Genomic DNA, 72,089 nt, shown 5'->3' with positions numbered 1-72,089 from the left:
TTCTGTTTTTTGGTTTGAAAAAGAGAAATAAGGCGGAAAGGAGGAAAAAGGAGAATGCAGCAAGGAGAGAAGGATCAACCAAAAGAGAGGGGTAGAGAGGAGAGGAGAAACTAGAGGACACAGCAGGGGACAAGGCTCCATTTGCTATCATGACTACGGGTGGGGGCGGGGAGGAGTGGCAGAAGACATAACTGCTGTATCAGAGGCATCCCTCTGTACTTTCCAGGCGTCCAGTGCATTGCACTGCACCACGTAGGTGTTCATTAAAAATTAATAGGGCTACTGATGTTCCCCATATAGATAGGAATTAGGTACCATGATTACTCTGGGATTTTACTTCCCCCGACATCAGCCACTTTGCTCATATCTGTAGATAGATGAAATAAATATAGATATAATGGTATTTGTTAAGCATTTACTATGTGTCAAACACCGTTCTTAGCACTGAGATAGATACAAGTTAATCAGGTTGGATGCAGTCCCTGTCCTGCATGGGGCTCACAGTCAAAGAGGGAGCGGGAACAAGTATTTCATCCCCATTTTACAGTTAAAGGAATGGAGGCACAGGGGAGTTAAGTGACTTCCCCAAGGCCACACAGAAAGCAATTGACAGTGTCAGAATTAGAACCTGGATCCTGTGATTCCCAGGCCTGTGTTCTTTCACTAGGCCATGCTGCATATGTTTCTCTGATCAAAGCTGCTCAGTTGCTTTTCATTACCTCCCACGCCCTCCTGGCTCTCCCCTTTGTAAACCTTTGTGATTGATTTTTTTTTTTCTTTGAGCTTGTTTGATTCAGTCCCAAGGGCACAGTCCCCAGAGAACAGAGAAAGCAGAGCGATGCAGCTTTGAATCATTGTCCTGGGAGAGAGGGACTTCCCTACAGTCTGCCTATCTCACAGGATTCGGGCTGTGGTCACCACCATTTCTCTTGGTAATTTTGTATAGAACCACCCAAAAGCTGTGTCTACAAGGCTGTGGCATTTCCGCTTCAAAACATCTGACCTCAAATACTGTTCCTTTTTCTCTTTCACTCTCTTCTCATTTATCCTAGTCATAGTCTGTATCAAACAAAAACTCCTCACCATTGCTTTAAAGCACTCCATCACCTTGCCCCCTTGTTTCCTTCTCTCCATCTACAATCCAGCCTGCACACTTTGCTCCTTTAGTGCTAACCTTCTCGCTGCGCCTGGATCTCGCCTGTCTCACTGCTGACCCCTCACCCACATCCTGCTTCTGGTCTGGAATGCCCTCCCTCCTCATATCTGACAGTCACTCCCCTCCCCTTCAAAGCCTTGAAGTCACATCTCCTCCAAGAAGTTTTCCCGGACTAAGCCCCACTTTTCCTCTTCTCCCACTCCCTTCTGCATCACCCTGACTTGCTCCCTTTGCTCTTCCCTCCTCCCAGCCCCACAGCACTTATGTACATATGGCATAGTGGATAGAGCCCTGGCCTGGGAGCCAGAAGGACCTCGGTCCTGATCCTGGCTCCGTCACTTGATTGCTGTGTGACCTTGGGCAAGTCACTTTGCTTCTCTGTGTCTCAGTTCCCCCATATGTAAAATGGGGATTGAGACTGTGAGCCCCACATAGGACAGGGACTTGTTGAACATACTTTGCTTGAAACCACCCCAGTGCTTAGTCCTGTGCTTGGCATCTAGTAAGCCTTTAACAAATACCAAAGTTATTATTAATATTATTATTAATTTTATTTGTTTGACTTGATGTCTGTTTCCCCACCTCTAGACTGTAAGCTCATTGTGGTCAGGGAATATGACTATTTTTGTACTGTACTTTCCCAAGCGCTTAGTCCAGTGCTCTTCACACAGTAAGTGCTCAATAAATACAACTGAATGAATTAATGAATGAATGAGTGAATGAATAGGGAGCCAGGAACCTGGATTTGTCTTTACTTCCCAAACAGTTCCCTGGGATATGGGTTTCCCCTACCATAGGGCAGTTCTGGATCTGTCATTTGGAGACACCTGTGAACCTGCCCAGCACAGGTGAGTTTTGACTTGTAGCAGATTGCCTTCCACTCGCTAGCCACTGCCCAAGCTAGTAATGGAAATGCTTCTGCTTGACTCTCCCTCCCGTAGTCGAGACTGGTAGAGAACTGGAAACTCCCCAGCTGCGACTCCGAGAGGGGAGCTAGTCAGTTACCTCTCTCCCTGTAAAACATTTCCTTCATGGTAGGAAGGAGTTAGCAGTGATGCCTCGTGGTCTGCCTTCGGCAATCCGAAAAACTCTTGAAAGTCTACCAAGAAATTGTAGGGAAGAAAAAGAAAAAAACTACATTTCCCAGAAGGCAAAGGGGGTCGACTCTTGACCTCTTTAGGGAGTGGTCCTGTTTGAAGGCCCCCCTCCCGCCTTCAGTCTTGATGAAATGGGGAAGAATACTGCTCTTTTTTTTTTTCCCTCCTGATCTTGGGTTGTGAAGGAACTTCCTTAGAGGTGGCTCCACAAGTGCAAGTCATTTGTCAGTCAGTCATATTTATTGAGCACTTACTGTTTGCAGAGCACTGTACTAAGCACTTGGGAAAGTACCATACAACAATAAACAGACACATTCCTTGCCCACACTGAGCTTACAATCTAGGGGGGAGACAAACATTAATAGGCAAGCCCTATACCCTTGATTGTGCTGGTTGAAAGGTTGGGTTTATGGGTTTAAATCTTTGTTTGAATTTGCTCTCTTGTATCCTTGACATTTGTGTCTCCAATTAAGATATAATTTGTTAACATGTGGTTACTAAGTTTTCTAGTTCTTCAAACCACTAAGTCATAGTCCTCTTTTGGAGTCTGTGTAAAATGCACCTCTCCCTTAGTTTTTTGAATGCCTTATGTGTCAAAGGGCTGTTTGTACTATCACCATTAATGTTTCTCACCCTAGACATTTTAGCAAGGTACCCAGTGCCTGTATCTAACAGAGAGCCTTTGGTTAGCTATAAGGAAGGACTGTATACTTCCCAAGCGCTTAGTACAGTGCTCTGCACACAGTAAGTGCTCAATAAACATGATTGATTGATTGATTGTATACTAGAATACCAAGAGAGGCTAAGGAGTTGTGCTCCCTAGAGGCCTTTAGAAAAGGGAAGAATATCCTGGATGGTTTAATAATTCATTTGTGTGGAGACACGAGACTGCATCAACTGAACTCTCAAAGTCCCTTTCCAACACTAAGATTCTCTGATTTTTTAATCTGAAATCTATAAGGACTTGCATATTTCTTGGTCACAAGAGTTGTGGATTTTTGATCACCTATTATCCAACCACTTAGACCAAGTAAGGTGCACGCGCTCACACACACACACACACGCACAGCCACTCAATTCCATTGTTGAGCCTGAACCTTTGATAAAATCAGTTTTCCATGCATTTGCACCCTGTGTGTTTTATGGATTTTGAATTCAATGATCTGGGTCAGAGAATTTACTCTACGTTGTTTCCTGTACTGCCAAATAAGTGTTGGTCCTTCTTTAAAAACTTGTCTCCCATTCATATCCTCCAAAGAGGCTTTCCCTACTAAGCCCTCATTCTCTCTTCTCTCACTCCCTCTGCATCGCCCTTGCACTTGGATTTGCACCCTTTATTCACTCCTCCCTCAGCCCCGCAGTGCTTATGTGTACATATCCATAACTGATCTCTTTATATTAACGTCTGTCTTCCCCTCTAGATTGTAAACTCATTGTGGGCCAGGAACGTGTATACCAATTCTGTTATACCGTATTCTCCCAAGCACTTAGTACAGTGTAAGCACTCAGTAAATGTGACTGATTGATTCAGTGTATATGTTTGTCTTTAGACTACGTAAGATCTCTGCCTTCAATCACCCATCCCACAAAAAACATCCTCTGAGCCATTTAAAGCAATGACTTTTCTTTTTCTCGATCAAACCAACTGCTGTTATTGAAGCACTTTCAACGGTGAGCTCACCCTATTCACTTTAACTCCTTGTTTCCTCCACTGCTGGAATCTCATATTACTAAACCTTCTGAATTTTTTTTACAGTATTCATGGGGATTCTATGAATGATATATGTTTATGGGCACATGTTTATGGATATGTGGATTGCAGGACAAATGACACTGCTCTCAGCCACTGTCTGCTACTACCCTTCCCCCACTTCTTACTTCTGCACTATTTCATTCTTTTATTCAAACATCCCTCTATGAAAGCTTATGCCTCCTAGGGTCTCCTCTGTTAGAATATAAGCTCCTTGTGGACAGGAAACCTGCCACTTCATTATTCCATACTGTCTAATGCCTAATGCATTGGAGCAAATCAAGTTGGCACTTGATAAAAGCTAACACTGTCCTCTATGCCACACCGTCTCTAGTTTGCCTGTAAGGAGGGAGAGCTCAGTGTCAAGTGACACAACCTTGACCACCTCCATTTCAGAGACACAGAATTTATTTTTGAAGTAGTATTTATTAAAGCCATCACCATGGGCAGAGCACTGTACTAAGCACTGGGGGAGAATATGCAGATATCAATTAAACACAGTCCTTGTCCCTCGTGGAGAAATATTCCAGATGTTGCAATTCAATTATTTGCATAATAATTATTAATAATTACTGTAATTGCATAATCATAATTCAAGTATTATTTCAATTATTTCTCTACAAGAACTTGTAGGGGGTCCATAAACACAGCAGCCCTGTGGTCTCCCATGATTTCTACTCTTTACTACTCTTCCTATTTCAAGATTTTACTGCCTTTATGTGTTTCCAAGCACCTAGAACAGTGCTCTTCTCATCAAGGCTGCTACAGCTACTGCAACTGCTGTTGACATGAAGTCACTAAGGAGACCGTGGAAGGAACAAAATGTTCTTGACAGCATTCCACAGTTTAGGCTGAAGTTCGTGTATCTGAACTTCTATATAAAAAAAGGAAACATCCTGCTTTGATTCTTTTTCTTTGAAGAATGTTGTTCAGTAATCTCTCCATTTACAATAGCCAACAAACTGGAAGAGCAAAATTAAGTAACATTTGTCTTGAGAGCATGAGCAAAAGCCAATTGCTTATGACTCATCAACTTCTGACATTTAAAACATCAATTAGCAGAGTGGAAAGTTTTTTTGCTTGCCGTGCCATTTTTAATTTTTAATTTATATAGCATTTATTAAAGACATGTGGATAGAGGAATAGATAATACCCTGTTCTCCAGGGAAAGAGGTTGGAGAGGAATTTTACAGCCCAAGTCATCAGCAAAAACTCTTAATGAAAAGAATTTTGGACTGGAAGACAAAAGACTTGGGTTCTAATTAAGCTCCACTACTGATTAGTCGGTGATGGTGAGAAGGTGCCTGATCTCCCTGGTTCCAGTTCTGGATCTAGATCATGTCTACGCCCTGCCTACTTAAGGGTTGGAGTTCCTCGATAGAGAAGCCCCAAGTACATTCGTGGTATGTTCGTTCTCCATATTGATTAAATGTCTGCAGCATTTTCATCCACAGGGTTCTTTCTTCCCACTCCCTAATGGGCCATCAGGACAATGCTGACTCATAAAATAGGTCCCATTTAAATAGCATTTGCATTGTTCATTCAAACCCGCTGAGAGAACCAGTTACTGTCTCAGCATGCCTACTTTGTTTGGTACACGTTCTCTGAAACTCCTAGGAAGGAATTTTTCTCAGGATCCAACCCCCTTTTGAAATGCACACATACAAGGCAACAAGCTCTAGAGGATAGAGTATGGCCTGGGAATCAGAAGGACCTGGGTACTAATCCTTGTTCTGTCAGTAGTATGCTGTGTGACCTCGGGCACGTCATTTAATTTCTCTATTTCTCAGGTCTTCAAATGCTGGTGAGAGATTTCCATCCCATAGCAACTCCATGGACACACCCTCTTCAGAACATCCCGTCTTCTATCTTAAAGTTATACTGGTATGTGTATCCATAGAGGTTTCTTGGTAAAGATACAAAAGTAATCATTGCCTTCTTCCACACAGTAAAAACTTGAGTTTTTGCCATTGTTTTTGATCAATGTTTTGATTGCTTGGTCATCTGCCTTTGACTCTTTCCCATGCTGCTGCTGCCCAGCACAGGTGAATCGACTCTGATGCTTTGACTTAGACCTTTCCATTACGGGTAAAGCTATATGGCATACACTGTTCATCAGTGTACGCAAACTGTCTCGCCTTGATAAGGCGTCGATACAGGTACCTCATCTGTAAGATGGAGATAAAGACTGTGAGCTCCAAGTGGAACATGGACTGTGTCCAACTTGATTAGGTTGCCTCTACTCCAGCTCTTAGTACCATGCCTGGCACCGAGTAAGTGCTTAACAAATACCATATAAAAAGGCTGCAAGAGTTAAATGCAGAATACATATCCATGTTGCTCAAATTGTGAATCTGAACTCCCTATCCGTTCACAATGACTGTTTATTTTGATTCTAGAAAATGGAAAAATTCATGTTTTCCTATTTTTTCAAAAGAATAAAACCCCAGCATCTTCAAGTTGGGTGTTCCAAGGGATTTAGAACCCTGGAAAGCAGTAACAGGCCCTGTCGGATTGAAGACTTTCTTTTTGGGAACAGTCTGCCTGGAAAAAACCAGACAACTCTGCAATTCATTTGCGATCCCTTAGACTGTAGGCTCTTCCACTAGATGAAAAACTCCTTGAGATTGGGGTCAAGTCTAGCAATTCTATTGCTTACAATCTTCCAACCGTTTAGTGCAGAGCTCTGCACTACAATATGCGCTCAATAAATACAATTTGTTGATTGACTGATTGTGAGGGGGCTATCCTAACAATTTTCTGCAGTAGTGTAAGCTCCTTCTAGGCAAGAACCATGTCTACCGACTGTATTTCACTGGACTCTCCCAAGCACTAAGTACAGTGCTCTTCACAAAATAAGCTCTCAAATGCCATTGATTGGTTGATTAAACTGAAACTAGAACTTGAGCTCTTTGCTTTGCTTTCTTCCACCAGGTTCCCTGCTTTTACTCTGCATAGTACATAATGAGGCTACAAAGGGACTTAGCCAACTATAGTCTATCCGCTGATCAGAGCTCGGCAACAAAATCTCCAGCCAATCCTATCTCTAACCTTGATAATAATAATGATAATGATGATGGTATTTGCTAAGTGCTTACTATGTGCCAAGCACTGTTCCAAGCACTGGTGTAGATACAAGGTAATCAGGTTGTCCCACATGGGGCTCACAGTCTTAATTCCCATTTTACACATGAAGTAACTGAGGCATGGAGAAGTTAAGTGGCTTGCCCAAAGTCACCCAGCAGTCAAGGGGCAGAGCTGGGATTAGAACGCGTGTCTTCTGGTGCCCAAGCATTCTTAAAGTAGGAGTCGAGCTCACTCTTGGGTCCGTTTGGACAGCTTGCTGGAATGAAGTCATTTCCTTACATGTGACTCTTGGCCGGGGTGGTTACTATTCCTGCTTTCACAATGAAACGGTTTGGGTCTGAGCCAAAGGGTACAGAAGAATGCCCCATTTGAAGTCTCCTTGCAGGATAAACTCTGCTGCAGTAAAAATAGCTGTCTGCATTGCCAGGGCAATGCAACCACCTATGCAAATCAGCGTGAAGACTGAAACTTGTGATAATCTGTTGAGGAACAAAAATACAATCAACAAATCAATGGTATTTATGGAGCAATTGTGTACAGAACACTAGACTAGGCACTTCGGAGAATCCTTTAATGTGCTCCCTTACTTCAAGAAACTTATCATTTCGAAGGGAAGACTGACACTAACATAATTTACAGATAGGGGAAGAAGGACACTTAGTTGGATGAGCAAGTGCTGAATGGGGTTTTTTATGTGGATATGTACAGAAGGGCTAAAAGGGGTTGTGAACATGCAAACGTAGTCACTGCAAAAATGTTAAGGTGGTAGTTGGAGGAACAAAACTCGGGCAGAACAAATTAATCAGGGAAGGCTTTCTGGGGGTGAGGGCGATATGATTTTTGAAGGGCTTTAAAGACAGAGAGAGCTGTGGTCTAACAGATTTGAAGGGGGCGGGAGGGCCAGGAAGCAGAAAGGGCATGAGCCAGGGCCCAAAGTGGAGGAGAAGAAAATAAGTTGCCCAAGTGCAGATAGAGCTGCCTAGAGCTCATCAGGGTATTTAGGAGGGGTTTCGTATTGAAACAGGAAGATGATCCTTGAACACTTCAGCCTCAGACCTTTATTTAATCCATTCTGCCAAAGTTGTTCTGTTTTAAAAATCATTCTCCCTCCAAATTCAGTGTAAGTAGTAAGGATCAAAGTTTGGTCACAGCTGCTCCTTTGATGCACAAATCCCAACTGTTCCTTCAGACACTTCTCCTTCAGAAAAAATCCGTGCCATTTTTCCTACACTGCAACGATGCTGTGAAGATCATCAATTTCTCCTTCAGAAGCAGATTGGGGAAGTCCAGGAAGAGTCAGGTGGATGTGGTTAATTCCGTGGATGTCTGACTGCATTGGCTGAGGAATTTTCAGGCAGTGGACAGTTGGAGGAGGTTAGCTCTGACTACAAAGTTCAGCTGATTCTTTTTTTTTTTCCTATTGCAGGATACACACTGCTCCAGTTGGCTTGGGGAAGATGTAAACAACTTGAACTTCAGATAGGCTTATTTTTATTTTCACAGATGTGACACTTAAGCACCCAGAAGGAATTGATCGGAATTGAACAGAAACAGATGCAGGATTAACAGCCCCTTCCCTAGTGGCATCCATAAAGGTGACCTGTTGCCACGCTGTTTGTGGTGGACTGGTGCTGTTTGTGATTCTGTTCTGGGTATCATGATCCTGCCAGAGCCTCTGATTTCTGAGCATGCCAAGATGTTCTGCCTGCCTCCTCCTTCTCCCTCCCTATCTTTGTCTTCCATATCTATCATTTATTTAAATTAACGTCGGTCTCCTCCTCTAGATGGTAAGCCCATTATGAGATGGTACTGTGTCTATCAAATCTGTTGTATTGTTATATTGTACTTCCTAAGCACTTAGTACAGTGCTCTGCACACAGTGAGTGCTCAATGGGTATGATTGATTGAAGGAACTGAGGCACAGAGAAATTGTTTTTGGTTGTTGTTGATAATAATTATGGTATTTGTTAAGTGCTTACTATGGTCCAGGCACTGTATTAAGTGCTGGATACAAGCAAATCAGGTTGGACATAGTCCATGTCCCACATGGGGTTCACAGCCTCAATCACCATTTCACAAATGAGGTAACTGAGTCACAGAGAAGTCAAGTGACTTGCCCAAGTTGTTGTTTTATGGTATTTGTTAAGCACATACTATGTACCAAGCACTGTCCTAAGTCCTGGGATAGATACAAGACCATCAGGTTGGACACAGTCCATGTCCCATATGGGGCTCACAATTTTGATCCCTATTTTGCAGATGAGGGAACCGAGGGGTAGAAAAGTTAAAATGATGTTTCTTGAGCTCTTTAGGCAGATCACTTTACAAATAAAATAGTAGACATAATCCCGGCCACATGAAGTCAACCTCCTTTTCCATTTCCTCATCTTCCTGACAGCATTTACACACGCACACACAAACCCACCTCACTCCTTGGCCCCCCTACTTGTTGTGGACAGGGAATGTGTCTACCAATTCACTTGTATTGTATTCTCTCAAGAGCTTAGTACAGTGCTCTGCACTCAATAAACAGCACCGATGATGACTGCTCCTATTCTTTACGGTTCACGCTCTAAGCCATTCCTTTCGGCCCTCCCCGTCCACCTCCTGCAGGAAGCACCCTGGACAGCAGTCATGATGCAGGTGGGAGGGGAAAAGGGAGCAGTCAATCAATCAGTGGTATTTATTGAGCATTTACTATGGGCAGAGCACTGTACTAAGTGCTTGGGAGAGTGCAACTAAATTAGCAGACATGTTCCCTACCTATAATGACCTTATGGTCTACAGGGCCTTCCGGGCTAAGGTCAGGGCCGAGACCACCCCCCTTCCCTGCTGGTCTTCTTGGTGGCATCTCTCTAGGGTCAAACAGTGGCAAATATGGAGGCCCCCTTTGCTCTGGTCTAGCACTGCCCTCCTTTATCTCTTCCAGCTCTCCAGGACCCCGAAAGATCCAGAATTGAATCAGATTAACCCCACACTCAAGTACAAACTGTGGAAATTAATTTTAAGGGAGAGAAGAGCCAGGGTGATTTTTCACTCCAAATTTATTCATTTCACATTGTTATCTTGCTGGAGCCTGCAACCAGGCAGGGACCAGACTCAGCAGTCGTTAATTATTTTCATTTTAAAATGCATCGCCTCTCCTACCCAATTCTTAAATGCATAATGACCTGTTTGGGGACAGACAATTTGGAAACAAGAAAACAGGCTTGGAAAAATAAATATGAAAAACAAAAAAGTGTTTTGGAAATATTTCACTTTGGAAACACTTTCGCCATTTTCAGTGAACAAGGACATAGCTTCTGCATTGTGCAAACATGTTGGTACAATCATCATATCAAGTTAAGGGACTGAACATCATAGCCAGAAAGTATCTCTATTAGGATCTTTTCAACGATAGTAAATTCTAGCCTCTCATTGCTTAGGAGCAATACCCATCTAATCAGGTCCAACTGTCTGCAGGTTACTTTCAAATGAAGAGAGAAATCATCTTTTAAGTCACCACATCCAAATTCCAACCTTTCACACTCCCTCAGAAGTCAGTCTTCAAACTATATAGGCTCACATAGTCCTTGATCCCTTCAATATACCAGACCCTTTGAGGTCGAGGGGAATTCCAGTCCTGAGCTCAGTTCAATGGCCCAGTGCCACCAGCATCTGAGAAAAAAAGTCAATCTGGCTTCTCTCGAGGAGCTGTAGTGGTTTGGAAGTGTGGTTTGGGTGCTAGGATACATAATCCATTTGATGTATTCATCACAATAGACTTCATCTCTTCACCCCTCTCAAATATGAATTATTAAAGACTGACTGTTCTCAATCACTGTTGCATTTCATGTGGAACTTGACTGAAAAATCACTTGGAGGCAGAGGACTACAAGCCATTTAGGGCTTCTGGTCTCCAATTGTCATCCATCTCTTGCTCTTAAAAATATGTATATATCTCATTTACCCATTTTGTTCCCATTCTTGGTGTACAGTGTAATTGACCTTGAGGGACACCTATAGGAAGAAGCTGAGACGAACATCAGCAAATTCCTCCCACTTACGTCTCTAGTTCCTCTTCCCTGCTTGCCACAAAGCACAGCTCACCTGCTGTAAAATGAATTAGTAAATGATGCCTTCATTAAACATTAAATGCTATTTTCAGCTCTTGTAAGCTCTTGTCCTGTGGAGGATACCCCAATAATAAAAGCATACAAAAGCTTAACAAATAAATATCTTTTTGAACTGCAAGCTGTTCCTTACAAAAACAGTCCATTAGTACTCTGTTGGCTGTGGATAAACCATTTTTTTTTTACCACCTGCTGTCTTCCCAATACGGATGAATAATTTTTATGTGCACATCAGTGAAAAATTGCTTTAATGAAAACTGAAGGGCAAGTACGCTTACTCTTATCAAATCGCAGTCCTACAGAGCTTTGGAAAGACCTACAAGCTCGAATACTCAAAAGGGAGAGCATAGGGTATGTTCTTCTCATATCTTTTCAAAATATATTTTCACTCCTCTCAGTGTGAGGTTGAACTGCCGATTTTAGGGTAGGTCAAAAACCACTTTCTATTGAAACTGCGAAGTCTATTCAATGTCTTCAAGGCAAGTGTCTTTTCCCGTTGTTGCCATCTACTGGTTTATATGGTCTCCTACTTTTTTATTTTATTTTATTTTTTATTCTTACACGTGTTCCTAAAAGCAACGGACTAAGATTCAGTGGGCAAAATACCAAAATTGATACCTATTACGACTCTGGAAAAAGAAATTCTGTTTGGTCAATTAGAATTGGGCCATCAATCTCAATTCTTTCTGATATGCAGCAGTGGCAAAGTTGTAACCACCAACTCAGATTTCCTGAAACACATCCAATTTTCATGTGATGGAGTGGCAAGCGAATATTTTTATACCTTATTGATAAACTACCTGAAATTAATGCTACCAGCTTTTGATTTTGAGGAAGACAACATTTTTTGGAAAAAATAGTATTCTCAGTTATATATACATATATAGTGTATCTACATATGTACAGCATTTAATTATATATAATTATTAACAGTAGTGCCGGATAAACTTTAACTAGAGCATCCCCACCTAGGAAACAAGGCTTGAGCTTGAAATAAATCAATGTACATGCTATAGCATCCTCTAATATTACTTTCAACCAATGTTTATGTGATGGCATTTTTGCAATAATTTTACCTACCCAGATCTCTATGCTTCAACAGATGGCATTCAAACAAGGCGGCATACTCCAGTCTTTGTTCTAGCATCCAGGCCTGAAGATACCCAGCAGCTTAATTTTCCGCCCCTCAGTCCAGTTCTAAGAGGAATTCTTCTGCTGTTAGCCCAAGACTGGGACAAGTTTCTCTATCTGTGCAGGCTGCTTAGACACTGTTGCTGTTGATTCAACTCTTTTCATATTGCCAACTGTCAACTTTTGCCGTTCTTGGTTTTGGTTTCAACAACACTCTCTTAGGCACTTGGGTGTACACGTTGGCAAGAACTGCGATACTGACTTGAAGCCGTTCCCTCCCATCTGTAGAGAAAGCCTCACTGTTTGAGCCTAAAAACACCCCTTATTTGGGGAATTTCCTTTTTTTTTTAAATTTATCTCCAAATGCTGAGGTAGTTTCAGCTGGTTGGTCACAATCTTCTTCTGTATGTGAGATACAGTTACGACTCCCATTAACATCTCCAGTTTCCGTATGGGGAACAACTCCGGGAGATTCCTTGGTAACCAGCTCTTCCAGATGTTCTGACTTCATAGGTAGGGTCTGGTCCAGTGACAGAGAAGTGATTTTAATTGAACATTCACAGTGATAGTATCCAGATTCCTGCTTCTTCTTATGCATGGAGCAAAGGTCGATTTGACTTAAGATTTCAGTTCCAAAGGGGCTGTCTTCATATTCCTTATATACATCCAAACTAATCTTCCTGTAACCCTAAGAATGAAGGAAAATTAGCTTTCAGTGTTTAGGAAATGGAATGCATACAGTTTAGACATTTCTTCTGTTTAGCAAGACTAGTGACACCTACATGTAAATAAATCATGAACATTGTTAACTCTACTGTGTTCTCCCAATTGCTTAGCACAGGGCTCTGCACAGTTGGTGTTTAATAAATATTACTGATTGATACATCCCAAGAGATAAGGTGGCCAGTATCAGAAACTGGTAACCATGGCATCAGGGTTTTGGAAACAACCTATCGATCAATTAATGATAATTATTGAGCATTTACTCTGTGCAGAACTCTTCTCCCTGATAAGAGCACTGGTCAAGACCAGCTTGACTGTTGCATGCTGTTCTCCTCACTGGTCTCTCTGCCTTCATCCTCTCCCTTCTCCGATCTAACCTCCATGCTGCCTTTCTGAAGCACTGCTAGGGCCACATTTCTTCTCTCCTCAAAACCCTCCACTGGCTTGTAGGAGCTCTCCCATCACATAAACAGCTCATTCATTCATTCATTCAATCATTTATTGAGCATTTACTATGTGCAGAGCACTGTACTAAGCACTTAACAATTTAGCAACAAATAGAGACAATCCCTACCCATCAACGGGCTCACATGCCTCTGTTTGACTCTCCCTCCCATAGTCGAGACTGGTAGAATACTGGAAACTCTCCAGGTGCAACTCAGAGTTGGGAAAGTACAATACAACCATAAACTCAAATAGCTCACAGTCTAGAGTTGGGGAGACAGACATCAGTACAAGTAAAATTACAGATATGTGTATAAGTGCTTTGGGGCTGGGAGGGGTGAAGAGCAGAGAGAGCAAGTTAGGGTGATGCAGAAGGGAGTGGGAGATGAGGAAAAGTGGGGCTTAGTCTGGGAAGGCCTTTTGGAGGAGATGTGCCTTCAGTACATCTTTGAAACTGGGTAGAGTGGTTGTCATGATCGGTTTTAAGACTGGTCCACCAGCAGCATGGCATAATGGATAGAGCATGGGCCTGGGAATCAGAAGGTCATGGGTTCTTATCCCTGCTCTGCTAATTGTCTGCTGTGTAATCTTGGGCAAATTACTTCACCTTTCTGTGCCTCAGTTACCTCATACGTAAAATGGGGATTAAGACTGTGAGCACTATGTGGGACAGAAACTCTGTCCAGCCTGATTTGCTTTTACCCCCCCAGTGCTTAGTACAGTGCCTGGCACATAGTAGGCGCTTAAGAAATACAAAAATTATTAACACCCCCCCCCCCCCCCCCCCCATCTGGTCTCTTCACCATTCTTCATCAACCCACTGTCTTCATTCCGCCCGAGAGAGCTTTCAGGCACTACCTTGCTCTCAGCTTCCCAGTTTCCAACCCTGTGCATAGTACAGTACCTGGCACACAGTAAGTGCTTAACAAATACCACAATTATTATTATTAGTAATATTCTTATTATCTCCTTCCCCTCGCTCACTCTCTTTTCCCAGATTGGAAGTCTCTCCTTTCCCACATCAGATGCCCGCAGCTCTACCCACACTCCAATCCCTCCTAAAAGCTCACCTCCTCCAACTAGCCTTCCCTGATTGATTTCCCCACACCCTACCTTACATCATCCTTTCAAGTCAACTCTAGCACTAGCTTATTTACACCTTCCTTACCACTCATGTATGTAAGTGTACTTGATTACGTACTTTCATTTGAAAAATATTTTAATGCATGCTTCCCCTGTTGAAGTGTAAACATTCTTGTGAACGGAGAGTGGGTTATTTCTGTATTCTATGCTTCCAAAGGGCCTAGTACAGTGCAGCACAGGAAGTAGGTGGTTCAATAAATACTACTACCAGCAAGCCTTAAAAAATTGCCTTATTCAAACACAGTGTCTTGATTTGGGACAATTGGGAGGGGGGTTTGTGGAGATGTCAATCTCCATTTTACAGGTGAAGAAACTGAATCCCAGAGAGCGAGTAATTTACTCAAGACCAGACAACTGGAAATTGATCAAGCTCCATGGCCACTCATTAGTGGTCTTTGCACCACATCATGTATCTGACATGATTGAATACAAAGTTTACATTTCCTTTGAAATCCCGTCTCTCAATAAAATAATGACTCACTGATTCCTGTGATCACTTTTCAGCTTACTGACTGACAGCTCATACTGGGTACGTCTCTTAGCACTTCTTTTTTTTGCTTTTGTTTTTTGTTTCTTTAATGTTTAATGCTTTTTTGTTCAATGATTCTCCTGGAAATATTATCCAATGATGGCTTCACTGCCACTGTCTTCTCCTGGTCCTCCTCATCTCTCTGGTTGCTCAGTCTCAGTCTCCTTCACGGGCTCCTCCTTTGCCTCCCACCCCCTCAAGTTTCCCTCAAGGTTCAGTTCTGGGTCCCCTTCTATTCTCCATGTGCACCCACTCCCTTGGGGAACTCATTCTTTCTCCTGGATTCAACTACCACCTCTATGCGGATGATACCCAAATCTACATCTCCAGCCTTGATCTCTTTCCCTCTTTCCAGCCTCGCATGTCCTCCTGCCTTCAAGACATCTCTACTTGGATGTCCTCCCATCATCTCAAGCTTCACATGCCCAAAAAGGAGCTCCTTATCTTCCCACCCAAACCCTTCCCCCGTGACTTTCCCATCACTTTAGATGGCACCATCATCCATCCTGTCTCAAAAGCCTGTCACCTTGGCATTATCCTTGACTCCTCTCTTTCTCATTCAAACCACATATTCAATCCATCACTAAATCCTGTCGGACCCACTTTCACAACATTACTAAAATCCACCCTTTCGTCCCCCTCCAAACTGCTACCACGTTAACACAATCACTTATCCTATCCAGCCTGGAATACTGCATCAGCCTCCTTGCTGACCTCCCAGCCTCCTGTCTCTCCCCACTCCAGTCTCTACTTCACTCTGCTGTCCAGATCATTTTTCTACAAAAACATGAAGAGCAAGATTCTCCACTCCTCAAAAAATGTGGTTGCCCATCAACCTCTGCATCAAAACTCCTCACCCCTGGCTTCCAAGCACTCAATCAACTTTCCACCTCCTTCCTCACTTCACTACTCTCCTAATACAACCCAGCCCATACACTTTGCCTCTAATGCCAACCTTCTCACTGTGCCTCGATTTTGCCTCTCACTGCCAACCCCTCACCCATGCCCTGCCTCTGGCCTGGGAAGTCCTCCATCCTCAAATCTAACAGACAATGACTCTCCCCTCTTTCAAAACCTTATTGAAGGCACATCTCCAAAAACCTTCCCTAAGTCTCACTTTACTCTTCTCCCATTCTCTTCTGTGTTGCCCTGACTTGCTCCCTTTGTTTTCCCCCACTCCCAGCCCCATAGCACTTATGCAAATATCTGTAATTCATTTATTAAGCAGTCATCCTTCTGCATTTTTTTATATTAATGTCTGCCTCCATCTCCAATAATAATAATAATAATAATGGTACTTATTCAGTGCTTACTATGTGCCAAGCTCTGTTCTAAGCGCTGGGGCAGATATAAGTTAATCAGGCTGCCCTCAGTCCCTGCCATGCATGGAGCTCACACTCTTAATCCCCATTTTACAGATGAGGTAACTGAGGCCCAGAGAAGTTAAGCAACTTGCCTAAGGTCATATAGCAGACATGTGGCAGAGTCAGGATTAGAACCCATGATCTGACTCCCAAGCCCGTACTCTATCCACTACGCCATGCTGCTTCTCCTCTAGTTAATAAGCTCATTATGGGCAGGGAATGTGTCTGTTAATTGTTGTATTGTACTCTCCCAAGCACTTAGTACAGTGCTCTGCACACAGTAAGCACTCAGTAAATATGATTGACTGAGTGACAACTGTTCTTGTCACCCAGTGCTCCCAGTAGAAGTGGGCACAATATGAAATTTCCATCGGAAGATAGTGCAGACCTGGGATCAAAAAAGTTAAAAATCAAAAATATGCAGCGTGGCCTAGTGGAAGGAACACTGGCCTGGGAGTTAGATGACCTGGGACCTAATCCCACCCCACCTCTTGCCTGCTATGATGGGCAAGTCGCATCATTTCTCTGTGCCTCAGTTTCCTCTACTGTAAAATGGGGATTCAATACCTGTTTGCCCTCCTACTTAGATTGGGAGTCCCATATGGGACAGGGACTAAATCCAACCTTATCGATGCTCATCTACCCCAGTGCTTGACATATGGCAAGTGGCTAACAAATACCATTTTGAAAAAAACAAACAATAAAGATCAAAGCTGGGAAGCCAGGAGCAGAGGGTCCCTGTTTCTCCAGAAGTCTACTTTTCTGGCTCAGGCCAGGGGTAGCACAATTATTATTTGCTTAGCACATATTATGCACTTTAAAAATAGCACAATTATTATTTGTTCTATTTTTAAAGTGCTTAATATGTGCTAAGCACTGAGGTAGATACAGTAAAGTCAGGCTCGACAGTCCCCGTCCCATAGAGAAGTAGCATGGCTCAGTGGAAAGAGCGTGGGCTTTGGATTCAGAGGTCATGGGTTCAAATCCCGGCTCCACCACTTGTCAGCTGTGTGACTTTGGGCAAGTCACTTAACTTCTCTGGGCCTCAGTTCCCTCATCTGGAAAATGGGGATTAAGTCTGTGAGCACCACGTGGGACAACTTGATTACCTTGTATCTACCCAGCGCTTAGAACAGTGCTTTGCACATAGTAAGCGCTTAATAAATGCCATTATTATTATTATTATTATTATTATTATTATTATTTATTATTATTATATGGGGCCTGCTATCCAAGGAGGAGGGAGAACAAGTATTTAATCCCCATATTATTGATAAGGAAACTGAGGCGTGGAGAAGTGAAGCCACCTGCCCGAAGTCATAAACGGGCAAGGGACGGAGCTGGGATTAGAATCCAGGTCTCGTGAATCCCAGTCCACTTCCATTAGGCTAGAGAAATGGATCATCCTGTTTACTGCCATCTATTGCCAGGATCCAAGTTGATAATTCATCATGGGAGGCTGAGAAATGGAAGTTGTTAGTGAGAGAATGGGGAAGAAATATTAAATTAAAATATGTGGAATCCTGGCAGAACATCATGCCTTTCACCAAGAACACCCTGGAACATTCTCCTTCCTCATATTCCCACAGACGATGACTCTCCCCAGCTTCAAAGCCTTACTGAAGGCACATCTCCTCCAAGAGGCCTTCCCGCACTAAATCCTCCTTTCTTAATCTTCCACTCCCTTCTGCATCACCCTGACTTGCTCCCTTTATTCATCCTCTCCCAGCCCCCCAAGACTTATGTAAGTATCTGTCTTTTATTTCTTTATATTAATATCTATCTCCCCTTCTAGACTGTAAGCTCATTGTGGGCAGGGAATGTATCTGTTTATTGTTGTAATTTACTCCCCAAGCACTTATTACAGTACTCTGCACAGAGTAAGCGCTCAACAAATAGGATTGTATGATCGACTGACTGACAAGAGCTAGGAATCATGAGACCAAGACCAGGCAGTAGAGGCTTCAAGTAGGGTAAGACACCTCTATTTTTTTTCCCCTTCAACCTTTATGTCCCTCCTGGCTATCTCTAGCCCAGTACTAGCCCACAAGCCAAGCGTTAATTCAGTTATTTCCACACCAGGCAATTTACCAGTGACACAAATTAGAACATACAGAGCACAAAGATTGAAAAATAATTCAACTCCACCAAATGGAGGAGAGTGCTCTTTCTTCTCAGTGGGTGAAAGACAAAATTTCCAACCCCAGAAGTGAAGTCTGAAAGAGTGTTCTTCCCTGCTGGTGTTTCTGCAGCAGAATTACAGTAGTCAAAACAGAGGAAAGGAAATATTTGTGCCCAAAATCCTCTTAATGAAGAAATATGCTTGTCACACCTAGACTGCTCAAACAATATTTTCAGTGAAATAAAGTCTAGAAATCTGCTAAGTGAATTTCCTAGTAATTAGCGAAGAAGTGCCAAAAATGAGACTAAAACCTGCCAATTAAAAATTTGGATGATTAACCCCAAATCAGCAAACGAATTGCTTGCTTTATGCAGTTCAGTGTGACCTAAGGGAAAGAACATGGGACTGGGAATCAGAAAACTGCCACATGCCTGCTGTGTGACCTTGGGCAAGTCACAACTTCCTTGTACCTGAGTTTTCATGTCTGTAAAATGGGGCTAAAATATCTGTTCCTCCATCCTCTTTGAGTGCCCAGTGTGGGTAGAGCCAATGTCTGATCTGATGGTCTTGTGCATGACTTAGTGGGAAGAACACGGGCTTGGGAGTCAGAGATCATGGGTTCTAATCCTGACTCTGCCACTTGTCAACTGTGTGACCTTGAGCAAATCACTTAATTTCTCTGTGCCTCAGTTACCTCATCTGTAAAATGGGGATGAAGACTGTGAGCCCCATGTGGGACAACCTGATTATCTTGTATCCACCCCAGCTCTTAGAACAGTGTTTGGCATCATCATCATCATCAATCGTATTTATTGAGCGCTTACTATGTGCAGAGCACTGTACTAAGCGCTTGGGAAGTACAAATTGGCAACATATAGAGACAGTCCCTACCCAACAGTGGGCTCACAGTCTAAAAGACTGTGGCACATAGTAAGTGCTTAACAAATACCAACATTATTATTATTATTACCTCAGTGTTTAGCACAATGCTTGGCATGTAGCAAGCACTTCATAAATGCCATCATTGTCATTATAGCAATACTAACTTTGGATTTTTTTACGGTATTTGTTAAGCAATTACTTTGTGTCAAACACTGTCCTAAACACTGGGGTAGATACAAGTAGGGACTGTCTCTATATGTTGCCAACTTGTACTTCCCAAGCGCTTAGTACAGTGCTCTGCACACAGTAAGCGCTCAATAAATACGATTGATTGATTGATTGATGTTGGACACAGTGACTGTGCCACAGGGGGCTCCCAGTTCAAATTAGAGGGAGGGGGATTTAATCCCACTTCACAGATGAGTTACCTGAGGCACAGAGAGAAATGTTAAGTGACTTGCTGAAGGTCACAAAGCAAACAATAGGTAGAGCTGGAACTAGAACCCAAATCCTCTGACTCCCAGGGCCCTGTTCTTTCCCCTAGGCCACACTGCTGTTCTTAAACCTTTTCTCTTTCTTGGGAAAGTCCATCAGTAGCCCAATGCATGTTCTCCGCCAATAATACTACTAATAATAGTAGTAGCAGCAGTAGTAGTAGTAGCAGTAGCAGTAGTAGCACGAGACACAGCGTGTCTCAGTGGAAAGAGCACGGGCTTCGGAGTCAGAGGTCATGGGTTCAAATTCCGACTCCACCAATTGTCAGCTGTGTGATTTCGGGCAAGTCACTGAACTTCTCTATGCCTCAGTTACCTCATCTGTAAAATGAGGATTAAAACTGTGAGCTCCCCGTGGGACAACCCAATCACCTTGTAACCTTCCCACTGTTTAGAACAGTGCTTGGCACATAGTAAGTGCTTAATAAATGCCATCATTATTATTATTATTACTAATATAACTATTAGTGGTAGTATTATTGTGGGATTTTTAAGCGCTTACTATGTGCCAGGCACTGAGCTATTAGTAATAATAGTAATAGTATTTGTTAAGTACCGTTCTAAGTCCTGGGGTAGATACAAGGTAATCAGGTTGTCCCACATGGGGCTCACAGTCTTAATCCCCATTTTACAGATGAGGTGACTGAGGCATAGAGAAATTAAGTGACTTTCCCAAAGTCACACAGCTGACAAGTGGTGGATCCAGGATTAGAACCCATGACCTCTGACTCGCAAGCCCTGGTCTTTCCACTAAGCCACACAGCTTTTCTAAGCACTGGGGTAGATACAAAGTAATTGGGTTGGACACAGTCCCTGTCCCACGTTGGGCTCACAGTCTTAATCCCCATTTTACAGATGTGGTAACTGAGCACAGAGAAGTTACTGCCCAAGGGCACACAGCAGACAAGTGGCAGAGCCAGGATTAGAACCTGTGTCCTTCTGACCCCAGGCCCGTGTTTTATCCACTAGGCCACTTGGAACACGCTAAAGTAGGCTACAATCATCAGATTATTCATGATTAGTTGAAACAGAATAAATAATGGAATATACAATAGCATTGTCTCTGAAGGAAAAAGAAGTCTTAAAATGAAATAAATTGTCTACTAGATATTAGATATGACTTGAATATTCACTCTGATTTAAAAATATAGTTTGGTATAGAGAAATGTAATTATAACCAGTAGATGGCATCATAATAGCTTCAATGATATTTTGGAGGCCTGTTCTACCAACTTCATTTTGCTGCTTCATAGAGGCTTTTGTCACGGTGCTTTGAGTTGGTCCCTTTCAATAATAATAATAATAATAATAATAATAATAACAATGACATTTATTAAGCACTTACTATGTGCAAAGCACTGTTCTAAGCACTGAAGAGGTTACAAGGTGATCAGGTTGTCCCACGGGGGGCTCACGGTCTTCACCCCCATTTTACAGATGAGGTAACTGAGGCCCAGAGAAGTTAAGTGACTTGCCCAAAGTCACACAGCTGACAACTGGCAGAACTGGGATTGGAACCCATGATCTCTGATTCCCAGGCCCGGGCTCTTTCCACTGAGCCATGCTACTTCTCATTCTTTATAACCAGTAAATAAAATTTCATATGTCAGTCATATCAGACAGATTATTGATATAGGTTTTCAAACAAATTAAACTTTAAATTCTACTTGCAAATTTTTCTACTTAATATAAGTTAAATGGAATTCATCTGGAAATTAAAGACATATTCTGAAGCATTAGACACCAACATCCCAAGTTTCTTGCTTCTTGATTTATTATTGGACCAAGACATTTGATAGCAACAGCGCTTTGAAAATAACCCTTTACCTCTTACATATACCTCATGGAAGTCAAATGAATAGAACATTTGCACATCTATTTAAAGTACTCTATAGCACTCTTATGGAATTCACTCATTCATTCATTTAATCACATTTATTGAGCGTTTACTGTATGCAGAGCACTGTACTAAGCACTTGGGAAAGTACAATACAACAATAAACGGTTACATTCCCAGCCCACAATGACTAATGAAGACACCCATAAATTTAGATACTTATCTTATAGTTAAATTGGATAGGAAATTTTACTAACTGCTATTATAGCAAACTATAAATTTAAATTTTCTCTTTGCATGCAACTCCAGCAGAACCTAAGTACAATCCATCATGAATCCGGAATGTACAGTTTGGGGAAGTAAGACATTTGAAGGTCTGCATTCATTTTCTACACAGCTTTGGGGATCCACACAAATATTACAGTTCCTGAGCCCTTCATTTCAAAACACAAGAACATTTCCTGTTTTTCCGGCCTTTCATTTTTTGAGTCCACATATTTTGGGGTTTGTGTTTGCATTAGTTAGGTTCACTGTATTGAATGATATTCTTGGAAATCCAATGGGCAATGGACTAATCTAAACAGAGGCTTGGTTCTTCAGCTGTATGTCCTAAAAACGGTTGAATACCATGTCATACTGCAGTCTAGATTAGGTCAGCACTTCATATAATATTTATATAGAGAAGAAACCCTGCAGTCTGGATACCAATTGGATAGCTAAATGCTTTGCTGAGTACTCTTTGGCTAGTGGGAGAAATGGAAAGTCCAGCCTGGATAAAGCCACAGGAATGCTGGACCAGAGCACCACAAATATTATTGTCTAGTGGCATACTATATGAAAGAAATAGCGTGAAGAGATACCCATTGAGCACACCTAGGGCCTCCTGAGTATAAAGGAAAATACACATAGTAAGCGCTTAACAAATATCATTAAAAAAAAATACATTCAGAGGATTTCAGTTTGGGCCACACAGAAAAAGCAATCACCCAAAATTGGAAATTTGAGTGGTGTGGCTTAGTAAATACAGCACAGACCTGGGAGCCAGAAGAATTGAATTAAATTCTAATCAATTTAATTCTAATCTAATCCCAGCTCTGCCACTTGTCTGCTGTGTGATTTTGGGCAAACCACTTCACTCCTTTGTGCCTCAGTTACCTCATCTGTAAAATGGGGATTAAGACTGTGAGCCCCATGTGGGGCAATCTGATTACCTTGTATCTACCCCAGTGCTTAGAACAATGCTTGGCACATAGTAAGCACTTAACAAATGTCATAAATTATTATTATTATCAATAATAAAATGGATATTAAGACTGTAAGTCCTATATGGAACATGGAGTGTATCTAACCTGATCTGTTTATATCTACCTCAGAGCTTAGTACAGTGCTAGGCAGATAGTAAGTGCTTAATTTAAAAAATGCAGTATTACTACAATAATTCCACAATCATTATTATTATTAAGGAAATCATCCATTTTATGCACCATTCTAGAGATCACATTTTGCCAAACCGTCACTGAAATCCTGTTTTGACCCCAAAAAGGTAGCACAGCAGTTGGTACATAGAGCTCATTAGCCACAGTGAAATTAATTTAATCAATCAATCGATCATATTTATCGAGTACTTACTGTATGCAGAGCACTGTTCTAAGCGCGTGGGGGAGTACAATAAAACAGAATTAGCAGACTTTGCCCATATCAAGCTTACACACTAGAGGGGAGATGGATATTAATATGAATAAATGAATAATAGGAATAATTACCTTTCTCCTCAGGGCTGGAGCTTTGGATAGTTTGAGAACTGTCAGGTGTGGTTTGAAATCTTTGCTACCAGTGATGTCTACACTCATTTCCCGGAAAGAGCTCTCCACAACATCTGATCAATAGGTAAATGAAAAATGGTAATGTTCAGAATGATTAGAGTCTGTGTCACTCTCTCTCAAAATATCTAGCTGCACGTCTGTGAAAGAACAATAGTCTGCCTTTCCACAATCAGTCAATAAAGTGGTATTCATTGAGCACTTTTACTGTGTGCAGAGCACTGTATTAAACTCTTGAGAGTATTAATACAAGACTTGATAGGCACGTTCCCTACCCACAAGGAGTTTACGGTCTAGAGGGGGAGACTCCTGTGAGAAACTGAGATAATATTAAGGAGAGTAAGGATGTGAATAATAACAATAATAATAATGATATTTGTTAAGCACTTACTACATGTGAAGCACTGTTCTGAGCGCTGGGGGGGGGAATACAAGGTGATCAGGTTGTCCCAAGTGGGGCTCACAGTCTTAATCCCCATTTTACAGATGAGGTAACTGAGGCACAGAGAAGTTAAGTGACTTGCCCAAAGTCACACAGCTGACAAGTGGTGGAGGCGGGATTAGAACCCATGACCTCTGGCTCCCAAGCCTGGGCTCTTTCCACTGAGCCACGCTGCTTCTCTAATATCTTACAATTCCGTCACTTTGTAACCAAAAAGTGTGGAGGATGTGTATAGGGTGAACAAAGAGAGCCAGATATTACAAAGGACCTTCCTATAGGAGGCTATGAAATTAAGGGGGTAGTCAAGAGTGCAACTGCTATTTATTTATTCATTGATTCATTCGATCATATTTATTGAGCACTTACTGTGTGCAGAGCACTGTACTAAGCGCTTGGGAAGTACAAGTTGGCAACATATAGAGATGGTCCCTACCCAACAATGGGCTCATAGTCTATAAGGGGGAGACAGACAACAAAACAAAACATGTGGACAGGTGTCAAGTCATCAGAATAAATAGAAGTAAAGCTAGATGCACATCATTAATAAAATAAATAGAATAAGAATAGAATAGAATAAGTAAAATAGAGTAATAAATCTGTACAAACATATATACAGGTGCTGTGGGGAGGGGAAGGAGGTAGGGTGGGGGGGATGGGGAGGAGGAGAGGAAAAAGTGGGCTCAGTCTGGGAAGGCCTCCTGGAGGAGGTGAGCTTTCATAAGGGCTTGGAAGGGAGGAAGAGAGCTAGCTTTGGCGGATGTGCAGAGGGAAGGCATTCCAGGCCAGGGGAAGGACATGGGCCAGGGGTCGATGGTGGGATAGACGAGAATGAGGCACAGTGAGGAGGTTAGCGGCAGAGGAGCGGAGGGTGCGGGCTGGGCTGTAGAAGGGGGCAAGGTGATTGAGAGCCTTGAAGCCAAGCATGAGGAGTTTTTGCTTGATGCAACACTAGGCCACTCACTATTTAGAGGCTCTGGTCGACATCATCATCATCATCACTGGTATTTACTGAGCACTTCCTGTGTGCCAAGCATTAAGTGCTTGGGGAAGTACAATATAACAGAATTGGTAGGAATGTGGGTTTTTGTCTGGTATTGTACTCTCCCAAGCACTTAGTACAGTGCTCTGCAAGCAGGAAGTGCTCAGTGAATAGCAGTGATTGATGGGAGGGGTACAGACATTAATACAAATGAATAAATTACAGATTTATTCTGTGCTGTGCTGTGATGCTGAAGCTGGGATGGATAAAGGGTGTAAATCCACATTCAAGGGCAATGCAGAAGGGTGTTAGAAAGAGGAAATGAGGGCTGAGTCAGGGAAGACCTTTTGGAGGAGATTCGCTTTTAATCGATGATATAGATTGAGTGCTTCCTATTTGCAGAGCAATTTACTAGCTTTTGGGAGAGTACAGTACAGTAGAATTAGCAGACACATTCCCTGCCCATAAAGAACTTATTGTCTTGAAGGTGGGGAAAGTGATTATTTGTTTGTTTTGTCTTATGGTATTTTCTAAGCCCTTGGTCCAGTCCCTGGCACATAGTAAGTGCTTAACAAATCCCATAATAATTAAATATTATTACTATTTTTAAGTACTTAATATGTGTAAAACACTGTTCTTTAAGCACTGGGGTACATACACTTCTAACAGGTTGGACACAGTCTCTCTCTTACATGGGGCTCATAGGAAGTAGGAGGGAGTTGGATTTAGTCCCCATTTCACAGTTGAGGAAACAGGCACAAAGAAATGACCTGCTCAGTTATCCATTCACTCAATTGTATTTATTGATCTCATATTTATTGAGCACTTACGGTGTGCAGAGCACTTTATTAAGCACTTGGTAAAATACAATATAACAATAAACTGACAACTTCCCTGCCCACAGTGAGCTTTCAGACTAGAGGGAGTCACAAAACAAGCAATTGCCAGAGCTAATATTAGAACCCATTATGAGAAGTAGTGTGGTTCAGTGGAAAGAGCCCAGGCTTGGGAGTCAGAGGTCATGGGTTCTAATTCCGACTGCACCACGTGTCAGGTGACTTTGGGCAAGTCACTTAACTTCTCTGTGCCTCAGTGACCTCGTCTGTAAAATGGGGATTAAGACTGTGAGCCCCCCGTGGGACAACGTGATCACCTTGTAACCTCCCCAGCGCTTAGAACAGTGCTTTGCGCATAGTAAGTGCTTAATAAATGCCATCATCATCACCATCAACCCAGGTCCTCTGAATCCCAGGCCCATTCTTTTTCCAATAGGCCATTTTGCTTCTCTGGACCTTTCCCCCAAATCAAACTCAACTTGGATATTTTGGATCCCTTGATCATGGTCCCCATCTCTGCCATTTGGGGCTATCCATCTTCAGATACCCAGGACTTAGACCTGATACAATCTTCTTACATGGAAAGCAGCCTGAGATATTCAGGAAAAATTGGTGGGTTGAGGGAATTATGCCTGCTCTGACTCCAGGGAGGGCCTTTAGAGAGTACCTGTTAATACAGCCCTCTAGAAGAGAGGTTGCCAGTCTAGGGCACTTCAAAAAGAAGAGTGAAAACAAGAATTTTCCTGGTTCTACTAGCTCAGCAGGCCTCTGGGCAGGCCTCACTTAGACTAGTTCAGGAAGATGGACATTTACACTGCTCTCAAAGAGCCTCCGGGAAGGAAAGAATCTTAGCTGTCCGCCAAAAGTAGGTATGCCCCACAGAGGGAAACAGAAAATATTCATCAATCACTCAATGGTATTTTTTGGGCTCTGTTTGAAGCTCTTAGGAGAGTACAGTACAATTGAGTTGGCAGACATGCTCCCTGCACTCAGGAATCTTACAAGTCATGGAGATATGAAAGTTAGCCTGTGCCCAGGGCTCAAATCGGGCAGTGACCTAAGAAAAATTACTACTTACTATTCTATTTTATTAATATGTTTTGTTTTGTTGTCTGTCTCCCACTTCTAGACTGTGAACCCGTTGTTGGGTAGGGACCATCTCTATATGTTGCCAACTTATACTTCCCAAGTGCTTAGTACAGTGCTCTGCACACAGTAAGCGCTCAATAAATACGATTGAATGAATGAATGAAAAATCAATTGAAAAAAATACAACAGACTCTGCCTGCTTTATAATTCTTCCATGCCCCCTCGCCCCCATCCCTCTCAATTTTTCATGTACAATTCTGTTTGTGGGGCAATTCAATTTTTATTTGCTACAGGAAAACACTTGGGTTGTCTTAATTAGGACATAGGAACAGGGTGAACATTATTTTCTGAAGGGTAAATTGGGGTGGACCATAAAAGGGAAGCAGCATGGCCTAGTTAAAAGAGCATGGGCTTGGGAGTCAAAAGGACCTGGGTTCTAATCCCGTACTCCTCCACTCATCTGCTGTGTGACCTTGGACAAGTCACTTCTCTGTACCTCAGTTACCTCATCTGTCAAACTGTAAGCCAATGTAGGACAAGGACTGTGTCCACCCTGATTAACTCATATCTACCCCAGTGCTTAGTACAGTGTCTGACACATGGTAAGCACCTAAACACCATTGGAAAAAAGGCCAGAAAGATAGAGACAGAGATTTATTGAGTGAGCGACAAATAGAGAGAGAACGATAGAGAGAAGTAGAGGAAGGGTGAAGAAAGGGAAGAGATGAAAAAGAGACATAGGTGCCAATTGTGGGGGTAGAAAATGGAGGGTCATAGTTTTCCTGTGCCTCTGAGCCTCAGTTACCTCAACTGTAAAATGGGGATTAAGACTGTGAGTCCCACATGGAACAGGGACTGTTGCTTGTATCCACCCCAGCATTTAGAACAGTGCCTGGCACATAGTAAGTGCTTAATAAATACCATAATTACCATTATTGGGACTGTGGGGGTGAAGCCACTAGGTTTGTGGCACAGGTTTTGAGGCAGGGTGGTCAGCTGTCACCAGCCCAACAGCCTTTCACTGCCGGGTGGGGTTTGTTTTGTCTTATGCTGTCATTTCCAACCCACAGCGACTCCATGGACACATTTCAAATCAGAACACCCCACCTCCAACTGCAGTCGCTCCAGTAATGGATCCATAGAGTTTTCTGGGTCAAAATATGGAAGTGACATACCATTGCCTTCTTCCGCGCAGTTACCTAAAGTCTCTGCCCTCAACTGTCCCCCATGCCTCTGCTGCCCAGCCCAGGTGAGTTCTGATTTGTAGCAAATCGCCTTCCACTCACTAGCCATTGTCAAAGCACAGAATGAAATGGGTTTGCCTCTGCTTGGCTCTCTCTCCCATAGCCTACTGGTAGAGTACTGGAAACTCTCCAGCTGCGATCCTGAGAGGGGTGGATGGGGCTAGCCAGAAATGGAGAAGCAGCATGGCTCAGTGGAAAGAGCACGGGCTTTGGAGTCAGAAGTCATGGGTTCGTATCCCAGCTCCACCAATTGTCAGCTGTGTGACTTTGGGCAAGTCACTTAACTTCTCTGTGCCTCAGTTACCTCATCTGCAAAATGGGGATTAAGACTGTAAGCCCCACGTGGGGCAACCTGATCACCTTGTAACCTCCCCAGCGCTAAGAACAGTGCTTTGAACAGTACATAGTAAGCACTTAATAAATGCCATTATTATTATTATTTTTATTATCAAATTGCCAAGATAGTGGCCCTACTTGCTTTTTCACCCTGACCAGCAAGCTGCAGCTAGTTTGTGACTTAGTGGAGAGAGCATAGGCCTGGGAGTTAGAAGGACCAGGGTTCTAATCCCGGCTCCTCCACTTGTCTGCTATGGGACAAGTCGCTTTACTTCTCTGCACCTCACTTACCTCATCTCCCGTGGTTGCCTGTCAACCTACGAATCAAGCAAAGACTCCTCACTTTTGGCTTCAAGGCTGTCCATCACCTCGCCCCCTCCTACCTCACCTCCCTTCTCTCCTTCTACAGCCCAGCCCACATGCTCTGCTCCTCTGCCGCCACTAACCTCCTCACTGTGCCTTGTTCTCGCTTGTCCCACCATCGACCCCTGGCCCACGTCCTTCCCCTGACCTGGAATGCCCTCCCTCCACACATCTGCCAAACTAGCTCTCTTCCTCCCTTCAAAGTCCTACTGAGAACTCACCTCCTCCAGGAGGCCTTCCCCCTTTTTCCTCTCTTCCTCCCCATCCCCCACACCCTACCTCCTTCCCCTCCCCACAGCACTTGTATATATTTGTACAGAGTTATTACTCTATTTTACTTGTACATATTTACTATTCTATTTATTTTGTTAATGATGTGCATATAGCTATAATTCTATTTATTCTGACAATTTTGACACCCGTCTACATGTTCTGTTTTGTTGTCTGTCTCCCCCTTCTAGACTGTGAGCCCGTTGTTGGGTAGGGTCCGTCTCTATATGTTGCCGACTTGTACTTCCCAAGGGCTTAGTACAGCGCTCTGCACACAATAAGCGCTCAATAAATATGACTGAATGAATTGAATGAAGTACTTGGATAAGACCCCACCCAAGGTGGGTGCTTACACTGCCCGGTGCAGCATAAGGGGACACTGGTTGGATGGAAGAAACTGGTTTTAAGTAGGAGGTGTAACTTCTACAGATGGGAGCAGTGACAATGCCTGTCTGAAAAGCTAGGAAGAATGTGGCAGCCCTAAGATTTATCAGAGACACAGTGTGGCCTAGTGGATAAGAGCACAAGCCTGGGAGTCAGAAGGAACTGGGTTCTAATCCTGGCTCTGCCACGTGTCTGCTGTGTGACATTGGTAAGTCACTTAACTTCTGTACCTCAGTTACCTCATCTATAAAATGGGGATTGAGACCGTGAGCCCCACATGGGATAGGGACTGTGTCCAACCCGATGTGCCGGTATGCACCCCAGAACTTAGAACAGTGCCTGGCACGTAGTAAGTGCTTAACAAATGCCCCTATTAATATTATTATTAACCTCTGTGCCAGGCTGCTTTAACTTCAAGTCATTGCTTTGCTTTAGAGTGAGATTATTTCATAATACCAATTAGCATTCTAGGTCTGTTAAATAATCACTTGTTGCTCTTGAGTGCCTACTTTTTTTTCAATGTATTTGTTAAGTGCTTACTATGTGCCAGACACAGTACTAAGTGCTGGGGTAAATACAAACTAATCAGGTTGGACATAGTCCATGTCCCACGTGGGGCTCATAGTCTTAATCTCCATTTTACAGCTGAGGGAACTGAGACCTAGAAAAAGTATGTGATTTGTCCAAGGCACATAGCAGATAAATGATGGAGCTGGAATTAGAACCCAGGTCCTCTAACTCCAAGGCCCATGCTCTATCCACTAAGCCACAACTACTGCATGCAGAGCTCTGTACAATGTGCTTGGAATAGTACCCAAGTGAGATGATGCAATCTCTGCCTTCAAGGAGTTTATAGTCTAGTAGTAAATATATTATTGAAAAAGGAGGAGCAGAGATTTAGAACTCTAAGAAAAAAAAGGATCTCTATCATTTCCTCTCAAAAGCAAAGGGACTTTTGTGAGGAACCTAAAAGTTATTGTACACCAACTCTTGTACTCTCCCAAATAATAATAATAATAATAATAATAATGATGGCATTTATTAAGTGCTTACTATGTGCAAAGCACTGTTCTAAGCGCTGGGGAGGTTACAAGGTGATCAGGTTGTCCCACGTGGGGCTCACAGTCTTAATCCCCCTTTTACAGATGAGGTAACTGAGGCCCAGAGAAGTGAAGTGACTTGCCCAAGGTCACACCGCTGACAATTGGCGGAGCCGGGATTCGAACCCATGACCTCTGACTCCAAAGCCCGGGCTCTTTCCACTGGGCTCTGCACACACAATAAGCGCTCAATAAATATGATTGATTAATTGTAGATTAATTAATTAAGATTGTGAGCCCCACATGGGACACCCGATCACCTTGTAACCTCCCCAGTGCTTAGAACAGTGCTTTGCACATAGTAAGTGCTTAATAAATGCAAAAAAAAATTGTAGTAAGAAAGGGTGGAAGGGAAAGGTGGTTTCAAATTGAACATCTCTTTGGATGAAGGATGGGAGGTTTCCACCTGGGGCCAGTTCTTATGCATTTTAACAGGTTACGGATGCAGGGGTTGAAAGCCAGAAAAAAAGACCCAGCAGCAGGGGCAGAACCTTACTTACATTTCTACTAAACTTGTCATGTTGGGTACATCCAGCCCTTCACAGGGAGACTCTCCCAGCATGTTGAGTGACTGTTTCCCAAAGAAATACTTAACCCAGACTCCAAAATCTCTAGCATCTGATTATCAGAAAGACCAGGGGATAAAGATAACATTTTCCAAGCACTTAGACTCTGGACTTGGCACTATGAGATCAGTAGAGAGAGGATCATCAGTAGAGAGATGTCACCAATCCATCAATCAATCAATTGTATTTGAGCACATACTGTGTGCCGAGCATTGTAATAAGTGCTTGGGAGAGAACAAATATAACAGAGTTGGTAGAAGACATGTTCGCTGTCCATGATGAGCATTCAGTCTTGAATGAGCAGCATGGCCTAGTGGATAGAACATGGGCTTGGGAGTCAGAAGGTCATGAGTTCTAATCCTGGCTCCACTACTTGTCTGCCGTGTGACCTTGGTCAAGTCACTTCACTTCTCCAGGCTTCTGTTACCTCAACTGTAAAATGGGGATTAAGAATTGAGTCCCATGCAGCAAAGGGACTGTGTCCCACCTGATTTGCTTGCATTCACTCCAGCACTTAGTACAGTGCCTGGCACCTAGTAAGCACTTAAATACCACAATTATTATTAATTATTATTATTATTATTATTATTATTATTATTATTACAAAGAGGGGGCTTTTCAGTCATTATTTCTGAGGCTTATTATAAGCTAGAGACTGTTACATGTAATAGTGCCAGGAAAATATTATGTGAAATATTACCAAGGGAGGAATGAAATTGCCAACTTGTACTTCCCAAGCGCTTAGTACAGTGCTCTGCACACAGTAAGCGCTCAATAAATACGATTGATGATGATGAATCTGAAATGATCAGAATCTATCATCCTGAAAGGGGAGGTTTGCCTCTCAGGCCAGCTGCTTTGAAGTCAGTAGGCAGGCAAAAGATCCATTAGCTTATCAGCTAATGTGAGCCTGTCTTCTAGACTGTGAGCCCATTGTTGGGTAGAGATTGTCTCTGTTTGTTGCCAAATTATACTTTCCAAGCACTTAGTACAGTGCTCTGCACACAGTAAGCACTCACTAAATACAATTGAATGAATGAATGAATAATTGAGAATTGCCACTTTCTCCTCCCTCCATAAGGTAGTAAAATCAAGTGCTTCCAAGCCAGTGCCTGGAGTTTGTAGCCAGCCAGGTCATGCAAGGAGCAGGACACTACCATAAGGATGAGGGAGTTGTGGGGCAGAACACTAAATAAAGATGGTGGGGGGATCACAGAGGAAATGGAAACAAGGAGCACAGCACTACCATAAGGATCATGAGGGAATCATAAAGGAAATGGAGATGAGGGACAAGCAGAGAAGCAGCGTGGCTTAGTGGAAAGAGCACAGCCTTGGGATTCAGAGGACATGGGTACTAATCCCAGCTCTGCCACTTGTCTGCTGTGTGACTTTGGGCAAGCCACTTAACAGCTCTGTGCCTCCATTAACTCATCTGGAAAATGGGGATTAAAACTGTGAGGCCCACGTGGAACAACCTGATTACCCTGTATCTACCCTAGCACTTAGAACAGTGCTTGGCCCAATAAGCACCTAACAAATACCATAATAATAATTATTATTATCTTAAAGACAGTGGACAATCACAAAGGAAATGGAGACAAGGCCCTTTTACTCAAGAAACTTGCAATCTATAGAGGATTGCAATCCCTAGACTGTAAGTTCCTCGTGGGCAGAGAACATAGCTGTTATATTGTACTCTCCCAAACTCTTAGTACAGTACTCTGCACACAGTACTCTCAATAAATATGATTGATTAAGCCTGATCAATCAACCATGCTTATTGAGGGCTTACTGTGTGCTAAGAACTTCACTAAGGATTTGGGAGAGTACAAAACAACAATATAACAGCCATTCCCCAACATTAATGATCTTACAGTCTAGTGGGGAGACAGACATTAATATGAAAAAATACATTACAGATAGGTACCTAAGTGCTGTGGGCTGGGAGAGTGACGAATAAAAGGGGCAAGCCAGGGCAATGCAGAAGGGAGTGGGAAAAGAGGAAAGTCAGTTAAGGTTTTTGGGAGGAGATGTGCCTACAATAAGGTTTTGAAGGAGGGGAGGATAATTATCTTTCAGAATGAAAAGGGAGGGTGTTCCAGGCCAGAGGCGTGACGTGAGTGAGAGGTTGGAGGTGAGATAGACGAGATCGTGATACACTGAATAGGTTGCCATTAGAGGAGCAAAGTGTGTGGTCTGGATTGTAGTAGGAGAGTAGCTAGGTGAGGTAGGAGGGGGCAAGGGGATTGAGTGCTTTAAAGCCCATGGCGAGGAGTTCCTGTTTGATGCAGAGGTGGATGGACAACCACTGGAGTTTCTTGAAGAATGGGGAGGCATGGTCTGAATAGTTTTGTAGAAAAATAAACAGGGCATTAGAGTGAAATATAGACAAGTGGAGAGAGACAGGAGGCAGGGAGGGCAGCAAAGAGGCTGATGCAGTAGTCAAGGTGGGATAGGATAAGTGCTTGGATCGACACGGTGTCAGTTTGGGTGGAGAGGACCAGGTGGAATTAGCGATGTTGTGCAGGAACAGATATTAAATTAAATTACAGATCAGGGAAGGAGCAAGGAATAAGGATATGTATACAAGTGCTGTGGAGCTAGGGTGGGGTGAGAATCAAAGTGCTTAGGAGTTACAATGCAATGCAGAAGGGAGGGTGAATAACATGGAAAAATGAGAGGTTAGTCAAGAGAGGCCTCAGAGGAGATATGATTTCAGTAGGACTTTGATGATGGGGAGAATGGTGGTCTATCAGATATGAAAGGGGAGGGAATATGGGCCTAGGAGTCGGGAGGACCTGGGTTCTAATCCCGACTCCACCACTTGTCTGTGTGACCTTGGTCAAATCACTTCACTTCTCTGTGCCTCAGTTACCTCATCTGTAAAGTGGGGATTTTGACTTGGAGACCTATGAAAGACAGGGATGGTGTTCAACCTGATTATCTTGTATCTACCCCAGCGTTTAGTACTGTGCCTGTCACATACAGTGCTAAGCACTTAGTACCGTGCTAAATAAATAAATAATGATGGCATTTGTTAAGTGCTTACTATGTGCAAGGCACTGTTCTAAGCGCTGGGGGGGATACAAGGTGATCAGGTTGTCCCACGTGGGGCTCACAGTGTTAATCCCCATTTTACAGATGAGGTCACTGAGGCTCAGAGAAGTTAAGTGACTTGCCCAAGTTCACACAGCAGACATGTGGGAGAGCCTGGATTAGAACCCATGACCTCTGACTCCCAAGCCCGGGCTCTTTCCACTGAGCCACGCTGCTTCTCCCAAGCAGTACAGTGCTCTGCACACAGTAAACTCTCAACAAATACGATTGAATGAACATAGTGAGTGCTTAGAAATTCCACAATTATTATCATTATTATTAGTAGTATTATTATCCTAGGCAGGAGAGAGGCCTTGAGTAAAGAGTGGATGGCCCGAGAGACGTAATCAAGGTGCAGTAAATAGGTTAGTATTAGAGGAATGCAGTATGCCGACGGGGTTGCACTGGGAGACAAGTGAGGAAATGTTGGAGGAAGATAACTGATTGAGAGCCTTAAAAGCAATAGTGAGGAAGTTCTTTGATGCAGAGATGGATGGGCAACCCAATGGAGGTTTTTGAGGAATGGGGAGATATGTGCAGAATGATTTTTTCTTTTAGAAAAATGATCCAGGCAACAGGGTTCAGTGTTAAGGGAGAGGCTGAAGACTGAGATGTTTCTGGAAGATCCCAGAATGCCCCTACCTGCCACGAGCCATGACAATCTCCCACAGCAAACATTACAATCATGATTATTACTCACAACATCATTAATCGATCCTTCTCTAGCCAATAATAGTAGGCATTCAGCACCTACTTTGTGCAGAATCCTGTTCTCAGAGCTTGAGAGAGTACAATGGAAGTCAAGGAGGCTACAATCCAATGTATTCATTGCTTGTTATGATACTCATTTAAGCACTTACTATGTGCCAAGCACTGTTCTAAGCTCTGGGGTAGATACAAATTAATCAGGTTGGACAGAGTCCCTGTCCCAACTGGGGTTCACAGTCTTAATCCCTATTTCACAGATGAGGGAACTGAGGGCCAGAGAAGTAAAGTGACTTGCCCAAGGTCACAGCAGAAAAGTGGCAGAGCCAGGATTGGAATGGTACTTCTGACTCCCAGGGCCATGCTTTATCCACCGTTGGAGTTGCCAGACATCAACTAATTACAGCTAATGGGAATAGGGAGATGAACGAGGCTACAACTGCTAGTAGCAAGAAAGAGTTGTATTGGTTTCAGAATTTAAGCTGGGATTTCTGTTGAGCCATAATGATGGGTCCTTTAAGAACTGACTGGATCAGAGGGGAAATGCGAAACAAACTTCATTATAAAGCTTCAGTTGCACGAAAGAAAACAATTTAGGAGCAGTGAAGTTTGAAAGCAGGCTAATGTGAATCAACAAAGCTCAGGAATACATCGTGACCTTTTTTTCATAAATATTTTCATGATTCGGTTCGACAGACTTGTCGACAATTTGGAGAAAGGCACAGAGCTTCAGGCTGCAGAGCCATAACAGATAAAAAAAGGGGAGAAATCAGGACATCACTTCTGCAAAATTGGCTGCTCTGAGAACAAGCTGCTAAACAATCTTGTTTTTTGTTTTTTCGTTCATTCATGCATTCAATCATATTTATTGAGCCCTTACTGTGTGCAGAACACTGTACTAAGTGCTTGGAAAGTACAATTCAGCAACAGATAGAAATAATCCCTACCCAACAACAGGCTCACAGCCTAGAAAGGGGAGACAGAGACAAAACAGATAAGCATCAATATAGATAAATAAAATTATAGATATATACACATCATTAATAAAATAATTAGAATAATAAATATGGACAAATATACACAAATGCTGTGGGGTGGGGAAAGGGGTAGAGCAGAGGGAGGGAGTATTTGTTAAGTGCTTACTGTGTGCCAGTCATTGTAGTAAGTGCTTAGGTAGATATAAACCTAATCAGGTTGGGACACAGCCCATATCCTACATGGGGCTCATGGTCTTAGCCCCCATTTTACAGGTGAGGCAAGTGAGGCCCAGAGAAGTGAAATGACTTACCCAAGATCACACAGCAGACAAGCGGTGGAGCCGGGATTAGAATCAGGTCCTCCTGACTCTGAGCCCCGAGCTCTATCCATTAGGCTATGCTCCTTCTTTTCCAAACACTTTTCCCCAAACCAAGAACTTTACCTAGTCCAGTGCTCTGCACATAGTAGGTTCTAAATAAATGCTATTAATGATGATTAAAGTAGTAAATGCTTTACTACTGTATCTCTATATGTTGCCAATTTGTACTTCCCAAGCGCTTAGTACAGTGCTCTGCACACAGTAAGCGCTCAATAAATACGATTGATGATGATGATGATCTGCCTCCTCGCTGACCTCTGGGCTCCTGGCTTTCTCCATTCCAGTCCATACTTTTTTCAACATCATCCAGTCCATGTCTCCCCATTCCTCAAAAACTTCCAATGGCTGCCCATCCATCTCCACATCAAACAGAAAATCCTTACCACTGGCTTTAAAGCAATCAGCTCACCCTATCCCACCTCACCAGTTGCCTACTATAGCCCAGCCCACATACTCTGCTCCTCTAGCAGCAGTGTACACACTGTGCCCCAATCTCATCTATCTCACCACCAACCCCTTTCCCACATCCTCCCCCTAGCCTGGCACTCTCCCCGCTTTATATATGCCAGACCACCACTGTCTCCACCGTCAAAACATGATTAAGGTCACATCTCCTCCAAGAGGCCTTCCCCCATTAAGCCTTCTATTTCCCAGCTGACTCTCTCTTCTGCACTGTCTGTGCACTTGGAACTGTGACCTTTGGACACTTAATATCCCCCCCAACCCCACTGCACGTATCTACAGATCTTTAAATTACATAATATAAATCATATTTATTATCAATTATGTATGCCCGTTAATGTCTGTCTCCCCCTATTGACTGAAAGCTCATTTATGGGCAGGGAACATGTCTGCTAATTCTGTTGTATTGTACTCTCCCAAGCGATTAGTTCTGTGCTCTGCACATAACGGGCACTCAATAAATACCATTGATTTGTTGACTGATTGTGTTGTGGAAATGCTGAACTGGCAGGAGGTGGGGAAATAGATTGAATAGGAGAGTGATTAATCAGGAAAGGCTTCCTGGAGGAGATACGATTTTAAAAGGATCTTGAACGTGGGGAGACCAGTGGTCTGTTGGATGTGAAGGGGGAGGGAATTCCAGGCAGGAGGAATGGTGTGAGGAAGAGGTTAGCAATGAGAAATAGATAATAATAATAATAGTGATAATTTTATGGTATTTGTTAAATGCTTACCTATATACAGTGCCAAGCATTGTTCTAAGCACTGGGGTAGACGCAAGGTAATCAGGTTGTCCCACTAGGGACTCACAGTCTTAATCCCCATTTTACAGATGAGGTAACAGGCACAGAGAAATGAAGTGACTTGCCCAAGGTCACAGAGCAGACAAGTGACAGAGCCAGGATTAGGACCCAAGTCCTCTGACTCCCAATCCTGTGCTCTTGCCACTACGCCATGCTGCTTCTCTAAGATGACAATGAAGTACAGTGAGTATGTTGGTCTGAGAGGAGCAAAGCATGTAAAGTGAGCTGTAGTGAGAGAAGGGTGAGGATAAATAATGGGGAGAAGAGAGCCTATTTAGTGACTTAAAGAAAATGTTTATGAGTTTCAGCTCTATGCAGACAGAAATGGGCAGTTGCTATAGGTTTTTCAGGGGTTGGGCAAAGTGTCTAAAAAGATTTTGAAAAATGATCTGGGGAGCAGAGTGATGTAATAATAATAATAATAATGGCATTTATTAAGCACTTACTATGTGCAAAGCACTGTTCTAAGTGCCAGGGAGGTTAAAAGGTGATCAGGTTGTCCCACGGGGGGCTCACAATCTTAATCCCCATTTTACAGATGAGGTAACTGAGGCACAGAGAAGTTAAGTGACTTGCCCAAAGTCACACCGCCGATAAGTGGCAGAGCCGGGTTTTGAACCCATGACTTCTGACTCCAAAGCCCGTGCTCTTTCTACTGAACTTCCCAAGCACTTAGTACAGTGCTCTGCACACGGTAAGCACTCAATAAATACAAGTGAATGAAGTGGCAAAGCTGGGATCAGAACCCAGGTTCTTCCGACTCCCAAGCTCGGGCTCTTTCCAGTAGGCCATGCTGCTTCCAGTAAGATTGAGAATTTGCAGAAGAGGAGAGAGGTAGAATCAGGAGTCACCCATGTAGAGCCAATAGTTGAAGTTATGAAAGTGGATGAACTCCCCATGGGTGTGTAGATTTTTTAATGGTATTTTTAAGCACTTACTATGTGCCAGGCACTGTGCTATGCTCTGGGGTAAATACAAGCTAGTAAAGTTGGACACAGTCCATGTCCCACATGGGGCTCACAGTCTTAATTCCCATTTTACAGATGAGGTAGCAAGCCTAGGAAAGTGAGTATCTTGCCCAAGATCACATAACAGGCAAGTGGTAGAGCTCCATTTAGAACCCAGGTCCTGCTGAGTCCCAGGCCTGTGATTTATCCACTAAGCACAGTGCTTCTCTAGATTGAGAATAGAGTGAGACCCTAATCTGTCATTTTATCCATAGCTCTTTTCCTCCTTCCTGAAAATCTCTTCTCTTCCCCCATCACCGAGACCTCTGATTCTTAGGCCCCCCCTCTTTTATCAGGCTAACATGTGCCCACCTGGACCCCCTATCTATCCTCCCCTCATACACAAATCCACACCCCCCTCATTCAACTCAACTTCCTCATCTCCCCACTCCTCTGCCAAGTTTAGACCAGTGACCCATAGCCTTGGTTCACAGGGAGATCCTTCCATTTCTGCCCACCTGCTGCCTAATGCCGCTGGTAGAAATCCAGCCCCCAGACCAACTCCTGCCACTTTAAATAGCCCCTCACTTGCTCCAATTCTGCCCTTTTTGCTCAGCGGCATAACCTCCCCTACCTTGACTTCCATGCCCACTACCAATTATTCTAGACCTTTAGCTCCTTCCTGAAGCCCCAGCCTCCCAACCTACCTCTCTCTTCTGTGAAGATTTCACCAACTGCTTCATCGACAAAACTGAAACCATCAGATATGAACAACCCAAAATACACCCCTTACCTCCCTAGCTGCTTTGCATACAGTAAAGCGCTCAATAAATACGATCAAATGAATGAATGCCTCTTACCACTTCATCCACTTGTCATTCGTTCGATCGTATTTATTGAGCACTGACTGTGTGCAGAGCACTTCCCAGTCTGCCTTGACAGGATATATGATAACTGTTTGTAACTTCTACCTCCTCCCTCAGTTGTGCCTCTGATTGCATCCCTGCTGGCATCTAAAACTAGTTGCTTCCATCCTTCTTCTCTTTCTAACCATCCTTTTCAACAACTCACCTGTCCTCTGTCTTCAAACATGCCCAAGTCTTCCACATTCTGAAGAAAGACTCCTCTGGGTTCCACAGAAGCTTGCAAACTCTGACTCCATCAAGATGCTTCCCTATCTCTGTCTCCCAACCGGCACCCCAGTACCTGGAGCAGTTGTGTATCTATTGACTTATTTATTCTACTATTTAAGGATGTATTTTTCCACCTCTGCCCCTAAATATTTTGTGCCTGTCATTCCCATCAAGTTGTAATAACACTAAATAATAATAATAGTAATATTTGTTAAGTGCTTAGTATGTTCTGTACAGTACTAAAAGCTGGAGTAGAACCAAGATAATCAGTTTGGACACAGTCTCTATACCACTTGGAGTTCACAGTCTAAGTAGGAGGGAGAACAGCAATGATTAACAATAATGGCACTTGTAAAGCACTTACTAAGTGCCAGGCACTGTACTAAGCATGGAGGGAGTGGATACAGGAAAATTGGGTTGGACACAGTCCCTGTCCCATGTGGGGCTCACAGTCTCAATCCCCATTTTACAGATGAGGTAACTGAGGCACAGAGAAGTAAAGTGACTTGCTCAAGGTCACACAGCAGACCTGCTGGGATTAGAACCCATGATCTTCTGACTCCCGGGTCCTGCTCTATAATAATAATAATAATAATGATAATAATGATGGCATTTGTTAAGTGCTTCCTGCATGCCAAACACTGTTCTAAGTGCTGCGGTAGATACAGCGTAATCTGTTGTTCCACTTGGGGCTGACACTTTTAATCTCCATTTTAGATGAGGTAACTGAGGCACAGAGAAGTTAAGTGACTTGCCCAAGGTTACACGGCTGACAAGTGGCAGAGCCGGGATTAGAACCCATGTCCTCTGACTCCCAAGCCCGTGCTCTTTCCACTATGCTATGCTGCTTGCCTATCCACTATGCCTTGCTGCCCATTTTACAGATGAGGAAACTGAGGCCCAGAGAAGCTAAGTAACTTGCCCACGGTGACACAGCAGGCAGAGACAGGATTAGAATCTGGGGCATCTCACTTCCAGACCTGTGCTCTTTCCACTAGACAACACTGTTTCTTGAGTAGAGGGATTCTGCATTGTTCCTCTAGTGTACTCTCGGAAGATCTCAGTACAGTGATCTGCATACAGTTGGAACTCATTAGAAACTAAGGATTGCTTGACAAATAAAGTCATATTGACTGCACAGTGCAGAGGGCAAGAAAAAAATTAAAGCAATTTAATGATGTCAAAGGAATCCAGAATCATTCAAATCAGACACTGGAAGAGAGCAGGGAAGAGTTCTTTCTGAAAAACTTTTACTAAAAAGAAACCACTGGATGAAATGACTGAGACTTAGTGGGAAGTCAAATAGAATTTAATGCAAGGGCCCACAACATTCAATAGTTTTGGATAAATGCCAAACAGCCCATGATCACCTTCTCCCCCAGCTGACAGGGTGAAATTCGATTCAACCTTCACCTGAGACTAACTACTCAGAATCCAAAATCTGTGATAGAAAAGATTTTCTGCTTAATGGAAAATTGACAACTGTCACCTAAATAAAGGGAGCTCTCCTTTCTTAATTTGAAGCCCTGCAGTCAGCCTGCAGTATGAGATATTGAGGCTTCTAGAATGGTAAGAAGAAAATTGGTGGCCAAGAGAAAGTATCCCCTAAAAGCACAAATCCCAAAGGGAATTCAAAGCTGTGATGTTGGTGACGAGGAAAAGAGTTTGGGAGCAAGGAAGCAGCATGGCCTAGTGGCAAGAGCAAGGGTTTGGGAGTCAGGTCGTGGGTTCTAATCTAGGCTTTGTTACTTGCCTGCTGTGTGACCTTGAGCAAGTCACTTCACTTCTCTGGGCCTCAGTTACCTCATCAGTAAAATGGGGATTAAGACTGTGAGCCTCATGTGGGACAGGGTCACTGTCCAATGTGATTAACTTGTATCTGCCCCAGTGCTTAGAATAGTGCTTGGCACATAGTAAGTGTTTAACAAATACCATTATTATTATTACCGTTTTCCAAAGGGTTCCTTCCATCTGAATCTGTCATTCCACATATATTCGCAGTAGTTACATGTTTATGGACCACTCTGTACTTACTTAATCCACTAATAGCATTTATTGGGTGCCTACTTCATGCAGAACTCTGTATTAAGCTCTTGGGAGAGTATACTAGAATTAGTAGTAGAAATAATAAGAATGTCATTTCTTAAGTACTTTCTTCAAGCAAAGTACTGGGATAGGTACAAGGCTAATAATAATAATAAAAATGGTGGCATTTATTAAGCACTTACTATATGCAAAGCACTGTTCTAAGCGCTGGGGAGGTTACAAGGTGATCAGGTTGTCCCACGGGGGGCTCACAGTCTTAAATACCCACTTTACAGATGAGGTAACTGAGGCACAGAGAAGTTAAGTGACTTGCCCAAAGTCACACAGCTGACATCTGGTAGAGCTGGGATTTGAACCCCTTGACCTTCTGACTCCAAAGCCCATGCTCTTTACACTGAGCCATGCTGCTATGTTCCTGACCTACATGGAATTCACAGTTTATCTTAACTCCATTTTACAGATGAGAAAACTGGAGCTCAGAGAGGGTAAGTGACTTTCTCAAGGTCACACAGGCAGGCCAGTCAGGAGTGGACCCAGGTTTCTTGATTCCCAGTCGCATTCTCTCTCCACTAGCCTTCCCTCAAGGATTTTACAATCTAGTTGGTGAGAAGACACTTCAATAAAATACAGCTAAGAGAAAGTAGAGTGCAAAAAAAAAAGTACTACAGAGGCTGGGAGTGTATAATGGCTTAGGTAGCTTGGAAGGGCTGAAGTGGCAGTCGGGGGCTGAAGGGTGAGAATATTACTGTTGTCTAGACTGTAAACTCGTTCTGGTCATGGAATGTGTCTGCTAATTCCTGCTAATTCTATTGTACTATCCCAAGAGCTCAGCACAGTGCTCTGCTCATAGCAAGCACTCAATAAATACCATAGATTGATCGATTGAGCATTAGAGAATAATCAGGCAAGATCTTTGGATAACCACATTGGATCCTAAACTAAAATATTAATAATAGTAATAATATTTGTTAAGCACTTACAATGTTCCAAGCACTGTACCAAGCAAGGGGTAGATCCAAGATAATCAGGTCAGATACTGTCCTTGTCCCACATGAAACTCACAGTCTAAAGTAGGAAGAAGAACAGATATTGAATTGGCATTTTACAGATGAGGGAAATGAGGCCCAGAGAAGTGAAGTGACTTCCCCAGGGTCACATAGCAGACATGTGATGGAGTCAGGATTAGAATTCATGACCTCCTGGATCCCAGGCCTGTGCTTTATCCACTAAGCCACGCCAAGATCACATAGCAGGTAAAAAGCAGAGGCAGGATTAGAAACCAGGTCCTCTGACGACCAGACCCACCCTCTTTCCACTTAGCCATACTGCTTCTTATCATTATAGAACAATAAAACTGATGTTCCTGTCCTCAGTCAACTCGAGTTCCACACCTCCTGCCAGGTGAGTAACTAGTCCAGGGCAGCTGGCTTTTTATTGCTTTGTTCAAGAGCTCCAGAAATAAAGATGCCCACACTCCGGCTTCCCCTGCTACAGCTCATGGAAAGACCCCCTGCCCACCATATACCAACTCATACAGCCCCCGCCAAGGGCCCCAGCCCCAAGCAATCCTCTAATTGGCTCAACGCCCCCTTCTTAGGCTCATTACAATTCCAGTCATCAGGAACTTCTTCCTCCTTCAACCATTACTATTGCTACTTCTAGACTGTAAGCCCGGTGTGGGAAGGGATTGTCTCTTTTTATTGCTGAATTGTACTTTCCAAGTGCTTAGTATACTGCTCTGCACACAGTAAGCACTCAATAAATACGATTGAATGAATGAATGAATGAGTGAGTGAAGCATGAAGCAGCATAACCTTGTGCAAAGAGCATGGTCCTGAGAATAAGAGGATTTGGGTTCTAATTGCCACTCTGTCATGGTCTGCTGTGTGACCTTGACAAGCCACTTAACTTCTCTGTGCCTCAGTTCCCTCATCTGGAAAACGGGGATTAAATCCTTCTAGTTAGACTCTGAGCCCCATGTGGGATAGGGACTGTGTCCTCCTGATAAACTTGTATATACCCCAGTGCTTAGTACAGTGCTTGGCATTCATTCATTCATTCAATCATATTTATTGAGCACTTACTGTGTGCAGAGCACTGTACTAAATGCTTGAGAAGTACAAGTCAGCAACGTATAGAGACAGTCCCTACTCAACAATGGGCTCACAGTCTAGAAGGGGAAGACAGACAACAAAACAAAACATGTAGACAGGTGTCAAAATCATCAGAACAAATAGTATTAAAGCTATATAATAATAATAATAATGATGGCATTTATTAAGTGCTTACTATGTGCAAAGCACTGTTCTAAGTGCTGGGGGGATTACAAGTTGATCAGGTTGTTCCACGGGGGCCTTACAGTCTTCATCCCCATTTTACAGATGAAGTAACAAGCTCAGGGAAGTGAAGTGACTTGCCCAAAGTCACACAGTGGACAAGTGGCGGAGCCAGAATTTGAACCCATGACCTCTGACTCCAAAGCTCAGGCTCTTTCCACAGAGCCACGCTGCTTCTCTATATGCACATCATTAACAAAATAGAATAGTAAATATGTACAAGTAAAATAGAGTAATAAATCTGTACACATTTATGTACAAGTGCAGTGGGGAGGGGAAAGAGGTAGGGCTGGGGGGATGGGGAGGAGGAGACACATAGTAAGCACTCAGCAAGTGCTATATCATAATTATTACTATTACTACTACTATCACAGTAGTCTCTCCTGTTTGAATTTCAGTCCAGCTTCAGTAATCCTGGAGAAACAATTGCTCACAAGCCCAGAGCCATGCAAAACTCTTCACAGACTAAAGACACCACTCAGAGGACCTGCGTTATCACCCTGGCTTTGCCACTTGCCTACTGTGTGACCTTGGACAAGTCACTTAACTTCATCTTAGTCCAACTTCATCTGTAAAATGAGGATTCAAAACCTGGTCTCCCTCCCCCCAAGATTGTAAGCCCCAAGTGAAACAGGGATCCTGTCCGACCTGATTATCTTGCAACTGTCCCAGCACGTAGTACAGTTCTTGGCATATAGTAAGGGATTAATGAATACCATTATTATTATTACCATTATTAAGTCACCCCTTGGCCTTCCCCCATCCAATCACCTAAATCCCTTTAACCTTCCTTTCTATTTATTGACTCTTCAGTCATGCTTGTCACTTCTCTGAACTCTTCTCCAATTTCTCTACATTTTTTTAAGATCCAAAACCAAATGAAGGACTCACATAACTGAACAGGATAGAATATGGCAGAAGGAAGAAATTATTTTGGTCTTGAATGTCATTCACAAGTTGATACAACCAGGAGTATGTTTTTAACTTAATGCTTCTATATTGCCAAATCACCTTCAGGTTGTGGTCCATTATGTTCTATTGTCTTTTTCTGCTTTTTTTGGACATGCACAATTTTCCCCCATCCGTTCTTAAGTTAGGGAAGCAACATGGCTTAGGGGAAAGAGCCCGGGACTGAGAGACAGAGGACCTGGCTTTTAATCTCAGCTCCGCCACTTATCTGCTGTGTGATCTTGGGGAAGTCACTTTTCTGTGCCTCACTTCATTTGCAAAATGGGGATTTAAACTGTCAGCCCCATGTGGGACATGAACTGTGTCCAATGTTATTCTCTTTTATTTATCCCAGCGCTTATTATTGTTATAGTACGTGCTTAACAAATACCATAAAAAACTTCTCTATGCCTCAGTTTCTTCAATCCTTATTTATTAAGCACTTACTGTGTGCAGAGCACTGTATTAAGCGCTTGGGAGAGTACAATATAACACAGTTGGTAGACACGTTCCTTGCCCATAACGAGCTTACAAGCTAGAGGGGGGAGCTTGCATCCAAAAATGGAGATTCAATACGTGGTCTCCCTCCTAATTAGATTGTGAACCACGTATGGGACCGGAACTGTGTCTCACCTGGTTATCTGTTTTCTACCACCTGTGCTTTGTACAGGGCTTGGCATATTATAAAGGCTTAACAAATGACCTTATTATTACAGGTCCTCTTTAACTAGGCTTGAGGAGATTGTAAACTCCTTGAGGGCAGAGATCCTGCCTTAACACTGTTCAACTCTTCTCAAGAGCTGAGTACAGTGTTCTGCACACAGTAAGCATTCAATAAATATCATTGATTGCTTAATTGTAAGGGAAGGGGGAATAGTGATTAGGCTTCGCTTTTTGCTGCCCCCTGAAGATGCCATGACAACATCATTCTACATCTATAAGACTTTCATGCAAACATCTTTCAGTTTTATAATAATAATAGTAGTAGTATTTGTTAAGCACGTATTATGGTCTCAACACTGTTCTAAGTGCTGGGGAAGAGACAAGATATTCGGGTTGGACACAGTCACTGTCCCACCTGGGGCTCACACTGTCTTAATCCCTATTTTACAGATGAGGGAATTGAGGCACAGAGAAGTTAAGTGGCTTGCCCAAGGTCACATAGTAGACAAGTGAGAGAGCGGACATTAGAACGCAGGTCCTTCTCAATCCAAGACCCATTTACTATTTACTATGTCATGCTTCTTCTCGATGTTATTGGAATGGAAAGAAGATAAAAGATAGTTTTGACTCTGCTGGATCCATTTTTCTTCATTTTCAGAATAAAACGCTCAGCAAGGCATAACCTCAACCTGGACCATCACCAAAAACTGATTTCCCCCCGAGAGCACATCAGTTCAGGTACCAAACCTGCAATCTTGCTCAGGATTTGCTGTTCCTCTCCGGACATTTTCACATAGATCACTTGGTTGTTAAACTGGCCGATCCCTCGAAATGTCAAGTTGAGGGGTTTCCCCTGCAAAAGGGCGTCCACTTTAGCTTTGCTCTGTTCCAGTGCTGAAATAGCCCTGGAAAAGAAGTACATCCCCGGAGAGATCATTAGGCATCGAAACAATCGGAGATGCAGTTTATTCCAGCAATGAAGAGCTGTAACCAATGATAAGGGAAGGCTGGTCTATGTGAAGAAGATGGTTTTCCAAAGACTATTCTACAACCACAGTTATGACAGGAAGGCCATTGTGGACCACCTCCCTTTCCCCCTTCACCCCCTCACCCCTCTGCCCTCCCATTGCAAAGCAGGACTGCCTATAATCTGGCCTATACAGATAGGGTTATTATTCATCATCATCATCAATCGTATTTATTGAGCGCTTACTATGTGCAGAGCACTGTACTAAGCGCTTGGGAAGTACAAATTGGCAACATATTATTCATCACTGAAAGCAAAGTGCACTTGCCTTGTATGGCTGCTAGCTGCCTTCTGTATTAAAAGTCTTTTTCAGGAACCAAGCAAGAGTATACTGAACATTTTTTTAATTAGAATGAATCCTCCCAAGCATTTAGGATTGGATACATCAAAGGCTTAGTACAAATTTGGGGCCTGGTGGAATGCACTTAGTAGAGTGCTCTGCATACAGTAAGCACTCAAATACGGTTGACTGAATGAATGAATGCATGAATGAATGCAGGTCTGGGTGTCAAATCTGGGTTTTAATGCCAGCTCTACCACCTCGGACAAGTCACAAGTTTTCTAGGCCTCAGTTTCCTCATGAGGGTTGCTAAATTTCTGTTCTCTCTACCCTCTAGACTGTGTGCTTTACCTAGGTCAGGGACTGTTTCTGGATTAATTGTGTTGCATCTACCTTAGCACTTGCCACAGTTCTTGGCACATAGCACTTAATACCACAATCATCATTATTTTTCAGGAATGAAAAATTACATTAATGACAAGAACAGATTTGAAATCAGAACTATTTTCTGACGTTGGCTGACCACTCTTCCTCTGGTGGCTTTATCTCAATGGAAATCCTTGGGGATTTCCTCAGAAACTGGTCCTTGGTAGTCAGCTCCAAAAGATTTTCAGAGTCACTTGCTTTGGACTAAAAAGAAGAGCATTTTCCTATTCCTGCTGTGGTCAGGGTCTGCCTTTTCAAGTGCTTTCTGCACTAAACTCCTCCTACATGCTTAAGCAGAGTCTCAAATTTCTGCCTCCAGAGAGGACCCTCTGGGTCCTGGCATTGGGATGCTATCGGCATTGTGTCCGGGTGGATGACAAGCCCAGCATGTGACCAAGAACCCCCAATCAATCAATCGATCAATCCATCCCCCCATTTTTGTGAATTGAGCTACAACTGGAAGTGACCTGGGGAATCTGGTGCTTTCTCTGCATGCCTGGGCTCTCGCTACAGCAGGTCCTCATTGCCTTGACTAGCCCAGCAGAAGGAATGTGCCTTGAACTCTTTGTGGGCAGGGAATGTCTGCTTATTGTTGTACTGTACTCTCCCAAGCAGTTAGCATCGTGCTGTGCACACAGCAAGTGCTCAGTGAATATCATGCTGAAATAACAATAATAATGGTATTTTTTAAACACTTACTATATTCCAAGCACTGTTCTAAATGCTGGGGTAGACACAAGGTAACCAGGTTGTCCCACGTGGCACTCACAGACTTCATCACCATTTTACAAATGAGGGAACTGAGGCACAGAGAAGTTAAGTGACTTGCCCAAGGTCACACAGCAGACAAGTGGGGGAGCTGGGATTAGAACCCACATCCCCTGACTCCCAAGCCCATGCTCTTTCCTCTAAGCCATGCTGCTAAAGTCCACCACAGCCGACTTGTTTTTCTCAAAAGCAGTCCTCATATTGGGTCAATTCCCCAGTGTTTGATTGTTTTGGAGGAGGCTACACAAAGAAGTTATTCCCTTTCTCGACTCCACTTTGGATCCAATTTGGCCCACATGGTGAAGAGGGGGCAGGGTGTGTGTGGGGGGGGGGGGGGGGGGGGGCGCAGGATAACCCATTCCTTCCCTCTCTGCCACATTTACAAGCTGCAAATCCATTGTGTACCTATGCTGAAGCCGCCTGAGGATCTGCCGAAATTTAAGACAAGCTGAGTTTCCTCTCTCCGGAATATATTTTAATGTGAATATATTTTAACATCTGTTCTCCCCCTCCTTCCATTCTTCAACTAGGTAAGATAAATAACCACACTGCAAGCTCTGTGGCTAAGAGAAAGTTTTTTCCGCTGTAGATGGTAAGCTCCTTGTGGGCAGCAATCGTGTCCACTAACTCTGTTGTACTGGACTTTCCCAAGTGCTTAGTACAGTGCTCTACATACAGTAAGTGCTCAAAAATACTACCAATTGGTAGATTTTCACAGAGAAAAGATTGGGATTCATCATAGTAGTAGCAGCCATTTTATTGTGTGTTTACAACAGTCAATCAATGGTACTCAATGGTACTTAGTGACTGTTTTCATTGTGCAAAGCACTGAATTGAGGGCTTGGGAAAGGACAATACAGTTGGTAGACACAATCCCTGCCCTCAAAGTGTTTATGATTTAACTGTATTTGAAGCAGTGCACTGTACTAGACATTTGGGAAAATACAACAGAGTTAGTAGACAAGATCACTGCCCAAAAGGAACTTACACTCCAAAGGGAAAAAAATCCTCTAACCACAGTGGTTGTAGTGTGGTAATTTATCTTTCCTAGTTGAGAAATGTAAAGAAATCCAACTCTGAACACTCTCCTCAGTGGCTCAACTGGAACATCTTCTCCCCCCATTTTAATTCATGGCCAGGTGCAGTGAAAAGGCTCCTTCTCAGGTATCCAAGATCTTTGCCTTCCTGAAGATCTCCTCCTGTCAATGCTCTGGAAATTTGTTCTGCCTTCTGAGGACTCATGAAAAATCCCAAAACTGTCTTCCCGACAGCAGCCCCTGACCCCTTGCCTCCTTCAAAAGGTCTCTTAGAAACCCAACAATCTCGCCTGAAACCCCTTCCTCCTCCACACACGTTTGTTGTGATCCAGAGCTAAAAATGGGATTTGTATGTTTGTTCTGTAAAAACCAAGGATGGTTACATGGAAAACAATTCTCATTTATCTCCCATAATAGGTTTGTGAAGGTTCAGAGATCCTGGGGCTTTAAAAATATGGGTCATCGCCACTTACCTAGGCTGGAAAGTTTAACTCTTTAAGCCACCAGCATGACTCCAAAGCCTATTTTCATAGGCCATGGGACTATCAAAGTGCTCTGAAAGTGAGTTAATGAAATTAACCAAGTGAATTGACTTAAAACAAAAGTATCTATGGCAGAATCATTTATTACTGTTACCTACTTATAATCCCTTGGGTAACAATTTTCTTGAGAGATTTTTGACTCCTCCCCCCTGCCTGCACCAAAAATTGCTATAAAAGAGACAACATTAATCAATAAGTCCATTTTGAATTAATCATTTAATTCAGTCGTTTGGGCTTTTTAATCCTTCTCTTGCTGGTTCCCAGAGGGAGCTGGATGGGGATGAGAGTAAATTTCCCATTTCTCTGCTTTTGGGAAACAATACCTAATTGTCTATATGAAGCAGTGCTTACTTTGTTCTGGGAAAAATGCCAGGAACTGAAATACCTGCAACTCTCTCAGGCTCCCTCCACTCTAGTGAAATGTCAATTGATTAATGTCTTTTTTGGGGGGAAATCACTGTTTGCAGAACACTGTACTAAGCGCTCAGGAGAGTACAATGGAGTTGGGAGAAGCTCACTCCCCTCTGCAAACCTCCAGTAGGAGTGGGTTGGGCAAGCCAAAAGTTCCTCATTATTCCTTCTCTAGACTGTAAACTTCTTGTGTGCAGGGAATGTACCTACCAATCCTCACTGTATTGTACTCCCCCAAGTATTTAGTACAGGGCTCTGTACACAGTAAAAACTCAATAAACACAATTGATTGATTTCAGATGAGCCATGCACAGAGAGACAAATTCCTTTTAATGATTACACAGAGAGTTTGCTGGTATTGCTCTGGTCCCTCTGTATACGTGTTAGAACTCAGAAACTCTGCTCTGACCTGGTCCAGCCCAAACTGAGCATGGGGAAAAGCTTGATGTAATAAAAGATTGTCAATGCCCTCAACTGCTCTTTCTGATGAGTTTGCTGCTACCATAGCAACCAGCTTTTAATTTTCTGTGTGGGGATGGAAAGGGGGCTGGGCCATTTTTAGGGGTGATGAAAACTGGGATAGAACATACCTCAAAGAGGTAATAAGCCAGAAAACCATCTCTTTGGATCTTTTCATCCCTGATTGAAAACTTTCAATGACTGTGTCCTTTGTTTAGCAATTTAGAATTTATATGTGGTAAACACTGTGCTAAGCAGTAGGGTAAAATAGAGAAGCAGTGTGGCTTAGTGGAAAGAGCCTGGGCTTGGGAGTCAGAGGACGTGGGTTCTAATCCTGGCTCCACCATTTGTCCGCTGTGTGACCTTGGGCAAGTCACTTAACTTATCTGTGCCTCAGTTACCTCATCTGTAAAATGGGGATTAAGACTGTGAACCCCACGTGGGACAACCTGATTACCTTGTACCCATACCAGTGCTTAGAACAGTGCTTGGCACATAGTAAGCGCTTAAATACCATCATTATTATTATTATCATTATAAATGAATCAGAATAGCCTCAGTCCCTGTCCTACATGAAGTTCATAGACTGAAGGTGGGGGAAGAGAACAGTTATTTAATCCCCATTTTAGAGATGAAGAAACTGAGGTCGGGAGTCGGGATTAGAACCCAGGCCACCTGACTCCTAGGCCTGTGCTCTTTCCACTGGGCCACATTGAGCTTGAGCCCTTTATCCAATTAGAGCCAAATACTTATGAATAGTAAGATTAATTCAATAAAGTTTTGGATTCCTCTATGAACTTCCCACGATAGTCCAAAATCGTTAGAGCAGGGACTCTCTATTTAAGTTCCTTCAATGATTAGTATTAATTATAACCACAACAATACCACCTCGAATTTGTATAACACTTCTATTTTTTTTCCAAAAAGCACTTTCCCATTACTTATCTGCATCCCTCCAGACTGCAAGCTCGTTGTGGGCAGGGGACATGTCTACCAACTCTGTTATAGTGTACTCTCCCAAACACTTAGTACAGTATTCTCCACACAGTAAGAGCTCTCTAAATACCCTTGAGGTCGAGAGAGGCAGATATTATTCTTTCTATCCAGATGAGGAAATTGAAAACTCAAAGAGGGTAAGTGACTCGTGACTCAGTGGAAAGAACACGGGCTTGGGAATCAAAGGTCATGGGTTCTAATCCCAGCTCTGCCACTTGTCAGCTGTGACTTTGGGCAAGTCACAACTTCTCTGTGCCTCAGTTACCTCATCTGTAAAATGGGTATTAAGACTGTAGCCCCACATGGGATACCTGATTACATTGTATCAACCTCAGTGCTTAGAACAGTGCTTGGCACATAGTAAGAGCTTAACAGATAGTATCACTATTATTCATTCAATCGTATTTATTGAGTGTGTAGTGTTAGCAGAGCACTGTACTAAGCACTCATGCACAGTATGCCGGTGGTAGACCTGAGACTAGAACCCATACTTTCAGAGCCCGGTCTTTTACACTAGATCCCTCTGGCTGGAGGTGAATGTTCATCCTTTCAAAGCTGGACATTCCCTTCTGCATCGAGAGAAAGTTCACAGAGCCATTAAGGGCATTTTGTCTGGCTTTTATGCCCTGGGGTCTACTGCTCAACCCTGCACTGCAAACAACAGAGCACCATTAACAATCTTTTTACCCCACAGGAGCTAGATAAAAAGGAGAAACCCTGTGTGCCTGGGAAAATCCAACTCACTCTTCTGACTTTGAAATGTACTTCCATCAATTCACTAAACTGGCAAGCAAATCAAAAGGACCCAGAGAAAATGGAGGAGGTTATTTTGACGAAAAACATTTACTCAAGTGACACATTTAGAAATGATTGGAGACATTTAGAGAAGCAGCGTGGCTTAGTGGAAAGAGCCTGGGCTTGGGAGTCAGAGGTCATGGGTTCAATTCCCGGCTCCGCCGCTTGTCAGCTGTGTGACTTTGGACAAGTCACTTCACTTCTCTGGGCCTCAGTTACCTCATCTGTAAAATGGGGATTGACTGTGAGCCCCCCGTGGGACAACCTGATCACTTTGTAGCCTCTCCAGCGCTTAGAACAGCGCTTTGCACATAATAAGCGCTTAACAAATGCCATTATTATTATTATTATTATATGATTCCCATGAAGAGGAGGTGAATCAGGAGATGAATAAAGCTAGCTCAGCAGGCATTTTGCACAGTTCTTACTTTTGTACATCTTGGTCAGTTCCGAGGTGAACTACAGTAAGGGTGATGTGAAGTGTCTGGACAGAAATCAGTGCTTTCAGCAGTTCAGGATCCTTGGTGTATATAAGTTCCTGTACATTTTCAATATTATTCAAAATCTACAAAGCAATAGATGAGAAGAAATAGCTTAGGCAGAGTCAGTAAATGGAACCTCCTAGTTAGTCAAGTCAGTCGATTATATTTATTGACTGCAAAATCTCCACTTTACATGTGCTAGATAATATCTATGATTCTGTCCTTTGTTCTGGATACCATTCATTCATTCAATCGTACTTATTGAGCACTTACTGTGTGCAGAGCACTGTACTAAGCACTTACCATCTAGATCTAGGTCCCAGTTTTAGTCAAATAAAATATAACGGTATTTATTCATCATTTACTATGTGCCAAGCACTGGGATAAGCACTTGGGTAGGTACAAAATAATCAGATCATACACTGTCCTGGTCCCACAGTGGGATTCGCAAACAGAGGAAGGGAGAACAGATATTTAAACCCCCATTTTACAGAGGAGAAAACTGAAGGCTGAGAGGTTAAGTGACTTATCCAAGGTAACAGAGTAGGCCATTAGCAGAGTTAGCATAAAAACCTGCGTCTCCTGACTTCTAAGCTCGGACTATCTCTAGCTTATAAAGCATTCTAATTTCAATTTTAGATGCATACCATGAAGTCTCCTTTCAGGTGGGGATTGCATTACTGCAGAGGCCTGTGTTAAGGAGAATATATCTAGTAACAGTCATTTCATCATACTGCAGTGTTGTTGTCCTTAGGCTTTAGCCAAAAAGTCCTGCATATTTAAAAAAATATGCATATCCTTCTCAAAGTACTGTATTCTTTCATGCTGAATCATCGATTGCGTTCCATGCCCAGGAGGAATGTGACTGGCAGGATGATAGAGTGAGTGGTGTTCCCTGCTGTGTGGCCTTGAGTAAATCACTTCACTGATCTGGGCCTCAGTTTCCTCATCTGTAAAATGGGAATAAAATACTTTTCTCAATCCCTCTTAAGCCTTGAGCCCAGTGGGACAGAGACTGTGTCCAGTCTGCTCATAATGTTTCTACCTCAGCATTCATGCAGTTTGGTACATAGCATGCATTTAACCTCCTGACATCTCTATCTGAATGTCTGCCTGCCATCTAAAACTCAATATGTCCAAGACTGAACTCCTTATCTGCCCTCCCAAACCCTGCCCTCTCCCTGACTTTCCCATCACTGTAGTCGGCACTGCCAACCTTCCTGTCTCACAAGCCTGCAAACTTGGTGTCATCCTCGACTCTGCTCTCTTGTTCACCCCTCACATCCAATCCATCACCAAAATCTGATGGCCTCACCTCCGCAACATCGCCAAGATCCGCCCTTTCCTCCCCATCCAAACCGCTACCCTGCTCATTCAATCTCTCATCCTATCCCTACTGGATTATTGCATCAGCCTCCTCTCTAACCTCCCATCCTCCTGTCTCTCCCCACTTCAGTCTATACTTCATGCTGCTGCCCGGATCATCTCTGTGCAGAAACACTCTGGGCATGTTACTCCCCTCCTCAAAAATCTCCAGTGGCTACCAGTCAACCTACGCATCAGGCAAAAACTCCTCACTTTCAGCTTCAAGGCTCTCCATCACCTTGCCCCCTCCTACCTCACCTCCCTTCTTTCCTTCTACAGCCCAGCCCGTACCCTCCGCTCCTCTTCCGCTAGCCTCCTCAATGTGCCTCATTCTCACCTGTCCCACCATCGACCCCCGGCCCACATCCTCCCCCTGGCCTGGAATGCCTTCCCTCCGTACATCCACCAAGCTAGCTCTCTTCCTCCCTTCAAAGCCCTACTGAGAGCTCACCTCCTCCAGGAGGGCTTCCCAGACTGAGCCCCCACCTTCCTCTCCTCCTTCCCCTCCCCACAGCACCTGTATATATGTTTGTACAGATTTATTACTCTATTTTACTTGTACATATTTACTATTCTATTTATTTTATTTTGTTAATATGTTTTGTTTTGTTATCTGTCTCCCCCTTCTAGACTGTGAACCCATTGTTGGGTAGGGACAGTCTCTATATGTTGTCAACTTGTACTTCCCAAGCGCTTAGTACAGTGCTCTGCACACAGTAAGCACTCAATAAATATGATTGAATCAATGAATGAATTTAACTGAGACCATAATGATCATTCTTAGCAAACCACTAGCACAAATAACTCCCTGCAATTTCTCAGTCCTGAAGTGCATCCCTTCTTCTCAATGGGAGACTTCATCACCATTATCGTCATAACCACAACTGTGGTATTTGTTCATTCATTCATTCAATCGTATCTACTGACTGCTTACTGTATGCAGAGAAGTGCTTGGGAAGGTACAATTCTGCAATAAAGACAGACAATAATAATAATAATAATGACGATGATGATGGCATTTATTAAGCGCTTACTATGTGCAAAGCAGTGTTCTAAGTGCTGGACAGTCTCTGTACAGGATGAGCTCACAGTCTAGAGGGGTGAGATAGACATCAATAAATAGACACACATCAATATAAATTAAATTTTAGATATATACATAAGTGCTATGGGGCAGGGAGAGGGGGGAAGAGCAAAGGGAGCAAGTCAGGGTGATGCTGAAGGGAGTTGGAGATGAGGAAAAGGGGGCTTAGTCTGGGTAGGCCTCCTGAAGGAGGTGAGCTCTCAGTAAGGCTTTGAAGAGGGGAAGAGAGCCAGTTTGGCGGATTTTAGGAGGGAGGGGAGAAAAAGGGGGCTGAGTCTGAGAAGGCCTCTTGGAGAATATTTGCCTTCAGTAAGGCTTTGAATTGGGGGAGAGAGAGCAATTGTTTGGCAGATTTTAGGAGGGAGGGCATTCCAGGCCAAAGGTAAGATGTGGGCCAGGGGTTGGCGAGGAGACAGGTGAGAATGAGGCACTGTGAGAATCAATCAATCAGTCGTATTTATTGAGCGCTTACTGTGTGCAGAGCACTGTACCAAGTGCTTGGGAAGTACAAGCTGGCAACATATAGAGACAGTCCCTAACCAACAGTGGGCTCACAGTCTAGAAGGTTAGTACCAGTGGAGTGAAGTGTGCAGGCTGCGTTGTGTTTGTTCAAGTGCTTACTGTGTGCTATGCACTGTACTAAGCACTGAGATAGATACAAGCAAACAGTGTTGGACACAATCCCTGCCCTGCATGGGGCTCACAGTCTTAATCCTTATTTTACAAATGAGGTAACTGGGGCACAGAGAAGTGAAGTGACAAGTGACACAGCAGACAAGTGGCAGAGCCCGTATTAGAAGCCATAACCTTCAGGCTCTCAGGCCCATGCTCTAGCCACTAGGCCATGCTGCTTCTTCTGGAAGGGAATGTGTCTGTTTATTGTTATGTTGTACTCTCCTAAGTGCTAAGAACAGTAAGTATACACTGTAAGCCCTCAATAAATACAATGAATGAAGACTATTAATCCTGGTCTTGCAGGCCTGGATAATTCAGAATACATCAAACCCAGTTCTCGTAGCATATCTATAAATTATAAATCATATGATTATTTATTTTTATTAATGCCTGTCTCCCCCTCTAGACTGTAAACTCGTTGTGGGCAGAGAATGTGTCTGCCAACCTTGTTGTGTTGTATTCTCCAAAGGGCATAGAACAGTGCTGTGCACATCAAAAGAGAAGCAGCGTGGCTCAGTGGAAAGAGTCACTTTGGACTCCACTGTGCCATAATCAGTGGGCTTTGGAGTCAGAGGTCATGGGTTCAAATCCCGACTCTGCCAATTGTTAGCTTTGTGACTTTGGGCAAGTCACTTAACTTCTCTGTGCCTCAGTTACCTCATCTGTAAAATGGGGATTAAGACTGTGAGCCCCTGTGGGACAACCTGATCACCTTGTAACCTTCCCAGCACTTAGAATAGTGCTTGGCACATAGTAAGCACTTAATAAATGCCAACATTATTATTATTATCAAAAGCACTCAATAAATACCATCGACTGATCCGGTTTCAAGAGATGCACACAATCCCTTTCCCTAATCTAAGGGAGGAGAAATTTCCAATCCTCTGACAAGCAGTTCATATAACACATCTGTAAGGCCCAGAAGACCGTCACCACAGATTCCAAAAGCAAGATCTTGCCTCCTTGATACGTCCTCTAAAAACCAGATGAAATGACCACTTCCTCATCTAGACATAAAGGAAAAGTGTCAGTCTAGGCTGAAAACTCAGCGTTAATTTTGTTAACATTAGTTTAAAATTCAAGAGTAAATACTTTTTTGCAACCCATTAGCATTGTTTTTGAAATGAATTTGACATTAATGATCTCTTTTTAAAGTCAAAAATATGTTGAAATAAAGTGTGTAGTGCAAGGGAATTATTAATGTAAGTCTTGATGCAGTTGTCTGTTAATAGACTATTGAAATTGAACAGCATTTCCATAATTCATTTTATGTCAGTTTCCAATTATAAATGTGGTCCCAGATGAAAATGTTATTTTTAAGAATAATCAAGTGCAAGCTATATCTCACTTGGATGAATGTGTTATTTTCAGAGACGATTCATTTCTGTTGCATGGCCAATATTTGGCTATTTTAACTTTGCAACTTACCTCTCTTTATACCTTGGAGTCCACAGTGGAAGAAGAAGCATAATCAATGAGGATTTTTAAGCCAATGTTCCCAGGGAAGTCAGTCTATCGTATTTATTGAGTGCTTACTGTTTGCAGAGCACTATACTAAGCACTAGGGAGAGTACAGTATGCAATAAACTGACACAATCCTTCTCACAACAAGTTAACAGTCTAGAGGAAGCCAGTGAACTAAAACTTGCCGACTTTGGTCTCAGAGTCTCTTTTTTTAAAAAAAATGGTATTTGTTGAACATTTATGTACCAGTCACTCTACTAAGTGCTGGAGAATATTGAAGATAATCAGGTAGACACAATCCCTGTCTCCCTTGGGGGTTCCAGTCCCCCTCTATGCTGCAGGCTGAATCCAGCACTGTTTGGATTCATGCAGACCCTCCTATCACCTTTGAATCCCTCCTGCATCTACTCTCAATCAGTCATATTTATTGAGCACTTACTTTGCACAGAGCACTGTACTAAGCACTTGGGAAAGTACAATATAACAGATACATTCCCAGCCCACAATGAGCTTACAATCTCAAGATGCCCAAGTATGTGTGATACTTTGAAATAAGGATAGACCTCAGTAAGGTCAACCTCACCCAAGTCATTCCTGTATTGTGCAATCTGGGCATGGGACTCTTCAAACTGCTATTTTGAGGGGCTATTTTGTAGGCGATCTGGAGATCCAAAAAGCTGGGCAACTCACCCATCCCATTTGTCATCCACTGGCTAGGTCTCAAAGGTTGGACCTGAAAGAGGAATGTGCGGTAAGTGGTTGTGAAGTTACCTGAGCCCTCTATGAGGTGGTCTGGGTTGAGACTCTTGGCTTGTCTTCCCCTTTCATGTTTTGCCAAGAGCCCAAATTCTATCTATTCCATTGAGAAAGAGTGTGGCCAGGTGGAAAGAGTGTGGGTCGAGTGGTCCAAGGATCTGGGTTCTAATCCTGACTCTGCCACTGTCCCGCTGTGTGACCTTAGTATAGTGCTCTGCCTACAGTAAGTGCTCAGTAAATGTGGTTGAAGGAATGAATGACCTTGGGCAAACTTTTCTGTGTTTCAGTATACTTTTCTGTAAAATGGGGATTCAATATCCATTCTCCTTCCCTCAGACTACGAGCCCCATGAGGGAAGGGGACTGTGTCTCATTTAATTGTACTGTAGCTACCTCAATGCTTAGTGCAGGGCTTGGCATGTAGTAAGAGCTTGGCAAATGGCACAATTATTATTATTATCTCCAAAAGGAGCTGAGGAAAATGGATAATTGGTCACATCATTCATAGGAACAGGCTCTGTCCCATGATTCACAACTTAAGGAAGCTTAAATTGCTCCAAATGTCTTTAAACCTCCATAGGAATCAGTCTTGATAACAAAGAACTTCATTAGTCTTATTAAAAATGAACTCACTGAATATTTATTTTTGGGACTTGCTTAGGTTTCCAAACAACACAGACAATTGGCTCTGAAGTCTCTTTCCATCTCAAATGAAACTTTAAGCTAATAAAAAAAAAATCCAAACCCCACATGATGAAAACCCGGCAGATATTAATGAGTGAAGAAACGGAGAATTTAGAAAATATTTCATAATGATGGAGGCCTGAAAGCAAAAAGACTTGTATTTAATATTACAATGCTGATGTTACTGAACTAAGTCCCCCAGAAAAGAACCATCTTGGAACCACCTTACCTCTAATTTTCTGTTCTATGCTTTCATACCAAGAAGCAGCGTTGCCTAGTAGAAAGTGCATGGGTCTGGAATCAGAGGACCTGGGTTCTAATCCCAGCTCTGCCACGTGTCTGCTGTGTCTCAATTCCTTGAGCAAGTCCCTTAACTTCTCTTTGCCTCAGTTACCTCATTCATTCAATCGTATTTATTGAGTGCTTACTGTGTGCAAAGCACCTCATAAGAATAGTAATGATGGTAACAGTGCTTGGCACGTAGTAAGCGATTAACAAATACCATCATTATTATTTGTTAAGTGCTTACTTTGTGCCAAGCACTGTTCTAAATGCTAGGTCTGTCATATGGGGATTAAGATTGTGAGCCCTATGTGGGACAGGGACTGTGTCCAACCTGATTATCTTGTATCTACTCCAGATCTTAGTACAGTACTGGCACATAGTAAATGCTTAGCAAAATACATTAAAAACAAAAAAACAAATAACCTGACGACTTCATTCTCTCAGGCTGAGTTTGAAGTCGACTGATCTAAATCTGGATGATCTGGTCTTATTCCGGGTACAGGTTTAAACCATTAACTACTCTGTTCAATCACAAAACCAGATCCCTCTCTTCTATTACTTTAGTTGCAAATTTTATTTGGAACATCACTGTAGATTGGGCATCCGCATTGGCGGCAATGAATAAGACATCCTGGAATCATCGTATAATATTACACTGCCAGTAGAAGACAGTTAAGCCTTTTATGTCTGGCTGGTAGCCAGGCCTTTTAAAGAATGTAGAACAAGATAGGTGGAGGGTGAATGCATTTGCTTATAAGTAGGTTTTAAACAAACTTCTCCCAAGCCCTGCATCACTCTTTCCCTCCCAAAAGGTGGGAAGTATAGAGTTAAAGAGGCAATCTAGGAGCAGCTTTCATGTAGCAACTACAAGATGGAGAAACTTTAAAGATAAGGCCATGATCTGATTTATAGTTGGCCTTGAATTATAAAATTGAAAGATTATTACTGAAACAAACACCCACCCCAGAGCTCAAAGCACTTCAGAATAAAGACTCCCGGATCATGCAGATGGGGTAGCAGATACAGAGAGCTTATCCCGTTTTGGCTAAGTTGGCACTGCTTCTAAAATCATTATTATTAGCAAAGATAAAAACATTTTGGCTTAATTCACCAGTTGAATTTAATTCACCAAGTGCCCTGGGTCCTTGACTGGGTGTGCTCCCCTTTGCTTATTTCTTATCTCTTTATTGTTTGTTTGATATCTTATCTCATTTCCTTTCCTCCCTGCCTCTTGTGCTTGCTAATTACTCAGAGCTGGTCTACTTTGATTTTTCAGGCATCAGAAAGATGATGTTGAGTAGTAGTTATTATTTTCACCAACCTTCCTACTCTTCCCAGAAGGTTTCACTGAGGAGCTCAATGGGAAATATTGGCAGCTGTGATGTTAATAATAATAATGACAATAATATTTAAGTGCTTACTGCATTTCAAGCACTGTGCTAAGTATTCATTCATTCAATCGTACTTATTGAGCAGTTATTGCATGCCAAGCACTGTACTAAGTGTTTGGGAGAGTACAAGATAACAATAAACAGACACATTTTGGAGTAGAAACAGGAAAATCAAATCAGACGCAGCCTCTGTCCCTCACAAAGTTCACAGTTGAAGGTGAGGAGGAGAACAAGCATTGAATCCCTATTTTACAGATGAGAAAACTGAGATGTATAAATTATTATTAGTAATAATAATAATAATAATTGTGGTATTTGTTAGGCACTTACTATGTGTCAGGCACTATACTAAGCTCGGGAGTGGATACAAGCAGATCGGGTTGCAGAAAGTCCCTGTTATTCATTCTATCTTATTTATTAAGAGCTTATGGTGTGCAGAGCACTGTACCAAGCACTTGGGAGAGTACAGTACAATAATAAACAGTCACACTCCCTGCCCACAATGAACTTACTACAGTCTGTCCCCTGTGGGACTCAGTCTCAATCCCCTTTTACAGATGAGGTAACTGAGGCCCAGAAAAATGAAGTGACTTGCCCAAGGTCACACAGAAGGCAAGTGGTGGAGCCGGGATTAGAATTCATGACTTTCTGACTCCCTCCATGCTGTATGCACTATGCCATGCACTTCAATTAAGGAACTTGCCCAAAGTCACACAGCAGGCAAGTGGCAGAGCGAGAGGACAACCCAGGCCTTCTGATTCCCAATTTTGAGCCCTTTTCACTAGGCCATACTCCTGTAGTATTAATAACAATAATAATAGTAATAGTGGTATTTGTTAAGGCTAACTGTGGGTCAAACACTGTACTAAGCATTGGGATTAATACAACATAGACTGGATTAAGTCCCTGATTCCAAATGGGCCTCACAATCTTCCTTTAAAAAAAAAAGAAAAAGGAAGAGTTTGAGAGGGGAAAGATTTCTTGAGTGCCTTCCATCAATAATTCTCCAAGAATGCAGTGCCTGTACAGTAACTGTAAAATGAACTCTAAGGAAATGATTAAAACCCTTTGGGATATGACCCTATTTACATTTGATCCTGAAATCACAGAATATCTCTTTTGAAAGCAAAATTCCCTGGGCATGAACGAGTCATTCCAACTGCTCAGGAAACAAAGTGAGGAAGTCATTTGAGGGGGCTTCACTTTTCCTGCCCTGCTTGGACTGCCCTTAACACAACATCTAAGGGGACAGAACATCACTAAAATCTGCCCTTTCCTTTCCATCCCAACTGCTACCATGTTATTACAGTCACTTATCCTATCCCTCCTGGATTGCTACATCAGCCTCCTTGCTGAGCTCCCAGCCTCCTGTCTCTTCCCACTCCAGTCCATACTTCACTCTGCTGTCCAGATCAGTTTTCTACAAAATCGTTCAGGATATGTCACCCTGCTCCCCCCAAAACTCCAGTGGTTTCCCATCCACAACCACATCAAATAAAAACTCCTCACCAATGGCTTTAAAGCACTCTATCACCTTGTCCCCTCCTACCTAACTTCGCTACTCTCATTCTACAGCCCAGTCCACACACTAGGCTCTACTAGTGCTAACCTTCTCACCGTGCCTCCATCTCGCTGCCCATCCCTAGTCCACATCCTGCCTCTGGCCTGGAACTTCCCTCCTCAAATCTGACAGACAATTACTCTCCTCTGCTTCAAAGCCTCAGTGAAGGCACATCTCATCCAAAAGGCCTTCCCAGATTAGGGCCCCCCTTTCTCCTTCTCCAACTCCCTTCTCTGCTGCTCTGACTTGCTCCCTTTGTTTTTCCCCCTTCCCCATGTCATGGCATTTATGTACATATCTGCAATTTATTTATTCATATTGATGTCTGTCTCCCCCATCTAGACTGCAAGCTCACTGTGGACAGGGAATGTATCTGTTTATTGTTGTATTGTACTCTCTCAAGCACCTAATACAGTGCTGTGCACACAGTAGGCGCTCAATAAATATGATTGAACAGAACAGAAAGCAGGACCTGGGATGGATTGCTCAGTAGATAGAGGGAAGCTACAAAGGAACTCACCACAAACTGAAAGATAAATAATGAATGAATTCCTTCAGGCATGGCGGTTACAGAAAATGATTGGGTCCTAGGAAACATTTGCAGCGATATTGGAAACTGGTGTATTCCTATTGGTTCTCTTTTCTAAAGTCAGTTTTAAAAACAGAAATCATACTCCATGTGCGTTTTGCATTTAAAAACCTACCACACACCGCATAGCTCAGGGATTGGCTTCAAGGCCAGGAGAAGAAGGATTAAGACTGAAAAGTAGGGTGACTTTGCAAGGAAAGAGCAGGGACTATTAATTATTTTTTGGAGGATGACAGGAGATTGGGATCGTGGAGGTACTGCCAAGTAAGAAGCATGGCTGGGAGGCAGTGCAGATGCATAGTATATGGAAATAGAAGCCTTGGTAGAAATAAAAGGGCCACCACAGAATCTACAAACTAATATTCTCTTAAAGACCAAGATATTTTTAAAAGAGGCTCCTTGTGGGTAGGAACAGAGCATGGGCTTGGGTGTCAGAGGACATGGGTTCTAATACCAGCTCCGCCGCTTGTCTCCTGTGTGACCTTGGGCAAACCATTAAACTTCTCTGTGCCTCAGTTACCTCATCTGTAAAATGGGGATTAAGACTGTGAGCCCCACGTGGGACAACCTGATTACCTTGAACTACCCCAGTGCTTAGAATGGTGCTTGGCACATAGTAAGCGCTTAACAAGTAAGCGCTTTTTCCTCTCCTCCTCCCCATCCTCTCTGCCCTACCTCCTTCCCCTCCCCACAGCACCTGTATATATGTTTGTACAGATTTATTGCTCTATTTTACTTGTACATATTTACTATTCTATTTATTTTGTTAATGATGTGCATTTAGCTTTATTTCTATTCATTCTGATGACTTGACACCTGTCCACATGTTTTGTTTTGTTGTCTGTCTCCCCCTTCTAGACTGTGAGCCCGTTGTTGGGTAGGGACCATCTCTATATGTTGCCAACTTGTTCTTCCCAAGCGCTTAGTACAGTGCTCTACACACAGTAAGCGGTCAATTAATATGATTGAATGAATGAATGAACAAATACCATAACTATTATTATTATCTCTATCAACTGTACTGTATTCTCCTAAGCACTTTGTACACTGCTCTGCCATAGTAAAGCACTCAGTAAATAACTGATTGGTATGGTTTGCATCTAGTGGGAGTCTCACTCATTCATTTCTATTTACTGAGCACCTACTTTATGCAGAGCACTGTACTAAGCACTTGGGAGAGTATAAGAATGAACCGACACAAGGGCTCTAACTTTCTTGGTGGAGAATCTCTCCACAGGATTTCTGCTGCTCTCTTTTCCCAAGCTGCCCTAATTCTCTTTAAAAAGGCCTTCCCCTACCTACTCTCCCCTCTGAATCACCTATGCACTTTACCTCTTAAAGCACTCTGATACTCAGCCCAGACCAACAGCAACCATGTGCATATCCTTCAACTCCCTTTCTTCTACCTGTAATTTATTTTAATGTCTGTCTCCTGCTGTAGACTAAGTTTCTTGTGGGCAGGGATTGCATCTACCTACTCCACTGCATTGTCCATTCCCAAACATTAGCACAGGGCTCGAGACATAATAAGCACTCAATCAATACCATTGATTAATTGATCTTTGGTTCTAGACTGTCTGGCTCTCCCCTCTCCTCTCCCTCCTAATTCCTTCTGTTCTCCTTCCTGCTCTTTTCCCCGCTCTCCTCCCATCTGATGTCCAATCAGAGACCTTGACCGTGACCCAGGCAGAGAGTTTCGGACAGTTAGAGAACTTACTCTGTAAAAACAAAATTTCAGTTTCTGCTTCTCCATTATCTCCCTATATTCTGTGGGTCCCCCCCACCCCCGTGGGTTAATAATAATAATAATGATGGCATTTGTTAAGCACTTACTATGGGCAAAGCACTGTTCTAAGCGCTGGGGAGGATACAAGGTGATCAGGTTGTCCCACGTGGGGCTCACAGTCTTAATCCCCATTTTACAGATGAGGGAACTGAGGCACAGAGAACTGAAGTGACTTGCCCAAAGTCACAAAGCTGACAGTTGGCGGAGCCGGGATTTGAATAATAATAATAATAATAATCAATCAATCAATCAATCAATCGTATTTATTGAGCGCTTACTATGTGCAGAGCACTGTACTAAGCGCTTGGGAAGTACAAATTGGCATCACATAGAGACAGTCCCTACCCAACAGTGGGCTCACAGTCTAAAAGGGGGAGACAGAGAACAGAACCAAACATACCAACAAAATAAAATAAGTAGGATAGAAATGTACAAGTAAAATAAATAAATAAATAAATAAATAGAGTAATAAATATGTACAACCATATATACATATATACAGGTGCTGTGGGGAAGGGAAGGAGGTAAGACGGGGGGATGGAGAGGGGGACGAGGGGAGAGGAAAGAAGGGGCTCAGTCTGGGAAGGCCTCCTGGAGGAGGTGAGCTCTCAGCAGGGCCTTGAAGGGAGGAAGAGAGCTAGCTTGGCGGATGGGCAGAGGGAGGGCATTCCAGGCCCGGGGGATGACGTGGGCCGGGGGTCGATGGCGGGACAGGCGAGAGCGAGGTACAGTGAGGAGATTAGTGGTGGAGGAGCGGAGGGTGCGGGCTGGGCAGTAGAAGGAGAGAAGGGAGGTGAGGTAGGAGGGGGCGAGGTGATGGAGAGCCTTGAAGCCCAGGGTGAGGAGTTTCTGCTTGATGCGCAGATTGATCGGTAGCCATTGGAGGTTTTTGAGGAGGGGAGTAATATGTCCAGAGCGTTTCTGGACAAAGATAATCCGGGCAGCAGCATGAAGTATGGATTGAAGTGGAGAGAGACACGAGGATGGGAGATCAGAGAGAAGGCTAGTGCAGTAGTCCAGACGGGATAGGATGAGAGCTTGAATGAGCAGGGTAGCAGTTTGGATGGAGAGGAAAGGGCGGATCTTGGCAATGTTGCGGAGCTGAGACCGGCAGGTTTTGGTGACGGCTTGGATGTGAGGGGTGAATGAGAGAGCGGAGTCGAGGATGACACCGAGGTTGCGGGCTTGTGAGACGGGAAGGATGGTAGTGCCGTCAACAGAGATGGGAAAGTTAGGGAGAGGACAAGGTTTGGGAGGGAAGACAAGGAGCTCAGTCTTCGACATGTTGAGCTTTAGGTGGCGGGCGGACATCCAGATGGAGATGTCCTGAAGGCAGGAGGAGATGCGAGCCTGGAGGGAGGGGGAGAGAGCAGGGGCAGAGATGTAGATCTGGGTGTCATCAGTGTAGAGATGATAGTTGAAGCCGTGGGAGCGAATGAGGTCACCAAGGGAGTGAGTGTAGATTGAGAACAGAAGGGGACCAAGCACTGAACCTTGGGGAACCCCCACAGTAAGAGGATGGGAGGGGGAGGAGGAGCCTGCAAAAGAGACTGAGAAAGAACGACCGGAAATGATGGCATTTATTAAGCACTTACTATGTGCAAAGCACTGTTCTAAGTGCTGGGGAGGATACAAGGTGATCAGGTTGTCCCACGTGGGGCTCACAGTCTTAATCCCCATTTTACAGATGAGGGAACTGAGGCACAGAGAACTGAAGTGACTTGCCCGAAGTCACAAAGCTGACAATTGGCGGAGCCGGGATTTGAATAACAATAATAATAATCATAATGATGGCATTTATTAAGCACTTACTATGTGTAAAGCACTGTTCTAAGCACTGGGGAGGTTACAAGGTGATCAGGTTGTCCCACGGCGGTCTCACAGTCTTAATCCCCATTTTACAGATGAGGGAACTGAGGCATAGAGAAGTTAAGTGACTTGCCCAAAGTCACACAGCTGACAATTGGCAGAGCCGAGATTTGAACCCCTGACCTCTGACTCCAAAGCCCGTGCTCCTTCCACTGAGCCATGACCTCTGACTCCCAAGCCTGTGCCCTTTCCATTGAGCCACATTGCTTCTCTGATTAGTCATTTTCAGATACGTAAGCAGATAAGGGACATTAATAAAACACCACCATCCACATCCTTGAATGTCTCTGAACTATTTAACTTTAAGGCTTTTCATCGCAACTCCCCCCAAAAGCCTGAAATGTACCATACCTGATCATTTCTTATAGGAATTGCTACAAAATAATTAGGCTTTTCCCTTGTAGGTTTTTTGGATTGCTTTTCTTTGTCTTCGTTCTGCTTCACCAAATGGCTACTTGGCTCATCCTGACTCAGGTTTTGTGGTAGATTGTCCGGCTCTTGGGACTGTTGCTGCGGTCGTGGCTTTTGCTGGGACTGCTCTGGCTGTTGCTTTGGCTGTTGTTGTGGCTGTTGCTGTGGCTGATTTTGCAACTGTTGCCGTGACTTGACCTCCTTGGCTTCGCAGCCTTGGCACAAGCCAGTTACACCCTGCAGCATTGCCCTCTCACACGGTCTGTCTTTTCCATTACAGTACTTTCTCTGCTCCATCATCTCTTCATCACCCTCCTTCTGGCAGGGTGGAGGCTGGGGCCTCCCTTCTCCCTGGCACTGGAGCTCACCCCCCATCACAGACCATTCCCGTTCGGGCAGCTCTTGCTCCTCCTCTTCTGCAGGTCGGGGTGGCTGTGTCGCTTTCCCAACCATCTTCTCTTGGATCTGCTGCTGCAGCCTGAGGACCTCTGGGACGGCTTCCTCCTGGACCTGACACTGTGGGTGCAATGTCCCCAGAATCGTATCCTCCTGCTGCGGCAGTTGCTGGAGGGCCTGCAGGACGGCCTCCCCTTGGTGGTCTCTCTGCTCCTGCAGCATCTCCTCCTCTGGCCTCTGTGGCTCCTGTGGCTGCCATGGGCCATTCCCTCTGGGAATGTTTCCTTCCAGTCTCTTTAGCTCAGCCTCTTCCTCACCTTGATCAGGCCTGGCCGAACTCTCATTTTCTCGGATTGGCCAGTGTTCATTTCCAGTCTGTGGCATTTCTGTGGTGCCCTCTTTACCTAGGCAGAAGCCCCGATGTGACAGCTCAGACACTCCTGGTTCTTGGAAAGCAGGGAGAGAAAGCTCTTGACCAACACCTTGATAGCCAAATGGACTTCCCTGGGAGCAGCTCGAGTCCTGCCTCTCTTGGTGCTGTGTGGTGACCCCCAGGCCCTTCTCCTTCAGCTGCCACTGCTGCTCTGTGACTTTCAAGTTTCTCTTTTCTTCCCCCGGCAGCAGGGCCATCGACCGTCCTTCCACTTCCCAGAAGTGCTGCTGCAACACCTTCAGAACGCCTTCCCCTTGCCACTGATGCCACAGCCTCAGCACCTTCACCACCTTCTGCTCCAGGAACTGAAGCTGCCATTTTGATTTTCCTTGGACATCTTCTTGGGACATCTCTTCCTCATGATGGATTTCTTCCTCGGTCCCACAGTCTTGGCACTTTAGGGGCTTTCCCCTGGAACCATTTTCTTGGGCAGGGACAATCAAATGAGGTCCTTCTGAATTGAGCGTGAGTTTCCAGATTTCCTCCTGACTTCCCACATCCTCCCTTTGGACCAGTGGGAGTTCTTGTCCAATCACCTTTGGGCATTGTAGGTTTGGGATCTGTTCTGGTTCAGGGCTCTTTATTGACTGATCTTTCTCAGAACTTGGGCACGGGAGCACCTTCAGAGCCTCCAGAGACTTTTTCTCCAGAATCTGATGGCATCTTGACAGGTCTGTCATCCTCACAGTCACCCCCTCATGAGGCTGCAGTTGGACCAATGGGGCAGAAGTTGGATCTTTTTGAGCGGAGTCTTTTTCCTGATGATTTCCTGCTGGATTTATTGGTTCTGCGCTTTGATGCCAAGAGAGTACTTCAGTCCCCAGAACTTCCTGCTGTGGCTGTGGACTTGAACTTAGCTCTCTATCAATCTCCACCTTCTGACCTTGATGCTTTTGCTGCTGTTCCATCACCTGCTGGTCTGTGGCCTCTGCCAGCTTTGGGATTCTGTCAGTTTGGCTAAATGGGTGATCTCCCAACTCATCCCATCTCTTCCTGGGGCTCTTGTGTGGCAGCACTTCCATCATCTCCATTTCCGTGTCCTGGCACCAGTCCGGTTGCTTCTCACCCCCATCTTCATTTAGATACAGGGTTGGGGGTTCCAGAGGGTCCTGAGCCTCATCCCGATAACCCTGGCCCATCATCTCTGGCTGCTGTACACCCGTCTTTCTTTGCCAAAATTGTTTCCGTCTCTTTCTTGATCCGAAGCCAGTTTTGATAGGAACTGAAAGATCATAAACAACATCTTGACTAACAAATTCTACCTTTAAAAGGTTCTAAGATGATAAAACCCAGAAAAAGGGGAAGGAACACAAGCTTTAGAAAATCATTAGTGCCTCGTCAGTTCTGGGAGGTTTACAGTATCAGGAAATAGAGTCTCCTAACCTACTGGGGATGCATATTATATCTGCAATTTACATTTGTAATTATATCTGTAATTAATGTATATTAATGTCTGTCTTCCACTCTAAAATGTAAGCTCATTGTGGGCAGGGAATGTGTCTGTTCATTGTTGTATTGTACTCTCCCAAGTGCTCAGTATCGTGCTTTGCACACAGCAAGTGCTCAGTAAATGCAATTTAATGAATAGCAAATCTTTTGATGCTGGGTTCAGTATTGTAAATGACCAGTGGTCTGCAGTTCTGCCTCTCTAGTCCTGCCTAGGGAAGGGGCTTTGGTTTCATGGTTCCAGGCTTCGAGGCCTAGGAGATTAAAGGAGTTGCTTAAGCCTTCATGCCTCAGCTCCTAGACTCTCCCACATGGGCCAACAATTATCATTCATTCATTCAATCATATTTATTGAGCGCTTACTGTGTGCAGAGCACTGTAGTAAGCACTTGGGAAGTACAAGTCAGAAACATATAGGGACGGTCCTTACCCAACAACGGGTTCACAGTCTAGAAGGGGGAGACAGACAACAAAACAAAACATATAGACAGGTGTCAAAATCGTCTGAACAAATAGAATTGTAGCTATATCAACCAATTGATCAATTATATTTATTGAACACTTACTATGGGCAAAATACTGTTCTAAGCACCTAGGAGAGTACAATACAACAGAATTATCAGACAGGTTCCCTGCCCACAGTGAGTTTATAATAACTGTATTTTTTAGATGCTTTACTATGTTCCAAGAATGGTCAGAGAGGCAAAAGATAATCATATCAGATGCAGTCACTGTCCCACCTGTGGCTCAGTGTCTAGGGGGTTGGGAAAACATGCCTAAAATAGTTAACTGATTTGTCCCTAGTCACAAGTGGAGGAGAAGTAGTAGAAACCAGGTCCCCTGATTAGCAGGCCCATACCCTTTCCACTAGGCCTTGCTACAGAGAGGGCAAGGCCCTAGAAGAGGGAGAGAAGAGGGCATGAGGGCCTAGACCATGAAGGCCTCTTGGAGGAGGGGAGAGTCATTGTCTGTCGAATATGAAAGGGAAGGGCGCTCCAGGACAGAGGGAGGGGGTGGGCCTGAGGTCGATGGTGAGATAGATGGCAATGAGGTACAGTGAATAGGTTAGCATTAGAGGAGAGTGACGAGGTAAAGTAGGAGGAGTCAAGGTGATTGAGTGCTTTAGAGCCGATGGTTAGGAGTGTCTGTTGGATGCAGAGGTGGATGGGCAACCGCTGGAGGTTCTTGAGGAGTGGGGAAACATGGACTGAAAGTTTTTAAAAAGATCCAGATGGCAGAATGAACTATGGATTAAGTAGGGAGTGACAGGAGGCAGGGAGGTCAGTAAGGAGGCTGCTGCAGTAATCAAGGAGAGATACACTCTACACTCACTCCCTTGGTGAAGTCATTCGCTCCCATGGCTTCAACTATCATCTCTACAATGATGACATCCACATCTACATCTCTGCCCCTGCTCTCTCTCCCTCCCTTCAGGCTCATGTCTCCTCCTGCCTTCAGGACATCTCCATCTGGATGTCTGTCCACCATCTAAAACTCAGTATGTCCAAGACTGAATTCCTTATCTTCCCTCCCCCAAACCCTGCCCTCTCCCTGACTTTCCCATCACTGTAGACGGCACTACCATCCTTCCCGTCTCACAAGCCCGCAACCTTGGTGTCATCCTCAACTCTGCTCTCTCGTTCACCCTTCACATCCAATCTGTCACCAAAACCTGCCGGTCTCACCTCCGCAACATCGCCAAGATCCACCCTTTCCTCTCCATCCAAACCGCTACCCTGCTCGTTCAAGCTCTCATCCTATCCCGACTGGATTACTGCATCAGCTTCCTCTCTGATCTCCCATCCTCCTGTCTCTCCCTACTTCAGTCTATACTTCACACCGCTGCCTGGATCATCTTTGTGCAGAAACACTCTGGGCATGTTACTCCCCTCCTCAAACATCTCCAGTGGCTACCAGTCAACCTATGCATCAGGCAAAAACTCCTCACTCTCGGTATCAAGGCTCTCCATCACCTTGCCCCCTCCTACCTCACCTCCCTTCTTTCCTTCTACAACCCAGCCGGCACCCTCCACTCCTCTGCCGCTAACCTCCTCACTCTGCCTCGTTCTCTCCTGTCCCGCCATCGACCACCGGCCCACGTCCTCCCCTGGTCTGGAATGCCCTCCCTCCGCACATCCGCCAAACTAGCTCTCTTCCTTCCTTCAAAGCCCTAGTGAGAGCTCACCTCCTCCAGGAGGCCTTCCCAGACTGAGCCTCCTGGACTCTGAGCCTTCCCAGACTCCTTCCTCTCCCCCTCCCCATTCCCCCTGCCCTACCTCCTTCCCCTTCTCACAGCAACTGTATATATGTTTATACAGATTTATTACTCTATTTTACTTGTACATATTTACTATTCTATTTATTTTATTTTGTTAATATGCTTTGTTTTGTTGTCTGTCTCCCCCTTCTAGACTGTGAGCCTGTTGTTGGGTAGGGACCATCTCTATATGTTGCCAATTTGTACTTCACAAGTGCTTAGTACAGTGCTCTGCACACAGTAAGCATTCAAAAAATATGACTGAATGAATGAATGAAGACAGGGTAAGTGCTTGGATTAACATGGTAGCAGTTTGGATGGAGAGGAAAGGGTGGGATTTTAGTGATGCTGTGAAGTTGAACCAACAGGATTTAGTGATAGATTGAATATGTGAGCCTGCTCTGGGCAGGGAATGTGTCTATTGTTGCATTATACTCTCCTAAGATTTTAGTAAAGAGCTTTACACACTGTACGTGCTTAATAAAAATATAGTTGAGTGAACTGAATGAGAGAGATGAGTTGAGGATAATGCCAAGGTTGCAGGCTTGTGAGACAGGTTCTCTTAAGTACACTGCTCTGAGCACAAAAAACACTCAATAAATACCATCGATGGATTGAT

The 72,089-nt window shown here is 43.6% G+C and overlaps 1 protein-coding gene and 1 non-coding gene across 2 annotated transcripts; both read right to left on the bottom strand.

Moving 5' to 3' along the window:
• Positions 1-2,014: 2,014 nt before the first annotated feature.
• LOC119929354 lies at positions 2,015-2,147 on the bottom strand. The gene has a single exon (XR_005451481.1). It is a non-coding gene; the product is annotated as a small nucleolar RNA SNORA7 (small nucleolar RNA).
• Positions 2,148-12,655: 10,508 nt separating this feature from the next.
• Positions 12,656-68,909, bottom strand: LOC119928741 (chromatin modification-related protein eaf-1-like). The gene is made up of 5 exons (XM_038747258.1): positions 66,879-68,909; positions 52,966-53,102; positions 46,544-46,701; positions 23,635-23,747; positions 12,656-13,021 (listed from the first exon to the last, which is right to left on the bottom strand). The coding sequence occupies exons 1-5, from the start codon at positions 68,907-68,909 to the stop codon at positions 12,656-12,658; spliced, it is 2,805 nt and encodes a 934-aa protein (XP_038603186.1).
• Between the last annotated feature and the right edge of the window lie 3,180 nt (positions 68,910-72,089).

The sequence above is a fragment of the Tachyglossus aculeatus genome, chromosome 5 (genome assembly GCF_015852505.1).
Source record: "Tachyglossus aculeatus isolate mTacAcu1 chromosome 5, mTacAcu1.pri, whole genome shotgun sequence".
NCBI lineage: Eukaryota > Metazoa > Chordata > Mammalia > Monotremata > Tachyglossidae > Tachyglossus > Tachyglossus aculeatus.
The sequence above is the reverse complement of the archived record's forward strand: the minus strand, read 5'-3'. Positions and strand labels throughout refer to the sequence as shown.

Excerpts from the sequence above, each read along its gene's own strand:
- LOC119928741 (XM_038747258.1), bottom strand. The coding sequence starts at position 68,909 with ATGATGGGCCAGGGTTATCGGGATGAGGCTCAGGACCCTCTGGAACCC. Across the intron at positions 46,702-52,965 it reads ACTGACCAAGATGTACAAAA|GGCTATTTCAGCACTGGAAC; the intron begins GTAAGAACTGTG and ends CTTCTTTTCCAG. Across the intron at positions 23,748-46,543 it reads AATCCTGAGCAAGATTGCAG|ATGTTGTGGAGAGCTCTTTC; the intron begins GTTTGGTACCTG and ends CCTATTGATCAG.